At 45.1% G+C, this 72,089-nt stretch overlaps 2 protein-coding genes across 2 annotated transcripts; both read right to left on the minus strand.

Moving 5' to 3' along the window:
- Nucleotides 1-11,014: 11,014 nt before the first annotated feature.
- Nucleotides 11,015-12,436, minus strand: LOC127295641 (outer envelope pore protein 16-2, chloroplastic). Its single transcript, XM_051325605.2, has 6 exons — nt 12,201-12,436; nt 12,011-12,062; nt 11,790-11,861; nt 11,635-11,669; nt 11,511-11,544; nt 11,015-11,423 (listed from the first exon to the last, which is right to left on the minus strand). Exons 1-6 carry the CDS (start codon nt 12,321-12,323, stop codon nt 11,212-11,214), a joined length of 528 nt encoding a protein of 175 aa, XP_051181565.1. The 5' UTR covers nt 12,324-12,436; the 3' UTR covers nt 11,015-11,211.
- A 734-nt stretch (nt 12,437-13,170) lies between these two features.
- LOC127295642 (argininosuccinate lyase, chloroplastic) lies at nt 13,171-17,864 on the minus strand. Its single transcript, XM_051325606.2, has 7 exons — nt 17,450-17,864; nt 16,772-17,035; nt 16,056-16,172; nt 15,072-15,220; nt 14,125-14,416; nt 13,831-13,995; nt 13,171-13,631 (listed from the first exon to the last, which is right to left on the minus strand). The coding sequence occupies exons 1-7, from the start codon at nt 17,759-17,761 to the stop codon at nt 13,380-13,382; spliced, it is 1,551 nt and encodes a 516-aa protein (XP_051181566.1). The 5' UTR covers nt 17,762-17,864; the 3' UTR covers nt 13,171-13,379.
- Between the last annotated feature and the right edge of the window lie 54,225 nt (nt 17,865-72,089).

Below are 72,089 nucleotides of genomic sequence, written 5' to 3' on the forward strand. Positions count from 1 at the left end.
CCGTCTGAAGACCACCTACTCGATGGTTGGCCTCAACGGCCGCGCGCTGCCTCCAGCACCACCGCAGCCGCAGCCGCAGGCCGACGACGAGCACAGCTCCGACGAGGACGAGGGCCACGGTTCGAGGCGTGGCATGATGTCTACGTAGCAGAAGCGGAAGCAGAGGTGGCGGAGGAGGCAGCGCAGTCGGGCGAGCCGCCGCAGGCCCCTGCCGACCCGGAGCAGGCGGCGATCCTCGCGTCGTTGAACGCACAACGATACCAGCGGTTGAGGGAGGAGGAGCGCGAGTTCATCAACGACGCGAACCTCGAGCACGTCCTCGAGATATCACGCCAGCGAGCGGCCACGGAGGAGGCGGGACGCCGCCTCATGGAGGCGGAGCGACAGAAGCTCGTAGAGCTCAACGCTCATCGCCACTACAACGCGTTCGCTCGCCAGCAGGCGAGGCGCGCAGAGATCGAAGCTTCTCGGGTAGGCTGGAAGCGCGGGGACAGCGCTGCCGGCAAGCCCCTGCGACCCCGGCTGCCATGCTCCACCGCCAGATGCGCGAAGCAACGGAGGAGAGGCGGGCACGGAAGCAGGCGGCAATGGCGAAGAACAACGACGAGGCAGGGCCGTCGAGCACCCCTACCGACGGCCAGTAGACCAGGATTAAGTTTATGTTTAGTTATGTTTAAATTCGAGCAACTTTGGTATAAATTTCGTATGAATTTGGGTTTTTAGATGTCAATTTAAATTTTAAAATCTATCGGGGCTGCCGTTTTGGGGCCGCCGGTGTGGGAGCAGCGTCCCCAAATAGAGGATCTTTGTCTAGGTGGAGATGCTCTTATAGATAGATAATGATCATGGTAACAGAAAAAATCGTCAACGTGATGATGATTTGATGTTGCACTCGACCTTGAACATAAGTACTAGTACGGTCTCACAATTTTTTTAATCATTATACTTTGCAACATTTAGCAGATGCGCCAAATTCAGACATAGATCATGATCATGGTAACAAATTTTCAACATGATGATGATTTGATGTTGCACTCGGGCTTGAACAGAAGTACTAGTACGGTCACTCAAAATTTTAGCATTATACTTTGCAACGGATGCACCAATTTCAGAGATAGATCATGATCATGGTAACAAATTTTCAACGTGATGATGTTTTGATGTTGCACTCGGCCTTGAACTGAAATACAAGTACGGTCTCACAATTTTTTATCATTATAATTTGCAAGATCTAGCGGATGAGCCAATTTCGGCCTTGAACAGAGGTACTAGTACGGTCTCACATTTTTTGATGATCATGGTAGTAACCGGTATTTAATGTGATGATGATTTGATTTTGCACTCGGCCTTGAACAGAGGTACTAGTACGGTCTCACATTTTTTTATCATTATAGTTGGACCTTAGCCAAATTCAAAATCTCATAGCAGCAAAACTTCCCGCCCACAAAATACAAAAATTTCACACGCTTCCAAATTCCCATTCTACCCCTGTGGAGATGACAGCAAGGTCGGTTGGTGGGGGGTATGCACGTCATTTTTTGGATCACCACCTCCCTAGCATGGAAACCCTCCCAGAAAAAATTCATTTCCCTCAGACCACCCACCGGAACTTCCCAAGTCCCTCTCTCCCACCTCCACGACCACCGCACCGGAACATCCCCGCCGAACTTCCCTGGCCTACCCGAGCCCTCGCGATCCTCGTCATCCGGCTGCCTGCCGGAGCCGCTTCATCGACGCCGTCATCAACCGGACCGGATCATCCCCGCCGTACCTCGAAACCATATGCTCATCCAGCAGTCTACCGATCGCTTGGTGAGCCGCTTCGTCGGATCCGTCTTCCACCGCATCGGATCTTGCTCACCGACACCGCTGTGCATGAACCGGATCTGCTTCACCGACGCCTTGCATGATCTAAACTCTTCTACTGTCGCTTTTCTATTGCTTGCCTGCAAGTTCTTGTTTAATCTTGGGGGAACCTGTTTGTGCTAACGACGCGCCGTTACGTTTTTGCAGATGAGATGAGTAACCATGAAGTGTAATGGCCGTCTCTCCAACCCCAAGTAGCACATGTAGCGTACTTCATCGCCGGATCTATCAACCCCAGGAAGATCTGTTGTGACTCCCACAGAGTGCTTCTCCTAATGTAAGTCCCTTGTTTTAGCGCCATGTTCTGGGTTCAGATGCTTGTTTGTCTGAAGCTCTTTTAGTTCATTCCTAGCTATGACCGTAACACCTTGCTATTTTCTAGTTCATTGCTAACTTTAAGCGATTGAACATTTTGGTTTGCATTCCCTGCTCTGTAGATGTAGCCATCATAACTTCTATCTTGCTCAGTCGTTGTTACAAAAATTATAGGTATTATAGTAACATCCTGCTATTATTTAGTTCATGGCCAATTTTAAGTAATTGCACATGTTGGTTCGCATTCCTGCTCTATAGCTTTTGGCATCGTAACTTCTATATTTGGTTTACATTCCTGCTCTCGTAGATCTAGCCATCATAACTTTATCTTGCTCAGTCGTTGTTACAAAAATTATGGCCTGCTACTATGTTGTTTGTGCCAATTTTTTACTCCATGAACATGTTGGCTTGCATTCCCTGTACTACAGGTGATGCCATGGTTTTGTATCTAGTTCATTGTAAGCTAACAAAGTAAGGACTTACTTTGGCATGCTATCACTCTGCTATCTAGCCTGTAGTACAAATAAACTTGTCATACTACTAGATAATAATTTTGCGTGCCATCTTGCTCTTCAAAAGCTGCATTATTGACTTGTTTCTCTGACTTGGCATGACGCTCACATATGGAAAGCTGAACATATTGGTTTGCATTCCCTCTTAAACAAGTTCACAGGTGATTCCACTATATTCTGTATCTGGTCCATCCTAAGCTCCATCATTAACTGTCCTCTATGTGTTGCTCATTACAAGTTTATATCCCGAAACATCTTGATTTGCATCCCCTTCACTATAAGTTCAGGAGTATTATTTAGTTCACGGCCAATTTGAAGTAATTGCACTTGGCACATGTTGGTTCACATTCCCTCCTCTTTAGCTTTTGCCATCGTAACTTCTATTTTTGGTTTACATTCCATGCTCTGTAGATGTAGCCATCATAACTTCATCTTGCTCAGTCGTTGTTACAAAATTTATAGCCTGCTACTATGTTGTTCAAGCCAATTTTGTACTCCCTGAACATGTTGGTTTGCATGGGACTCGACAGTAGTAAGTCTGCTGTTTCATTCTAACATGCTCTGTTATATTGGTTGTTGGTATGCGGCATGCACTCTTTGTTTGCTTATTGTGTGCATTACAATGATCTTCTTATAACGACGAAATGATGAGTTCCAAATTCTTTGGCAAACAATATTGTAGTGTCTGTGCCTTTCCATTGTTGCTGTCTTAACTTGTAATGTCTTTGTTTCAGATATAGGTGCTGCATGGACAACTTAAAAGATTGCCGGATCGCTTCATTGTATTGCTAGGTTTAATTACCATTTAATTTCTCTGGGTTCTGTAATATTTTTTCAAAGCCTTGCAGCTGATGTAATATTTAGTTAGTTTTTATAGTTCTTTCGCGCATTTTTTCTTTGGTGCTTGTGGTAAGTGAGGCTATCCCATTTAAATCAATCTGCGTAAATATTCTCGTATCTAAATCACGAATTCCCATCCCTTAAACGGCCCAATTAAGCGAAATCACATATGTGCGCCCGCAAAATCCTAAAGCGCCTATTATGCCGGCATATAAACAAGAACTAAACGGGCTGGCCCACTTACTTATTGGACCACCCACTTGATTTACCGTGGACCCCACACTCTAATTGGGCCGGCCCATTTGCTTTAAGGTGGACCCCACCTCTTCGGGCCGGCCCACTAACTAGCTGGGCCAGCCCAATTGCTTTTGTGGTGGACCCCACATACTAAATGGGCCGGCCTTTTAAGTGGAAAGTGGGACCCACCTGTGTTTTTGGCCCGGCCCACTTGCTATATGGTGGACCCCACATACTAAATGGGCCGGACCTTTAAGAGGAAAGTGGGACCCACCTGTGCTTTTGGCCCGGCCCACTAACTTGTTGGGCCGGCCCTTTAAGAGGAAAGTGGGACCCACCTGTGCTTTTGGCCCGGCCCACTATCTTGTTGGGCCGGCCCACTTGCTACATGGTGGACCCCACATGCTAAATGGGCCGGCCCTTTAACAGGAAAGTGGGACCCACCTATGCTTTTGGCCCAGCCCACTATCTTGCTGGGCCAGCCCACTTGCTATATGGTGGACCCCACGTACTAAATGGGCCGGCCCTTTAGCAGGAAAGTGGGACCCACCTGTGTTTTTGGCCCGGCCCACTTTCTTGTTGGGCCAGCCCATTTGATCTAATGTGGATCCCACGTACTAAATGGGCCGGCCCGATAGCAGGAAAGTGGGACCCACATGCTAATTGGGCCGGCCCAATAACTTCTTGGGCCGGCCCAGTTGTTTTAAGGTGGACCCCACTAGGTAAATGGGCCGGCCCGATAACAGGAAAGTGGGTCCCACATGTTTTGTGGGCCGGCCCTTTTGCCTGTTGACCGGTCAAACGAGTGCATTCGGCCCGGCCCGCATGCTTAGTGGGCCAGCCCATTAAAGTTTTGACCAGTCAACCTTAGAGGTTAGGCCCGGCCCACGAAACTAATGGACCAGCCCAGCTATATAGTTGACCGGTCAAACTAAGTCAGCTGGCCCGGCCCGCAAACTTAATAGGCCGGCCCGCTTAAGACGTGGCAGGCCTCGTGTGGGCCTACCATCTACCACGGGGTTTCAGCGGTTGACGCCGTTAACTGCCAGTTAACAGCGTCTGCCACGTGTCAGTTTGCATGACGTCACCAGTCAACGAGCTCCCGGAAACACTTCTGCAACGGTCCGATTTTCCGTGGCGGAAGGGCGCCCAAGCGCGACGGACCGAAAAAAACGTGGTAGGACTTTGCCTGACGCAGTTTCGACAACAGAACCCATATCGTCGGGTTAGGCCCATAGGCGACGAAAAATACCCCTTAGCGGACGATTTTGAGACGTTGCCTATCAGAACTTTTCTTGTAGTGAAGGGTTTTATTCGGCATACGAGGATGCAAGGTGGTGCGAGACCCCCCCCCCACCCAATTGATGTTCTTAAGAAGTGACGGTCTTTTGAATCTTTTCTCTATTGGTTATATTTGATTCTATAGGAATCACCGCTCTACTGAGAGGGCGGTCTCGATGAGCTTAAAGGGGATGTTGCCAAAGCCACATATACACATCCTACCACATAATCTTCACACCAAAAATGCTGAGAGGTATAATTGTTCCGAGAAGGGAGGAAGAACTGCAGTTCCAGGCAACTCGGCACACAGCCCGGCATGCCGAGTGCTACTGCCGGGTAACTCTGCACACAGCCCGGCATACTAGGTGTTGCTGCCGGGTAGCCCGTTATGTGGACCAGCCTGCCGGGTGGTATACCGAAATTTTCGGTACTGCCGGGTCCTATACCGGTGTCTCGACTCTGACTTCTCAAACGGCTCTTTTCTCTTGAGGACTATATAAGCCCCTTCTTCTTCCTTGAAGGGGTAAGGTGACCAATGCAAAAGCTCAAGATATTTCTCTCTCTCTCTCATACTCCATTATTGAGCTCCAAAACCTTCAGATCTTTATCCTCCTCCAACCAAACTCAAATCCCTTTGGCCTTGTTTGGCAGGCTGGTTTCTAAGTGGATACAGGTGTATTTTACCAGCCCAATCCATTACCCAAAAATACACTCTTTAGCCCGTTTGGTAGTCTGGTTTTTGTTCGTGTAAGGCTGAGTAAAACTACAGAAACTCGTCGGGTTGACCAGATTTTCAGACGCGAGGCACATGGCGTGTTTCTTACACTCGCTTTCTGGGGTTAGAGAAGGGGATCGGGTGATGAAAGGGTATTCACCCAAAACACGTTGGATTATACACTCTGAAACACAAAAAATCACTGTTTCCAAATGAGGCATTTGGGGAAAAGCTTGAGGAGGCCTTGATCTACGATTCTACCAAGCCAAATCTCATTCTCCCTTGAGTTCCTCATGCTAGTTGGGTGCTCTTGGGTTTTGGGAAAACCCTAGGTGGCTAGAGTCACTTGGAAGCATCCGGATTGTGGATTTGCTCCAATAAGAATTTTGTGAGGGTTTGGAGGCTACCTTTAAAGTCTACCACAAGTGAGTGAGCTATTCCTTCGTGGGATAGGCTCCGGAGAAGAAGGTGATCCTTCGTGGCGTTTGGAAATCCTTCGTGGGATCCACACCACTCCAAACGTGACGTACCTTCTTGCAAAGGAAGGGAACACATGAATACATCTTCGTCTCCGCGTGCCTTGGTTATTTCTAACCGATCTCTTTACTTGTGTTATTTACTTACGTGATAGCCTTCGTGCTTGAGTATCTTGTTTCATCGTATAGGTTGCCTCACCTAGTTTGCATTAGGCTCACTTTACATTCTGCAAAGCCTAAACTTGCAAGAAACAAAGAAAAATTGTAGAAACCTATTCACCCCCCTCTAGGTTTACCATCTCTGAACTTTCAAAATGTTTCTCCTGCCTTATTTTTTGAGTAAGTCTCTTGCTAGCAGCACAAGATGCCATCGTATATATTTCTTTAATCATATTTAAGTTGAGGATATAATGATCTGTTTGAATTGTGTTGCACAAAGTCCAATATTGCACCCTCATTGTTTTGTGGATCCAACACTCGCACGCCGTGTATTTTGACTCGGGGAATGCGAAACCGAAAAACTACACCAACATCAAAAACATTCTAGATGATGCTCTCAACTGCTACACCTTGAAGGGTACATAACAGCTTGAAAAGACAAGTAGTCATTAGAGGCAGGCGTGTATTCGACCACAAAACAAAGTTCCCTGCGTGAAGCAACCAAAAGATAGCACGATGGAGGCATTCTACGCAATCCATCACATGCATGAGTTTGTACGAGATTATCGACTACTTGTGGAGCCATCTAGTCTTACAACATGGATCAGGGACTTTGCGAACTGTAGCAAGGAATATTTCAAATTTGAGTTGCATCGCATTCAGCATGAGCTTGGACAACTCATTTGGAAGGATGTCTGCGGTTCTGAGGGGTTGTTCTACTTTGGCACTGTAAAACCAAGTCAGTGGCAGATAGAAGAGCTCTGTCATCTTCAGGATGACCACCGGGACTTCATGACGTTTGATGGCCTCCGCCCGTTCCCTCGTGCTTTTAAATTTGTATGATTAATCTTCTTATGTTTAGTTTTAAATGTTCTATAAGTCGTGTGTTGTACACTGATCTACACATTGTTTACACATTTGACTTGATCTTGCTGGTTCTGTTACCGTCTAATGAAAGAGGGAGCCAACAGTGCTTGCGCATTTGATTTGGTCTTATTGGTTTACCTATTTTATCATGTGTTTTTTTACGAGGCTCATCTCTTGGTACTTGACTTTTTTAAATGTCCTGGCACTACGTCGTATATTATGTATGAATTTACTTTACTAACGTATATTATTTATCTTATGCATAAAGATGCCGTCGTATGTCATTTATAATGGTAGGGTTTTCAAAGTCTATATCAATTAGGAAGACTGTTGGAGGCAGGTACACCATTTTCGCAGCTGCATCTACACATGGTACAACACTATGCAACACATGGTACAACAATATGGAGGAAGCGGAAGTTAGATACGCGCACTATCTAGCTGAAAAGATAGAGAGGTGAGGAGAAATTGGATGAAGACCGCCTTCGTTCTAGCTGAAAAGATAGAGAGGTGAGGAGAAATTGGATGAAGACCGCCTTCGTTCGCGCACTATTTAGCTGAAGAATCGGATGAAGACCGCCTTCGTTCTGATTATGCTTAGAGTGACTGCATTTCTGAATATGGAGTATGTCGACCGTAGTACTCCCCTCCACGATCAGACCTGACTATCTTTATTCTTTTATCATGCTGATTTTCAACTTCAGGTTTGAATATTTTGAATTTATCCAACGCTTCTGTTCTTTCTTTTATTGGATAAATATAACCATATCGGGAGTAATCATCCGTGAATGTTATGAACGAATCATAGCCATTCACACTTTTCACAGGAAATAGTCCACATATATCGGTGTGAATTATTTCTAGTGTTGATGTGCTTTGATTTGCACCCTTTTTAATTTGCTTTACAAATTTTCCTTTAATGCAATCGATGCACTGTTCTATGTCTAAGAATTCAAATGGAGGAAGAATATCATTTTTAACAAGTCTTTCTATTCTCCCCCTCGAAATATGGCATAAGCGACAGTACCATAATTTCGATGATTCATCAGTTCTTTTTCTTTTCTTTTGTTCTTTGTCCGACGCGGACAACATTCTTTCACTCACATTACACACAAACAACACCCACATAAGCATTATTACAACATATGGCACACTTGCCATGTCCTTCCTGTCCATGTGTTCTTTTAAATCCGGTTGCTTGACGGTGGGTCGCACATATATTTGAACAACCAGTGAACTGGCTCTTTATTCTTTCAAGATACTCCCGTACGGAAGCACACTCTGCAATTGAGCTCACAATAGCGTTCTCGATTGTATTCTTTATAAATGGCACTTAGCCACCTTTTATACTGCCATGCAGCATCATCATCCTTGTCATTTCTGACTGGATCTTTTGGTTTGACCGGCTGTGGGAACCCAGTCCACCTCAGCACAAATCGACCTTCTTTTCTCCATTCAGTGTAGTTGTCACCTTTGAGGGTTGGAACATCCTTGATGCAGCTCATCAAGTAGTACCCTCCTTTAAACCACAATGAAATGAGATCATAACAACAATTGCATGCAATAATCCAACGTTGGTCAAAATTAGAACATACAACTGTTTGTGCAATTATATCTATATCACCGTTGGGCAAAAATAGAGATAGATGCACCTCTTATTGCAAAAAATCACGATCATGTCATTAATAACATTGGTCAAAAAATAACACAACCATAATTGTCACAATAATCACTTTAATCATTTCTTTAAAATTTTGATTATCACTTTTGCATTAAAATGCATCTTTAACTATTTGCAGCGGAAACTTTGAAGTCAAACTTTAAACTTTTAACTTTTAACTTTAAACTTTTCAGAAGCATCTCTGTTACTTTTTAATTTCCTAAAACAAATATCTCGTTGGTTCAATTTGCTCAGGAAAAAAAAACTTGACAAGAATGCTTCTTTCACTATTTGCAGCGGAAACTTTGACTTTAAACTATTAACTTTTTGAACTTTTCAGAGGCATAAACTTTCACTCTTTAATTTCTGGACAAATATTTCGTTGTTCATATTTATTCAGAAAAAAACTAGACAAAAATTGGCCATAAAACAGCCCAAAAATTGCCTAAAAAACCTCTGGAAAATCAAAAAACAGAAAAAACTGTAAACTGTGCAGGGCCCGAACTTGCTCCCGCGGCCCACAGTCCACTGGAGCAGTATCCTTTGCGCGCCGCATAGCGCGTCAGCTGGCAGCCTACCACGCTCACGGCTCACGGCCCAAAAAGCAGCCTGCGGCCTGTCCACGGCGCCCACGCGGCCTGTCCACGGCGCCCACGCGGCCTGCAGACGGCGCCCACACGGCCCGCACACGGAGCCCACGCGGAGAGCCTGCCCGCACGCTCCTGGCCGTCGGATTGAATCCGACGGTCGGGCGCGACTTCCGGCCGGTATAAAAGAGGGCCCGAACGGCCACCCCCAAAACCCTAGCCCCATTTTTCCCCCCGACCTTCCTCTCTGTGACGGCGCGGAGAGGACCAGCGCACGCCCCTGGCAGCTCACCGGCGGCTGCGACGGCGCCGCCCGGCGGCTCCTCTCGCTCGCTCGGCAGCCCCACCGCCCCTTTCTGTCTCTCCCGCTCGCCCTCTGGCGGCGGATGGAGGAGCCCGTGGCCGGCACCACGCCGGCGACGGCGAACTCACGGCGAGCTCTCCTCGGCGCGGCTACGCCCTCCTCCCTTTCTTTCTTTTCCTCTCCATTCTTTGTCCTCCCAATCCGAGATCCTTTACTGTCACAATACATGGAGGGCCGACGGCGAGCCGCGCCCCCAGCACTCGGCCGGGACGAGCTCCTCCCCCCCTTTTTATCTCTTTTTGCTTTGCCTCTTCCACCACCAGTAACACGACGGCCACGGTGCAGAGAAGATGCGGCGGCGCCCCCCTGGCCCTTTTGCCGTCGCGTGCACCCGGTGGGCGCACCGGCGTCAAACGGCTCAGCGGCGGCGCCCTTTGCTGGCGACGCGAGCAGCAGCAGCTCCCGCAACCGGTGACTATCTTTTCCCTTCGGAAAAAGGGTTAGGGTTTCGGATCCGGTTGGGATGAACTAGGGTTTGCATGTTCTTTCTTTTCTACCCGAAAAAAGCACAAGATCTAAACACTAGCGGCTCTGATACCAATGATAGATTCACTAGATCGTCTAGAGTAGATCTTAGCCGGGTAGGATTGGAATACTGCGGGTGCTGTGAGTTTACCTTGTCACCTGGAGGAGGAACTCGCCGATCTGGACATGGCGAGTACGGCGGTGCGTGGGCGAGGTGGTGGTGGTGCTTCCCGTCGGCACTGCACTACCCTGATCGGTGGATTGTCTGGTGGGGCGAGTGGCATCTCAGGGCAACCTCGTACCGAGTGTCACTGGCCCCCACCACTCTATATAGTGCAGGCGATAGGGGCCCACCAACCAGCGAACGGTTGGGCGCCCGGCGCCCCCGATCAGGACGCGGACGAGGTCAAGGGGTCGTGCCAGGGAACCAACGGCTACAATTTTAGTTTATATTTTTTAGAAAATTAAAAGTGTCCAGCACCTGCAACTAGCTGCGGATTGGAGTTTTCCAAGTTCACAACATATATAGGATAACCAACGTCTACAATTTTAGTTCACATTTTTTAGAAAATTAAAAGTGTCAAAAAAAAAAACACCTGCAACTAGTTGCGGATTGAAGTTCCTCAGGACAATATGTTTTTCAACTTTGTGACAAACAGCGGTACCAACAGTAACAAAGTAGTCCTAAAGTTTCATAAATAAATTTGGTCGAAAATAGTGCAGCATGAAAGGGGAACTACTAGTCTCTAGAGTCCAGAGGCAAAGCGTACACCATTTACAGCCGGAATATTATTGGAGCTGGCTACACCGAACATGGTCAGTGCAGCATCCTCGCTCAAATGCAGCGCCATCGGACGAGCGCGCGCCTCAGAGCACGTCCGACAGCACGTTGGCGGCGGCGGACAGCGCGGCGCCGGTGATGGCGCACTGCACGACCTGCTCGTGCGACGCGTTGTCCGAGGTCAGCGCCAGCGCCGCGCCGGTGACGGCTCCCGCCACCGCGCTGTTCTTCCAGTCGTGGGTCCCGCGCACCTCTGTGAGGCCGTAGGTGAGGCCGGAGTGCATCCCCGCCGCGAGCCCTGCACCGAAATAATCTCCAACATTAACAACGCTGGAAAGATTCAGGAACCGGCAGTGACAGAGTAGAGGAACCACTGTTTCCTTACCCCACTGGAAGGACTCTTTGCTCACGCCTTTCACCTGAAGAAATTAGGAACAGATAATATCATAAGGAACAAGTAATGACAGAGGTTGCAATTTCGTAGCAAGAAGTGGGATCTGCTGGCTTACCATGGCCTCGGCTGACTTGCTGTTGTTCGAACCTCCTTTTGCCAGTCACAAGAATGAAAAAGTTAGAAACAGACTGTGAATCAACTGAACTCGGTATATATAGATCAAACGATAGATTAATTTCCATGGTAATACAAGCTGGCTGGTGGTGTTACCCTTGAGGTCCGGGAAGGTCCGTTTCCTGGTTCCGGTTGCGTCCGACACCGATCCGGTGACCCCAGACTCACCTGCAGAAGCACAGACAGGGGACCAACAACAGAGTGAGCTAGCCTAATCCAGTAATCCTCTACTAGCAGATAGACTGACCAGCAGCTCTATCTTGAGTAAATCAAAGAGCTAGCTCTATCGGCGTTAGCATGAATAATTTGTCCGTTACCTTCGATGGCCATGAAGTAGGAGTCCCGTGTGACGGCCTGTATCGCGCCGATCTGTCATTGCAGGAGAAAGTGTCACACGCTTCGAATCTTCAGTTCTTCACAAAGTAACCCATCACAGGATACAGATTACAGAATACTGTGCAACGTAGCAGAATGGAGAGCGAGAAAGGCGAGGCGAGGGGTTCATACCCCGGCGGCCTTGACGAAGCTGTCGGCGACGCGGTTGAGGAGGGGGTGGCCGAGGTCGAGCATCCAGTTCTTCTTCAGGCCGCGCACCTCGTCCACGAACTTGCGTGTTTCGCTGGTGTTCATCTTGCTCTTGTTTCCTCTGCTCTCTGCTGTTAAGCTAGGCTATGGACGAGAGAATTTCACGACCTGCGCGGGGAGAATGATAAGTACGGCAAGGGGCCAAACAAGCGAGTGAACTTTGAAGCACGGGGCAGCAGCGCTCGCCAGGTAACAGATGGACAAGGAAACAACAACCGGGCATGACACGTACGCCAGCGACCTGGACGCGTGCCGGCTCCAGGTTACTCGTGGCACTCTTCTGGAACATGCTCTAGTGCGCTCGTGATTTACGAGACCTGCCAAATCCAAGGTCTGACCTGTTTTCCACCACTCCGATAGCATCTTACGATGGTATATTTTCTCTCTTTCAGTATTCCGATAGCATCTTTTGATGGTATATTTTCTCTCATTCAGTATCCATGACTAGGGAGGGAAAGAGGATGCATGGAGCACTAAAATTAGGCCATTTGCCAGCTTGAGTGATGAAATATACTCTCTCCGTTTGCAAATTTGGTCAAATTTACTCTTGATATGGATGTATCCAAAAAAATATTTTAGTGTATATGTTCACACATTTTAGAATAAAAACTGTGTTCCAAGTGTCATAAATCTTGTACTCCCGATCTAGATTAATTGAATCCATTTTATCTAGATACGGATGTATCTAATCAACAAACGCATCTATATCTAGACAAAATTTTATCCAATTATGGGCACATCTAGACATAGTACTGTCAGTTCGCGTATTTTCAAAGAAAGAAAACTGCGACACTTAATTTGGAATCGGAACCAGACAAAATTGCACGTCAGTTTACATGCTGTGCACCGAAACACCTCTGGGTTGGGGTTGTCAGCAAAGAGCCACCGAAAATCAGCCACAGCCTTTTCAATTCGATTGCATCTGCCTTACGAAAGAAATACGGAGTAGTTACATGGATCACTCTAATTCTCAAATGAAGCAACAGCTGACCGTCGTCCAGCAAACAAGTTCATAACATATATGGTTCACCTCCCAAAACTAAAAGACATGCAAGATTTCTGGAGTTTATTCCTCTGTTGATGCTAGATGCTGCGCCTTAATTATGGGTTGATCCCAAGCTGAACGCGCCAATCTTCAAGCTGTCTTTTTACTTGTTCTGAGCCTGTAGAACCGTAAGATATGAACTTGTTGACGGCATTTTCGACACCCAAGTAGGCATAGACATCCCTCTCAAAGACAGGGTGAACTGCTTTCAAGTCGTTCATTTCAAGTTCTGTCAGCTGACAGTTCTTCGACACACATAGAGCTACACACCTCCCGACTATCTCGTGGGAAGTTCTGAATGGGACGCCCTGCCATTGAGAAATACAGAAAAACTCAACCAGAGAAGTAAAACAGCAGAGCAGGAATAATTGGAGCTGCACATAGCAGCGATAAAAAACTAAAAGAACGAGTTAATTTGTAATACTCTTGGCAAAATAAAATTGCATGACTGATGTTCATATGTAAATCTACGGCTAATTTGTACTGATGAAAGGAAAGAGGGTTTACCTTCTTCACAAGATAATCTGCTAGTGTTGTTGCATCCAGATAACCAGCAGGCAGTGAACTTTGTATTCTTTTTGAGTTAAAAGAGATATTCTGAGCAAACTCACTACATACTTCAAGCATTCCTAATATGGCCTTCACACTGTCAAACAAGGGTTCTTTGTCTTCCTGCTCAGAAAAGAAAATTTCAGACTTAACACACGAAAACAAACCTGGGTCAACATGCTTCTAACTATTTTGAGCAAACTCACTACATACTTCAAGCATTTCTAACTATTTTATAAACAAGAGACACACCTGTAGATCACGGTTGTAGGCCTGAGGAAGACCTTTGCAGAGGACTAGGACAGTCATGAGATCACCAATAACCCTGGCAGATTTCCCACGAACAAGCTCCATCGGATCTGGATTTTTCTTCTGTGGCATAATGCTGCTTCCAGTTGAAACCGAGTCACTTGGTGTCAAGAACCCAAACTCCTCTGATGCCCACAAGACCCACTCTTCTCCAATGCGTGAAAGATGAACTGCGGCAATTGAATTGGCAGCAAGAAACTCCAATACAAAGTCACGGTCTGATACTGCATCAATACTGTAGAAAAGATTAATCAAATGCTGAAACAAAAAAAGTGGGATTAACCCAAAAGGAGGAAATCAAAGAAAAAACATAGTTGGTTCAAATTTTTTTTTGCTTCCTCTAAGAGTTGAGCATTGAATTTCAATTGAACAGTGATATTCCAGCACTAAAGCTGGGAATGGGAGCAGAGGCCAGATAACTGAGCATGTCAATCAAGTATAATACTACCTCAGTCCGGAAAAGGATGTCTCAACTCTGTCTAGATACGCATGTATGTATCTAGACATGTTTTGGTGTGTAATACATGTGAATTTAGACAAAGTTGAGACATCCTTTTCCGGACAGAGGGAGTATAAACAAGCAAATTAACAAGAACTGGGTATTTGTACTTCTGCATAGTATCTCATCTCTTTACTATATAACCACAAAATGATAATGTAGTCAGGCCCAAATTTTTTACTTAGCTTACTTCGGTAAGATCAAAGTGCTCATGTGCGCTTGCATATAAAGATAGACTCATTTTAGAAGATACACAATATCTAAGGGTGTTAGGTATGCAACTCACTAAACTAACTCTACCTTCGCAACAATTCAAGCAAGATATAGCACAGACAGCATGATATCTACTTTACATGTTCGCACTACTAAAGAAAGCAAGGATGTAAGTTACCTGTTCTTCATTGGAGCAGTAAAGTTCAAATCTTTAGCAGTTTTGAACCTATCAATGGGAAGTCCAGTTCCAGCCAAAGCACAAGCACCAAGAGGGCAGAAATTCACTCTTTCCCTGCAGTCGATAAGCCGTCCTGCATCACGCTCCAACTGCACAAAGTACAAGTAAAAAAGAACATCAGATTCATTTCCAGTCCTGGGACCACTTAGTTCAGTCCAACGTGGGCCATGATCCCACCTAAATTAAAATTTCACCACAAAATATATGACTTATTCTGCTTATACACTAATCACTCAAAGACTAAGTTGGCGAATGCTAATTAGCACAGTTGGCAGGATTAGAGTCCTCTGTGTTTTGGTTCAAAGCTTTAAACTGTGTTACAGCTTCATGCTAAAAGGAATGAGGTAGTAATATTATCTGGCAATTAGTAAACGTATCTGAAACATTGTTACACCCTTTGCACAAGAAACATAGCAAGAGGTTGGCCATAAGATGCAAGATTGTAAGCTTAATTTTTCGTTGCGTGTCAAGCTGATCTGACCTGGCAGATAGTGGTGAACAATTCAAAGACAGCGTAGACTATGGAAAAGTACGAACCAATGCATATGGTGCTCTTCCTTCACGTTTCAGATTACATAACAATTTGTACAAAGAAAAAAAAAAGGATGTTTCCTTTGATACTGTATTGGGATATGGCTAAGTTACAGCCAGATGGGCTAAACTGAATGTTCACTATAACAAGGAAAAACTTATGTTTTGCACACCAGATCCTCATATAATCATTTTCAATAGTAAAAAAACAGACCTAATGTAGCAAACAGTACTATAACTCCTGAACAATTCTCACATTAACTATGATGAGTTAGAGTGGATCAATTCAATTACTAAAGTGTAAAGGGGGCATTCAGAGATTTGTTTACATTGTAGTTACAGAAATTAGCCATGAATAAGACAGAAGTCTGTGAAATAAGAGAATGTGGGTACCTGTTCGACATAGGATAAGAGAAGATGTGGCAGCAAAACAGGCTGTGCCCTTTGAAGATGAGTATAACCAGGGACAATTAAGTCAACATATTTTGAAGCTAACAAAACCAGAGAGACCTGAAAAAAAAAGAATTATGTTGATGGTATCAATAAAAAGTGTCTTATAGAGAGACGCCATGGAAGAGTTGCCAGAAAAAGGAAGAAATCAAGTGTTCCTATCTACAAAGCGGGGTAGCTTACAATATTATCAATTATCAGAATAAGTGAACATATGATAAATTAGATCCAAAACAAGAATAAATATTTGAGTTCTACCTAGCAGAGGAGCCGTTTATGCACAATGAAGAACAGCCTAAGAAAAATGTCCACTTATCACAAAGCTCAAGAAGGTGTATTCTACCTTACTCTCTCTTGAGAGTGGAGAAGAAATCTTCGGAGGTTATTGCCCACAGAGGAGCATTACTCAAAAAAGTCGATAGAAATAATTTAACAGTTCAATTAGCTTTCGTACAATCCAAGGTGGTGTACCAAACCCGAATAATAAAAATGGCAATGGATCTAACACAGATCATAACACAAAGTAAAGAATCCATAATGCTTAATGACGTCTTCAAGAGCACAAAGCCAATGAATGCAACACCAGAAAACAAGATGTATATTCAGACATGTTATAAGCAGAACACCATGAACATCACAAAGTGAAGTCAAGGGCAAACCTGAAACTGTTTGATGCGAATCAAAATCTTGTCAATAGCATCACGGCACCACAGCCTAAGATCCGTCACGATTTGGTCGTTGCGGCTCCTAGCAGTATGTAGCTTCTTAGCCGGCTCACCAACCCTCTCAATCAGAGCCGCCTCAATGTTCATGTGCACGTCCTCCCTGTCCTTTCGCCACTCAAACTTGCCGTCTTGAATCTGCTTCTCAATTTGATCAAGGCCCTCCAAGATGATATCCCTATCACCAGTCGTTATCAAACCCTGCATTGCAAATGATTCAGAACTTTCACTCAAATATGATGAGCACTGGTTCAATCAACATCTACCAAAAACCTAGAGGAAGGTGCACTAATTAAATATTTGGCAAAAATAGTGTTGAGCAAACCTAAACCCCCAATTGCCAAAATATTAATAAACCGTTAATCCTTCAACGTGATTCTTGAAATCAAGTTAGACCATTCTCTAGCAGATCCGGAGCACACCAAAGGCAGTGCCGTCAAGCTAGTTATTTCGTCGAACGCATTGCGAGCATAACATCATCAGCAGGTTAAGCTCAGATTGACAGAAGAAAACCAGAAGCTGCTTCGCTGCGGACTCGTCCAAGCAGAGAACTAACTGGTCGAAAATCTAGGCGGTCCCAATACCGCCGAGGTGGAGCGCACATAAGGTACCTACCTGGGCGGCGAGCATGGAAGCGTGGGCCTTGCTGCCCATGATGTCGTACTTGTAGAGCTGCCAGTCGTAGGAGATGGACTCGGTGAATCGCTCGACGGCGTCGGTGACGCCCTCCTCAAAGCGCCCGCCCCACAGCTTGGACTCCTTCTTCTCGTCGCTCTCCGACGACGCCATCGAGGTAGAGGCGGCCGCGACGGCCGGGAAAGCGGGGCGGCGGCGGAGGGCGACGGCGCGGTGGGCGGATAAGGCGAGGCGGGCGCGGGGCAGGGAGGGAGGCGCCGGGGAGAGGAGGGACTGGGAGGTGGCGGCCATAACAGTGACGCCGACGTTCGCGGCGGCGCGGCGGCGCGGTCGGGTGTAGGTGGGTTCAGGCAATTGGGAATGGACAGTAGATTGGGGTTCAGGCAATTAGGGGTTAGCCTGGACCCTATTTTATTCTTCAGCTTGAGTGTTAATTTTAGCTTTTCTATGCTGGAGTCTTGATTTTTTATTTTTCAGTCGACAGAAGACTTGATAGAATTTGACAGTAGTTAAAACTCAAATTAAAAAATCTGATGTGAAACTAATATACTCCCTCCGTTTCGTGAAATATATCGAAGATTTCGTGAAATATATGATGTGAAACTAATAGATACATCTAAATTTTAACAAAACTTCCAAACTAAGAAAGTACTATCTCTGTTTATGTATACTCCTAAAAAAAGACGTTTCTCCCTGAAAAAAAAGACGTTTCAAAGCGAAAACTGCGAACGGAGGCCGAACTACATGTAGCCCTTTATTTTAAAAAAACGAAAATCATAGTTTTAATTTTCAAAAAAATCTGAAAAAATATCCTAGATGTAGATAATGATGAAATCTACAAACGTGTAAATCTCAATGTGAAATTCTTTGTATTGTAGACTACGCAAAAATAAAAAAATCTGGCAGGTTTCATAGTTTTGAAATGTGCACTACACACATTTATCATTTTTGTGTAGCATAAACTACTAAGAACTAGTTGAATACCCGTGCTCCGCCACGGCTCTGAATATTTATCGAATTGATCGGAAAAAAACCATATGTATGAAACTAAAAGAGTCAATTGTAACAAGCAAAATTAATGCAATATCAGAAATTCCATAATTATTAGTTAAGCATTAAATATATGAAATTAAAGTTGTAAAATCTAGAGGGAATGAAATTTGGATTTGTGATCGGTAATGCCTACTTTTTTGTGATTTCTACTGTTGCCATGGTCTTCATAATTTGACTTATTTTCTTTGGATTTAATTGTGATAGTGCAAGCAGACCAATTTTTCTGGATTTCCGATAGTGTAAGCCGAGCAAGCATATAGTGTAAGCCGAGCAAGCATATAGTATTTTGTTTTGCCTCCTCATTTATCTTTCATCACTCTTTGTAACGATAACAAGTCAGTAGAGAATAACCCGAAAATAAAAACAAAACCTTGTCTAGCTATACATAACATGCATATACATAATAGTAGACTTCCTATGCATAACCCTGTATAATATAATGAAATCTCGTTGCAGCTACGAACTGATTTTCTCAGATTGGTAATTTCCAAACCAATTATTCTTGAATCTAATCTTCGCAAGAATAAAACTAATGTCACCTACTACTTTTTCCAATTGCAGCCAGTTCCATGATCCCTATTCAATCATGCGAACAACTATATATATCAAGCAAATGCGAGAGTTTACAGGGAGCTTTACCCAAATACTTGAATTCCTCATCCAGCTTTTGTAGCTTAGGGAAGGGACGGGGAGGAAGTAGCGGGAAGAAGGTGTTCATGCCGCAACGGCCCAACAGTCGGCACTTTGTGCTTTAAGAAATGCGCTAGAACCTCCATAATTGCACCATGGCGAGCAGAGCAAGCTGATACATCCAATTTCATTCCACAGAAACTAACATCACATTAGAGCCCGAGGGGAGAGGGGGATGGGCACCTCACTTGGGAAGCGGTGGATGACGCGGCGGTGAAGACCCTTATGCTGCTGCTCCTAGGGCGTTGTGAGGCAGAGCATCGTCTTGAAGGCCATCATTGTGAGGGGCGGAGGGACTGGGATGTGGAGGTGGCTAGCAAGATAGATTGAGGTGCGGGTGGTGGTGAAGAGGGGAGAGATGGGGGTGGCCGCGGTCTCCCTGCCCAAGTCCAATCGCCGTGAAACGAGCCCCCATGCTTGCATCGACGAGGAATCCTTCCGCTAGATTGAACGAGCCGCCTCGCCTCGCCTCCCTCCCCCCTCCCCGGCCCCCAAACCACTCCATCCCAAAAATATGGTATGAACCAACGCATCTTCCCCTTTACCCACCGACATCTGGTCTCGCTTCTCCACTTCCTCGCCGAGCATGTATCTCGTCCTCGGGAGAAAACCCTCCTTAGAGCCTCGCTATCTACTTCCTCTGTCGTGACTCCTGCTACCGTAGCATCGGGCACCACCGCCAAACCGTCATGGCTACCACGTAGCCACAGGTTCAACTCAACGCGATGATTGTCTTCACCGGCAGAACCACACGTGGTTAGATGATGACGTTGTAAGATATTATAGATTTCATTCGGCTTGGCACCCAAAAATCAACCGCACAACCTACCATCTAATGCCCCTTTCCCGATTTTCACACCTAGCCGTTTAATAGGAATCTTAAAGCTTTCTTGTTAATCTACTTTTCCATACCATTTACACGGAAATAAGGCATTAGTACACGTACAAATGTACCAGGTGAATGTACAAACTGTAAGGTCGTAAATTTTGCATCTATGGCGCCAATGCAGCCGTCGGGAAGGAGATGATCTGCAACATTCAAACGTCATTTGTACACCAGCGGCAACCTCCTCTGTTCAGCACATCCGTGTACGCCGCTCGATGTTGTGATGGTGCTCGGCCTCAGCGGGAACATGGTCGGCACCAAGCTGGCGCTCCTAAAGAAGGCCATGGTGTTCATCGCGACAAGGTGGGACCTGATGACAACCGCCTCACACTCTCGTGTCATTCTCCTCCATCGCGTGTCGGCTCACCCGGCTCGCTCGTGGCTATCCACGCGTTGTCAGAGTGCACCCTGGCCTGGACGCCCTAATCCCTCTTCTCTGGCGGTGGGACCAAGGACAAGAACACTATAACCACCGACATCCTCATCTTCAATGGCAGGATATCTACACGTTGTGCAGCCACCGACTACAACGTGCTTGTGCCATCTTCCTCAGTTAGCGCCAGCCACACGTTCAGTTTCGCCGTTGACCATAACCCGGCGTCGGCGATGCACAGGTGCACACCATCGCGGAGGGCACCGTCGTCACATTCTCCTTCATCGCGAGCAAGATCATCATGCATGACTCATTGGCGTAGTGCAGGGCTCCTCTTAGTCACCGCATAGGAGGCATGCATCTCCGTCGATTGTGTCTGTCGTGGCGACCGCGTCCAGTCCGTAAACTCAAGACGCTACATACAAGGACTGGGTCGACCCCAACGGCCATACAACTACGGTGGACGAGATGAGTTGTACGGCAACAAGGACAATTGCCTTTTGTTGCATCCATGTCCGGTCAAATCAAGACGCTACATACAAGAGCCAAGTCGACGCAAATGAGCATGCAACTATGGTGGACGTCGGCGAGCTATACGCCCACAAGAAGAGTTGCCTTTGGTTGCTCGTGCTCATGCCGACAGTGGCCAGCGCCGGGGAAGACGTTGGTGTCACAACACTGTTAAAGGTGAGCCGCGGGGACGCGTGTGAGGAGCATGTCGTGGCGCAAGGATACTCCGCCGACAGGGCACACCGTTGGGCATGAGCGACGACGCCAGTCCATGGAGCTCGGCAAGGAGGTGGGCGAGCGCGTGGTACCGGATATAATATGATCGTGTGTTTTTTTCACAAACAGTACGGATCCTGAACTTATACTGATACAACATATGAAGGATTCGGTGGCAGTACGGATCAGCTTACGAGAGTTCTTTTTTTCTTTAGAGATGCGAATGGAAACAAATTCTTTCAGGGAGATGTACAAATCGTTCACTTCTACACCGGCGATCACGGAGATGCACAACCATCCTCTCATATACCAGCAACGCATAGGCCTTCACCGCCCTTTCAAATTCGAGTAAGTTGTGTTGGGATTAGGATAAACTTTTGGATGTAAAACGTCGGCACAGCCAAATTCTACCCTGAAATCGATCAATCCGGGTAAATCTGGACACATCAAAAAATATGACACAACTATCCTAACGAACGTAATAATAATTTAGCACTTAAAAAGTACACAAATAAAATCGATCATGGTTGGTGACGTAGCCTGGATTCGTCCGGATAAAGACCCCCCCTGCTAAGTAGGCAGAATCCATGCGTTAGTAAATCTGTATCTGCTTGTTTCGTGAATTATAGCCGCCCCAGCTATGACATGATCAAATGTAATGTTTCTCATGGCAAGATCCATGTGTTGTAGAGACGCATGGCATTTGCAATGTGCCCAATCAGATTGTCTCCCAAGCAGTAAACAATGTCATTAAATCCCAGCTAAATTAGCTATGGAAGATTGGTTTTGTTTGATGTGTTGAAATCTCATAAGGCATCTACAATGGTAGACGCTAATCTAGACGCTTAAGTGCACAGAAATTAATCACAGAAAATCGAATTATCACTAAGCGCTTTAGTTTCCAACGCTGGTCGCTTATCTGGGTCGCTAGCGAAATAAAGCAAGCTACGTTACCAATCTTTCTCTCCACCGCGTAAAATCAAGCGCCCCTATCAGATACGCTTTCAGTTGGTTGAGGAAAGTCAGTTCAGCTCCATTTTTAGCGCCCTAGATAAGCGCCGGCCTCCAGTCAAGTTCGTTCGGCAGGAAAAAGTCTGGCGAAGCGTTCGGCTCCTGCTTTTGCGTCGACGCAACCAATATTCCTGCCGTCGGATGGGATTTGGCCATAACGGCCAGGAAATCTAGCCTAGCGCTCTTTGATAGCGCCCCCATTGTACATGCCCTAAGGGACCCCGTGCAGCCCAGCCCCAGGGAATTATTTCCCAATCAAGTGGCTAAGCGTGGATGAGTGTGTAACGTGACACGTGATGGAGTTGTTTTGTTAGTTGCGTTTTTTTTTTTGTTCCGCGCGCAGTTTTTTTTTTCAAGATTGCATTGAGATAAATCATCTTGGTAGGATAAAGATGTGGGGGGTATTATTGTCCATCCTGAAAATGTGACACCAGGCATTCACCAGTTTGCTCTTAATAGTAGAGATTTCATATTGAGATTTTACATGTTTGTAGATACCATCATTGGGTACATCTATACATGGCCATGAGCAGCCCGGCCTGTCCGAAATTCCCGGGCCAAGCCCGACCCGACCATGCTTGTGGGCCGGGCCTGGGCTAGATTTTTTGGCCCGATGGTCAGCATGGGCCGGGCATGGGCCATCATTTTGCGCGATTTAAGGAAGCGGCCCGGCCCGAGGCCCGACGGGCTTTCCTTATGATGGACCGGGCTTGGGCCAAGATTTCTAGCCCAACGGTCGGGTTGGGCCGGTCCTGGGCCGAGATTTTCCGGGGCCTTGGTCGGCCCGGCCCGAGAAATGCTCAGGTATAGGTACATCTAAGATTTTTTTTCAGTTTTTTTAAAACTTAGAACTATGATTTTCGAAATTTTCAAAATAAAGGGCTAACGGCCTCCATTTATCCACTCATGTTTCGAAGTTCAAACAAAAGAGGTCTTCAAACGATCGACAAGCCAGAGAACTTACCGTGTCGGCGAGCATGTCAGCGTGCGCGCGGCTGCAGGCGATGTCGTGAGCCCACAGCTCATTGGCCTCCGCCATCACAAGAGGCTCGGAGAACCGAGCTCCGGCCCCGGCCTTCTCGGCATTGCCGTTAAGCCAGAGCCGCGGTGCCTCCCTGGCCGTGGCCTTCACCGCCACCGCCACCTCCCTGGCCGCCACCATCCGAGGTTTCCCCGGTCTCTGAGGCGACGGCTCGTTGATGAACTCCAGCGACGACTTCATGGACGACTCCGCGGAGTCGTCGATCGAGCTCTCCACCATCTCGATGAGCGCGGCGTCGTGCGCGGACAGCCGGTCGCCCATCGCCACCTCCACGATCTGCAGCCCCTCGACCTGGTGCTGCCTCTGCGGCGTGAACGGTGGCCACGCCGAGTCCGTCGACGGCTGCTTGCCCGGCGGGCCCGTCGGCGCAGGTCTCCGGTCGGGCGTCGCCGGCGAATTGACGTTGCCGGTCTCGGCAAACGCAGGGGAAGGTGGCTGCGTCTGCGTCACCGTCACGGCGGGCGTGCTCTCCTGCGGCGCCGGCGGGGAGCGGGGCGGATGCGTCACCATCGACGGCGCCGGCGTGAGCGGCTGGCGGCGCGCGTTGGCCTTGCGCTCCTTCTTCTTGCTGCGGAAACACGAGCGGATGGACGGGAGGCGCGCCTTCCTGTGCTTCTTCTTCTTGCTGTTCTCCGGGGCATTGCCCATGGAGTAGACGAAGAAGGACGGCTCCTGGCCTTGCTGCTCCGTGCCGACGTCAGACGAGACCCTGGATGGCGCCGCCCGGTTCCGGCTTTTGCTGCGGCTGCGGCTGCGTCCGCGGCCCCGGCCGGGGCACCGGAACAGGGACCTCAGCGGGTTGAAGCAGCATGGCGTGGAGGGCTTGCCCCCGCTGCCGCCGCCGCCAAGGCACTTGCACCGGGTGCGGCGGCGGGACGATGACCGACCGCGAGGCGTCGACGACATTTCTGCCGGTAGATGTCTTGGAGCCGGCAGCCGGAGATCGCGCCTCCCTTGGAAGTTTGTGTTTGTTCGTGGCCGTGCACACATAGGTTGGAGCAGGATTTTGTTACGCGCGCGCGCCCGTGTGTCCGTGGCTTACGTGCAATGCACTACCTGCATACCTCTGCAGCCATGATCGTGTGGGTTGCATCTTGCATGATGCGTGGTGAGCTCGTTTGAAGTAGTGCCGGTTAATCGGCGGCACGATTAGAAGTCAAATTAATTGGGACAATTATACGGAGTACTAGAGAAATCATGCTGCTTTATAGTTCTCCCTCCTCCTAGGAAAAAACAAAAATATCACATCTCTTTCTAGATATGAATGTACGTATCTGCGACGTGCTTTTTTTTCTGAAATGGATGGAGTGGTAAGCTAGCTGCTGAAGTGATTCGTAGTTGATCAAATGAGGGGCATTTTGGCAATGCAAAACGAAAAAAGAATCCCTGAAAGGGCATCTTCCTCTTCCGAGTGAATTTTGGGTGACTGATGACTTCGAGTGTACATTTATATATCGTAGCTAGTTTTAAAAGTAAGAGTATTGAATTATGGGGGGAAATTTTGGGTGGAAGAATCGCTCGCTCTGATACCACTTTGTCAGGATCCCGGCGGATCCTTGACGAACTGGATCACGAAAAGAAAGAATTTGGGGGAAGATCGGTAGAAAAAAGGGTAAATTGCAAGAACTAAATAAATGGTAAATTGCAAAAAAGTAAGATAAATTTAGAGTTCATATTTCTTGATTGGTTGCAAGGGGATACAAAGATAAGCTTATATAGACCTAACCAACTGCAGCATGACAACATAGGTGGAATACCGATACTACCCTTATTTGTTTAAGATCTTTATGCCCCTCGTTCCTATATATCAAAGGATACTTATAAGTTCATTGAATCCAAGCAAGAGTGTTTTAAAGAGAATTGTTGTGTGTAGAGTAATGACTGAAAAGACAATCACCATGTAAATAGTACTGAAACTTAAATAAGGCGAAATGTTCTCGGAGAATGTAGGTTCCACCTCTATCATTAGTATTACTCATGATTAGGATAAATCTATTTTTTCTTCATAACATGTGTGGGGAGAGTTCCATAAAAAGATGATCACAGAAAGTAATATGTTATTTCATTTTGAATAACCAGTATGATAAACGTAAGCAAGCCACTCCGATCTCTCATAATTAAGGGTTTATCCATGGATATTGACGTGAGCTTTGTGAATCTCCCCTTAGCCCCTTTGACCACATGAATAGCATGCTAATACGTTATGTTATGTCACGTAGCACTACCACATGTTCAAAGGTAATTCCCTATCTAGTCTCAAAGTCAAATATTACATGATTGATTTCACATAATATCTGGAGAGAAATCTTACACACAGTCATGAATTAAAGGTATAAATCATCTCTATTTAATATCATAGTATTGCTAGGGTTTCTCCAGCTCCACGAAGGTCCCACATGGACCAAGTGGTGGTGCCCATGCCTACATGGGTCTAGGGCACCTGCCCCACAAGGCCCATGCGTCCAGCCCTAGGAGAAACCCTAAAGGGGGTGTACGAGAGGAAACTGTCAACACCCGGATTTTTAGGTCCAGATGCCTGTTATGCCATACATCGCAATCCCAGGAATATTGTTGTTGCGAGACATAACAGTTGAATATCATAAGTCATCATTCATTACATGCCATAGTCGTCTTACAAATAGATCACCTGATCCAATATTACAATAATAGTTGAACTATTGTTTCAACACACATCACAAATACATAGCGGAAGCGTAGATAGAAGTGGACTCTATAGTCCACAGGCCAACGCTTGACGTCAGGAGTAGTCCTAGTTGTCGTAGACGTCCTGCTGTCCATCCTCTTCATCCTGCTGCTCCTCTTCATAGTCTGGCCATTTGAATAGCCAGGGACACAGCCGTGAGTACTTTAAAAGTACTCGCAAACTAATACTAATGTAAGTACTAACATTTCTGGTAAGGGGGTGCTAAGCTCTAGTTTCTTTTGCATAAAGCCAATTTTAGTTCACAAGTATTTGAAATAAATACCTTTCCTGTGCTAATTAAATCAAGTGGGAACATTAGTGTCATTCCCACAACATTTGTTGTAATTCCAGTCAAATTCACCATTCATCTTTCAAGTTCAAGTCACAAATCATATGTCACATTTTTGAAAATGGTCTGATGACGGAACAGTATGGCCTTTCCAACCGTCCATAACCGTGGACGCGGCTATTCGAATAGTTCTACACTCTGCAGAGGTTGCACACTTGTTCCACAACATTTGATTACATCCGTCAGGAATAACCCTGAATAATCGTAACTCAGTATGCGGATCATCAACCATAACCTTTCACTTACATATCCTAGTATAGGCACCTCTCCCCATGAGCTTGGCCTCCCAGTGAAGACCAACTGTCAACCTGGGAACTGCACAGGGCTTGGGCCGGACATTCACCTCGTTTTACGTCATTTCTCATCATTTCTTTTGTTGTAGAGGCAGCTTTCGGCATAACCCCGATGACGCTTGTTTAGAGGGAACCCATACTAAGATACATAAACTTCTAGTTAAGCCCTACCCATAATCAGGTATTGTGGGGGTACTTGTAAATTGGAATGGTATCGCATCCGAATCCAACCATCAGTTTTTGTAAAGTTCACCATGTCATTCACCGGTCATATTCACCTTCAAAATCTTTCAATAGAATGAATCATCATTCCAAGGTTTTCAAAGTCATTTTATTTCACCTGTTCCCATCTAGAGTAGTCAATTTTAATTTAGCACTAGCATCTAAGTATGAGAGGTGCTAAGTAATTTGCTTTGCTTCTAGGCTAACATTGATACTCTTGTACTAATCCAATACTAACCAAGTGAATCATGAATCAAAAAGTATTGTGATAAAACAAAAGTAAGTAAAGCTGGTAAAGTAAAACTGGGCAGTAGGATCATGAACATAGAGTAAATGGGTAATGCCTTGCTCATGGTGAGCTTTGCACTTTGCAAGAGTATTATCTTGCCTTGGTTGGTGTATGGATCAAAATGTTCCTCCTTCTTCTCCGTAGATGTTCTCGTCGTCTCCTTCGGTACTAGCGTCTATAAACGAATACGAGGATACAATCACCACACAAAACTTGCATGCTAGACTAAACACACCAAAGATTCACACAAGCCTATGCTAGCATCACATCTCATTAGCATGGTGATTTACTTTGGTTTATTTTAAAGAAAAATAATTTCCTCTCATTATAATTTGTAAATGATAGTTTCCATTTAGTTTTTGAGGAATAATTTCCTCTCATTGAATCTTCTTAAGATTTAACTTCCTCAAACAATCATACATGAAATCATGTTGACCTAAGTCAACCATTCATCATCATCATTTGAGAAAATAATTTAAATGAGATATAATACCTCATACAATTTAATAATGCCTATAATGATTTAAAATCTCCAAGTATTTCATGTGAGAGTTTTTGACCAGGGGTCCAAACTTCATATGAAGGTACTTGGGACAAGATTTAAATGAAGTGAAACACTTCATACAATTTACACAACTTAAACTAGCATCACACATTACTATGGAGTGGGTAGATGTGTTTTTCTTATTTAAGGAAAATAAGTTCCTCTCCTGCTAGTTAAGGTGTTACTTTTAATTACTTAGAGAAATAATTTCCTTTCATTATCTTATTAAGATTTAGTTTCTCTCATGAATAATATATGACCTAGATTGACTAAGTCAACCTCTTCATACTCATCATTTAAGAGAATGATTTAAATGAGGTGAAGCACCTCATACAATTTAATCCTAATATGATAAAGATTTAATATCATCAAACAATTCATATGAGACCTGCATGACCAGAGTCTCTACCTCATTTTTAATTGTTCATGACAAGATTTAAATGAGAGAAAAACTCCCATGTGATTTATTAATAGTTTTGGACAATATCTTTGACTAGAAATAGCCATATAGTCCTTTAATTAAGCTAGGCCATGATCATTCAAAGTAACCATACCATATTTTTACATAAACAATTAGTGCAAGTGAAGTGTGAATTATAGCAATTGGATTTACTTCAAAATTCAAATTGGTTGATTTTTAAGATTTATTTGAAGTTGTAAAAGTTTCTGACTTGTTATTTTTGTCACATTTATTCTACCCAAAAATTTCAAGGTGGGACCAGTGGGGTTGGATAGATCTTTTTACAAGCTTTCCAGCAATATAAATTTCATCAAATTTGGTTGGGTAGATTTGAAACTATTCAATTTGTACCACAGGACCAGTTTGTATTTTACAGATTTGAAAATAAATCAAATTCAAATGGTTGGGCTCGCGCGGGAAAGGAAATGGGCCAAAACGAGGGAAACTAACTGGGCTGGCCCAGGTAACGTTTCAACGCGCCACGGGCCAACTGACAAAGGGGTCCACCTGTCAGCGACTGTTGCTTACCGAAACGGTACTGGAGGCTGAGAGGCGTTAGATCAGAGGGAGATCGAACGGCGGAGGATCTTCGTCGTCGTTGGCGAGAGAGTGATACGTCTCCGACGTATCGATAATTTCTTATGTTCCATGCCATATTATTGATGATATCTACATGTTTTATGCATACTTTATGTCATATTTATGCATTTTCCGGCACTAACCTATTAACAAGATGCCGAAGAGCCACTTGCTGTTTTCTGCTGTTTTTGGTTTCAGAAATCCTAGTAAAGAAATATTCTCGGAATTGAACGAAATCAATGCCCAGGGGCCTATTTTTGCACGAAGCTTCCAGAAGACCGAGGGGGAAAGGAAGTGGGGCCATGAGGCGACGACACAACAAGGCGGCGCGGCCTGGGCTTGGGCCGCGCCGGCCTATTGTGTGGCCACCTCGTGTGGCCCCCCGCGTTGCCCTTCCGCCTACTTAAAGCCTTCGTCGCGAAACCCCCAGTACCGAGAGCCACGATACGGAAAACCTTACTGAGACGCCGCCGCCACCAATCCCATCTCGGGGGATTCTGGAGATCGCCTCCGGCATCCTGCCGGAGAGGGGAATCATCTCCCGGAGGACTCTTCACCGCCATGGTCGCCTCCGGAGTGATGAGTGAGTAGTTCACCCCTGGACTATGGGTCCATAGCAGTAGCTAGATGGTCGTCTTCTCCTTATGTGCTTCATTGTTGGATCTTGTGAGCTGCCTAACATGATCAAGATCATCTATCTGTAATTCTATATGTTGTGTTTGTCGAGATCCGATGGATAGAGAATACTATGTTATGTTGATTATCAATCTATTACCTATGTGTTGTTTATGATCTTTCATGCTCTCCGTTATTAGTAGAGGCTCTGGCCAAGTTTTTGCTCTTAACTCCAAGAGGGAGTATTTATACTCGATAGTGGGTTCATGCCTCCATTAAATCTGGGACAGTGACAGAAAGTTCTAAGGTTGTGGATGTATTGTTGCCACTAGGGATAAAACATTGATGCTATGTCCGAGGATGTAGTTATTGATTACATTACGCACCATACTTAATGCAATTGTCTGTTGTTTGCAACTTAATACTGGAAGGGGTTCGGATGATAACCTGAAGGTGGACTTTTTAGGCATAGATGCATGCTGGATAGCGGTCTATGTACTTTGTCGTAATGCCCAATTAAATCTCACAATACTTATCATATCATGTATGTGCATTGTCATGCCCTCTCTATTTGTCAATTGCCCGACTGTAATTTGTTCACCCAACATGCTATTTATCTTATGGGAGAGACACCTCTAGTGAACTGTGGACCCCGGTCCTATCCTTTTACATTGAATACAATCTACTGCAATACTTGTTCTACTGTTTTCTGCAAACAATCATCATCCACACAATACGGTTAATCCTTTGTTACAGCAAGCCGGTGAGATTGACAACCTCACTGTTTCGTTGGGGCAAAGTACTTTGGTTGTGTTGTGCAGGTTCCACGTTGGCGCCGGAATCCCTGGTGTTGCGCCGCACTACATCCCGCCACCAACAACCTTCAACGTGCTTCTTGGCTCCTCCTGGTTCGATAAACCTTGGTTTCTTTCTGAGGGAAAACTTGCTACTGTCTGCATCACACCTTCCTCTTGGGGTTCCCAACGGACGTGTGCTGTACACGCCATCAAGTATTTTTTCTGGCGCCGTTGCCGGGGAGATCAAGACACGCTGCAAGGGGAGTCTCCACAATCCAATCTCTTTACTTTGTTTTTGTCTTGCTTTATTTTATTTACTACTTTGTTTGGTGCATTATATCAAAACACAAAAAAATTAGTTGCTAGCTTTACTTTATTTACTGTCTTGTTCTCTATATCAAAAACACAAAAAAAAATTTAAGTTACTTGCATTTACTTTATCTAGTTTGCGTTATTTACTATTGCTAAAATGAGTAATCCTGAAGTTGAAGTTCGTTCGTTTAAACAACAAGGTGGAGAAAGTTTTAAAGTTGCTTGGTACAGAATTAGTGATGCTCATCATAGGTGCACTAAGAAATACTCCACTATTATCCTACTTAGGAACTTTTATGTTGGTATATCTAGTTGGAATAGGTATGTTCTTGATACTCTTTCGGGGGGTAATTTCCTAGGTACTCCTGCTTTAGAAGCTAGTTGTATCATTGAGAGTCTAGTTGGAATACCACCTGTTAATGAAACTAAAATTGAAATCTCTCTTGAGGACGTCATGAAAAAGTTGGAAGCCATAGAGAAAAAATTTCCAAGTGTTGAAACTAAATTGGAAATGTTACTTGATAAAACTGATGAACTTGATAAATCCTTAGAAGGAATTGATGAAAGAATTAGTGTCCTAGGAACTTGTGTTGACCATGATAATCAAATCAATAGGATTGGCGAACTTGAAAAAGCTATGGGAACCTTGGGTTCAACTTTTTCTTCTCTTAAATACAAGGAGAAAGCTGTTATCGCCAGAATTTGACCGCATTGGAGTTGGGCCGAGATTAAGATGGGTTTGAAGAATATACTTGGAAGAATTACATGAATCGGCCTTGTATACAAAGTTTGGGCTAGTTTGCCTGTGTATCTGTAGATGTAGTAGGATACGTGTTGGTTAGATAGAATTTGGCTCGTGCACGGTTGGGATTACTCCCACGTTAGAAAGTCTATGGACTATAAATGTGTATCTAGGGTTATTGAGAAAGGAGGACAATCATGTTCACAACAAACACAAATCAGGCGCATCGCCACCCCTTATTTCGAGGGTTTCTTCCGGGTAAGCATCATGCTGCCTAGATCGCATCTTGCGATCTAGGCAGTATACGTTTATTCGTTACCTTGTGTTACTCGTGCTGAAGCGTTGTTGATGGCGAGTAGCACTATTTATCGTAGATGTTTTGGGGCTTGCATTGATGCTTTTCTTATGCATATTTGCTTAGCAATGCCGTCCCTCGATATCTAGCTGTCCTTACACCTATTCAGGTGTAAGGGCAGCACCTTGCTTGTTCGTTACTTAGTAGATCTGATCTGTTATAGTTGCTCCTTGTTCCAAGGATTAGTTTAATATCTGCATGATTAGGCCTTATGCTGGGGTTGGACGATCCGGTAGTGCGTGAGGTGTTGTTTCACCGTTCCTATAAGGGATGTTCCGGGAATTGACTTAACGTTGGTTTTTAGGCCTCTTTTAGGGATAGTTTCCATCATCTTTCGTATCTGCTAGGCCCAACTACGCGTAGGATGTTCCGATTATGCGGTGAAAACCCTAAACTGTCGTAGATTGGTTTAACTTTGTTTTGATCAAGCAGGATCCCCATGTCATCGTAAATCCAACGTGAACCATGGGGCGATCGGCTCTTTGAGCCGATCCACAGGGCAACCTGAGAGCCGATCGGGCTCGTATTTAATGTTTACGTGTCTACCATGCAGGAGACTAGTTGAAGCAATCCAACACCTTCCTGATCAGGTATAGGTCAGGTGGCACGCCCTTGCAACCGCCAGGACGTGTGCTGGGACTTTGCGGGACGACACGAGGCGCCAGGGCCCACTAAGCGGTCTTGGGAGTCTCCCGGCTCTTCGTGTTGCTTAACCACTGCTCGCCGGTGAGTTTTGGCAGGCAACACATTCTGGCACGCCCGGTGGGACACTTTCTACAACAACCACGTCAACATCGGCAGCCAAGATGTCGGACGAACTGATCAAGTACGAGGATCTACCTGCGGAGCATAAGAAGAAATACGATGAGCTCAAGGCCATCTTTGAAGCCGATCTCATCGGCTCTTTTGAGAAGACCCGTTCGCACAGCATCAGGTTCAAAGGATTCTCACCCGAAGGCGCGTTCGAGGGATTAGATCTGTCTCTCCCTTCGGAGGAACGTACCAGAGCCCTGCGCCAAGAAATTAACTATGCTGTGGCTCATTCTCTACATCGGCATTCTGAGAGCCTGGTGAATACGCTTGAGCGAGTTGCGCTTCGTGTGGTGCAAGAAATCATGAAACATCAGTATTCTCCGTCAGGACCTGCTTTAGGGACTCATCAGGGAGAGATACCATTCCACACCAGGCCACCACTGCCGTTCGCAATGGCAGCTCCACAGCAACAAGGTTCACCGGCATACGTTGTCTACAAGGTTGGGGGTGATCCTGGCGACTACCAATTCTTGTATGAGCCGCCCAAGGAGATCCCGCATGGATACGTGTGCACATACGTGCCGGACTGCAACAACTGGACGCACGCGATCCAACCTTCAGCAGGAGGATTTGCCGGAGCAGGAGCGATTGTTACGACAGGAGAGATTGCTGGAGCAGCGGGGAGTTCTGGAACAGATGCTGAGAAACAAGCATGGCTAACTAAATATGCCACTGCAACAAGTCATGAAAGCTCAACCCCTACAGCCCCTACTGTGGATCAGATCAGCGCAATCTTGAGAGATCAGTTCGACATCCTGCCGAAGAAGAGAACAATCGGCTATTCCAAGTCGTACCCCAATGAGTATGACCTAATCCCGCTGCCACCTAAGTATCGGCTCCCTGACTTCACATAATTCAGTGGATCAGAAGGGTCTAGCTCCATCGAGCACGTGAGCCGATACTTGGCACAGCTGGGCATGGTTTCAGCATCGGAACCCCTACGTGTGAGGTTCTTCGCCCAATCTCTCACAGGTCCAGCCTTTGGGTGGTACACCTCGCTACCCCCAAATTCAGTTCGGACATGGAAGCAGCTGGAAGAGCAGTTTCACATACAATATCATTCAGAAGCTACCGAAGCGGGCATTGCTGATCTGACGCAGGTTCGGCAAAGGCGAGGAGAGACGGTGTCTGAATACATTCAACGTTTCAGAACTGTCAAGAACCGATGTTATTCGGTTCATTTATCTGAGAAAGAAGCAGTCGAGCTGGCCGTGGTAGGCCTCGCAGCGCCACTCAAGGATCTGACGTTCCAAGTGGAGTACAACTCGTTGGCGCACATGGTCCAGAGACTAACTTCGTATGAACAGCGCCACCCAGAATTGTACCAAGACAAGTTCAAGCGCACGATAGGCCTGGTCGACGCTGAGGAGAATGAAGACCTTGCGGAAGATCAGGAAGTCGCCGTGGCTGAATGGACTCGGACGGCAGTTCCCGTGTCCTGCAAATGGGTGAAACAACCAGGGCCTCCAAAAGGGTTTGACTTTAATTTAAGCAAAACTGAGCAGATTTTTTATTTGCTGCTGAAGGAGAAACAGCTGAAGTTACCCGAAGGGCACAAAATTCCTACGTCACAAGAGATGAACGGTAGGCCATACTGCAAATGGCATCACACGTTCACCCACGCCACCAACGACTGCAAAGTGTTGCGCGCACAGATTCAAATGGTGATAGAGTCAGGCCGATTAATCTTCGGACAATTTGCCATGAAAGTAGACACACATCCGTTTCCTGGCGTCAACATGGTGGATCTCAGTCACTCCATAAGATGTGAGCCAGGTTTCTCTTTTGATGTCAACATGGCAGGGCTTGGTAACCGCCATGATAAGGATAAAGGTAGCGATCACTCCCGTGGCAAGGAGAAAGAGGAGGCCGATCCACGCGACCGGCCCCAACATGATAACAGACGGTACCTGACAGAAGAAGAAGTGAGAAGCGTGCGGTATCAACGACCACTCTCCGCGCACCTCCTTAACAAATATGAGCAGCAGTATGACCGACATCGGCGCTACGACGTGGATGACGAAAGATATCGTCGGTCTGATGCAGATGACAGGAGGTATCGTCGATATGATAGAGACGATGAAGGGTACGAGCGTCACGCTAGAGGGAAGTCAAGAGAGCAAGAAGACTTGGATAGGCATTGGAACTGTCCTTTCTTTAAACACTGCTGGGACTCAGGAATGAGCCGATTGCCTACAATCGAGAACTGCCCAGAATGTAGACCGCGGAGGAAGGGAACAAATGAAGTTTCGGTGTTCTGCGTCTCGGGCCTCTCTCACCTCGGGACAAACGAGCTGAGTCGTCTCAAGATGAAGACTCATGAGAGTCGATGAAGAAGAGGATAGGTACCACCGGCCAAGGTGGTGCCCCGATGGACTCGGCCATTCGCAGGCGTAGGTGCAGCGGCTACGAAACCTGGAGGAAGCCGAAGCACGCACATGTACACGTTGAGGAAGGCACGGCCCGATCTGGCCGTGAAAATTCAGCAAACGCTGGAGACAGAGATGCGCCCGCCAAAGAAGGTGTGGCGCCCTAAACAGACAAAAGCCGATGCAGAGGCATCGGCTGATACAAACATGGTGTTTATACTCCCGTCAGAGTTTTGTGCTCCAAAAGACGAGGAAGTATCGGTGGCTCAATTCGATCAGGTCCACGGCCAGTGATCTTTGAGAAGCCACGAGAGAGGAGCTACAGGCATTTGAAAGCTCTATACCTAAAAGGTTATATCGATGGGCAGCCTATCAGCAAGATGTTGGTTGACACGGGAGCGGCAGTCAACATAATGTTGTATTCCATGCTACGATGTTTGGGACACTCCAATGACGATCTGATCAAGACCAACGTCACGTTAAGCGATTTCAACGGCCAAGCATCAGAAGCAAAAGGTGTTCTGAATGTAGATCTGACCGTAGGCCGAAAAACCATACCTACCTCATTCTTCATCGTCGACAGCAAAAGCAATTACGCTGTCCTGCTTGGAAGGGATTGGATTCACGCTAACTGTTGCATCCCATCCACAATGCACCAATGCATCATACAGTGGGATGGAGATGAAGTGGAGGTTGTTCAGGCAGATGACTCAATCGAGATCTCACTAGCTGCCATGAACATTTGGGATGCAAACGACCAAGAGCCGCTCTCTGGAATCAGTTTGGACGGTTGAGAACGCATCGAAGCTTCAAAAAACGGGGTGAGGCTGGTCTTATCCACCGGCCTGACAGAGTAGCACGATCCAAATCAGTAGGTGTACGTGGCAAGGCCGATCCCTGCAATCGGCCCCAAAAAATAAAAAGCACGAATCTCATCTCGAGCATGTCACGTAGCCATAGTAGGAAACCAAGAAGTTGTAGACCCTCATTGAGCATTGCGATGAAAAAGGAGGCCGATTCTAGCCATAGGCCAAAATTATCCTCGACATGCATTTTGCCTGTGTTCAGCATTGATCTAAGAAAGGATGCCTGAAGAGCCGATATCTTCAATCCCTTTGAAAAATCGGCTCGGGGGGCACTTAAACGGATAAGATACGAGGTTACGAAGTATGAAATGGCCGTCAATGGCCAGCAGCTCAAGATATATTCCTCGAAGATGATGGACATTGGAATACCGGGGCCGATGCATAAGTAGCTCGGCCGGAAAAAATATAATTTTTTTAAGCGCAGCCGATGTACAGCCATCGACTCTAGAATAAAAAGCCGATGCACAGCCATCGACTCTAGAATTACAAGCACAAACTGCCACATGCGCAGGCCCTACTGAAGGAAAGTTTCTAAGGCGCGGAGTGCACCAGCACGGACGTGATCCACCTCTGCGATCTCGGCCTTGTCGTCATCATCCTTGCCTGTCACCAGTTGCTTGTTCAAGGCACGTATCTCTGCCAAGTCAGTTTTCAGTTCAGCCTTGAGGTCTTCTGCTTCCCGTTGGGAGCGAGCAATGGAAGCTTCCTTGTCACAGATGAGCTCTTTGGTGACCCGCACCTTTTCTTCGAGATCCTTCAGCTCCTTTCGCAAGATCTCAAGCTCGACAGTGTTGACAGAGGTGCCAGTCTTGGCATCCAAAGCTGCCTTTTTCTCGTTAAGCCGTTGGCATTTGTCTGCAATATCGGCTTTCAGCGGGAGTTGGGTGTGGCGTAAGTCGATTCTCTGACGAGCCAACTGCACCCTTGACCTGAAGGCAGACAACGTCACGACTGGCCAGAGCTTCAACTGCAGCGTCACTGGGACGTGAGGCTGGATTTCTTCAAGAATGTTCTTCACCTCCTCAGAGTTTTCGACTAATGTCTCAATGGGTGAGGAAAGCAGAGCTTTGAGGCGTTGGAGTTGGTCAGCGATGACGCTGGGGCTCGGTTCATCACGTGCTGTGGAGTGGGCCGGCTCGATAGATTCAGGGTCGAACGACAGCAAGCCTGAGAGATCACAGCCCTGACAAACAACAAAAAGCAGCATAAATCTGCAGATCAGGGTAAGGGCAAGCTCAACAAAGGGAGCATACCTCTCCTATGACCATGGGAACAACCGATGACGAAGCAATCGGCTGTGGCGTCTCTGCCTGGGGTTTGGCCAAAGTGGCAACTTGGTCGATGTCACCTTTAGAGGTTGTTACCTCCAGAGTTGTGGAGGGCATCAGAACTTCCTCGACATCCCCACTGGAAGTTTCTTCAGTCTGCAGAAAAGATGGTGAGCCGATCTGGGCAGCAAAGCACAAGAACTAAGCTAGGAGGAGTTGGAGAGCCGTTACATTTGAAGCTTCTTGGTTCGAGGAAGGGGTTTGCTGATCCTTCTGAGCCCTCTTGGTTCATTGACTCTTTGTGCGTAAGCTTCCTTGCCCTGTTTTGATGGGAGCTTGAAGGGCAGCAGGTTTGCGTGGTGGTGTCCTCAGAGGTGCCCGAGCTTGAGCCTCGTCGGCTGGACTGCGTCTCCTCGCTGGTATTGTCTTCAGTAGAGGTCTGCAAGAGCAGGATTAATGGACACTGACATGCTATAAAAGCCTAGGAGGATGAATGGAACAAGAGGGGGTATAGAACATCTTACATATAAGCTTTCTGGAGCTGGCGCAGGGTTTTTGCCCTTCAAAGTTTTCCTGGCAGCTACTTTCCTCAATGCTGTTCTCGCCCTGACTGAGGCTCGGGGGGCAGCTGGCCCTGAAGAGTCTTTACTCTTGGGAGCCGATTTTATTGGAATCGGCTGGCTCTGCATCACAACCTTTTTAAAAGGTGGTAAGTTCTTGCAGAAGAGGACCACTGGAGCTGGTGGGAGGAATTTGAAGGGGGATCCATCATCATTGACAGGCTTTGGGCCATCTTGTTGCTGCACAGAAACAGAGTAGGGTTATAGAGCATCACTGGAAACTATCACAAGGAAATTTGCGATAAAGTGGTACTTGTTCTGCAGAAGTATCAGCTTCAGTGTCAAGTTGTTTCAGCAACGGTCCTAGGGCTCTCCTGAAGGCATGGGTCTTCCACATTGTCCACCAGATCTCAAAGTCATCAGTCGAAGAGATGAAGGATAGATTGTGAGGGATTGGGATGACTAGAGCATCAAAAAAGGAGTAACATCTTTGACTGGTGATAACATCAGGCAAGTCAGGCCTGCTCTCAGTTAGATGGTGGAGAAAGAGGTGAGGAGACACCTGCCCAAGACCGAATTGCCGGCCTACTACGACCGGCTGGTAAGATTCATAACCAGGTTTTATGATCCTGTTTGAGGTGCTCATGCCAACTGGGAGGAAGCAGGGACGGATCATGATGGAATATAACTGCAGAGTGCTGTCGTCATCGGCAAAGCTGTCTAACCTGAAGGAGACTGGATTTTCAAAATTTTCAGACTCCTGATAAGGAAAGAAGAGAGGGTCATCCAGGCCCTGGTAAAAAGTTCTGAACCATCCTAATGCTTCCTTAGGGTTCAGTTCTTTGCCCGGAAGACTGTACAAGGCTTGGCCGTAATCGTACAAATGGATTGGCTTCCCGTTGGTGTTTGGAAAGGTGCAGGTAGCCAAAGGTGGAAAGTTAGGGATGTGGTTCTGGAAGTACAGTTGAGCCCATAACTGAATAAACCACCAGGGGCCTCCCGTTTTAACTGTCTTTTGGGAGAATAGTTTGACAGACATCAGTTGGAGGTATCGATAGACCTCTCGCAGAAACAGCTTGCCAATGCCAAGTTGGGTGCCTTTGGCAAGTTCATAGGCCAAATAGAGATAGTTCTTGGTGGGAGCGAGGGAAGGACCACAGAATATGAAATGCTCCAACCAGAAGTTCAAGAAGGCCGTGTGTTCTTTCTCGGTTCTGAGTGGCCCTTGGTTTTCATGTGGCGTCTAAGATAGGCACCCCAGCTTAGTGCACTCTTCCTTAGAGGAGAGTTTGAATGGCACCTTTGGCAGCATGAAAGCGAGAGGGGCTGGGGGATGAAATGTCTAGGCCGCTGATCATGGCCACGTCCGAAGGTTGGCGTCATGGGGCCATGGCCAAACATGAAGTAGTTTAGCGCGTCAGACCAAAAGTAGCCGATGGTTTTCAGGAGATTTTCATGTTTCTCAAGGGGAGACAATGACAAAGACAGAGCATCGGCTATTCCTGTGGTTTCCCATTTGGCTTGGTGAGTTTTAGCTACTCTATTGTACCAAGAAACCCAGTCCTCAGGAGGGTTAGGCCAGGCTCGTAAGCAGTCGGCCCAGGAGGTTAGATCCAGGTTTTGATTCACGAAGGGAATCCTATTGGCCTCGTGGGAAATCAAATTGGATGGATTTTTGGTGGAACGGGGACCAAGGCAAAGGGAATTTGGGAGAGAAGGATGCGGCAGAAGGATGTCTGAAACCTAAAATTAATGATGAGACCAGGCATTAATTCAGGAGTTTTGCCGTTAAATCTAACATTACGCTCAGGTGACTTGGGGCGGTTAAGGATTACCTTCAGGCCAGAGACCGTGGCGTTGGCGCTGGATGATTCCGCCATTGGGTTCGCTGCAGAGTTGGGATTTGCGTGTCCAAGATCTAGGGTTCGCGCGACTGCGGTCTGGACCTATTCGATTGGAAATTTGGGGATCTGGATTTGAGCAGGGTTTGCGGGTTACCGTTTGAGGGGGTGACTAAATTGACCTATCTCGTAATTTATCGTGAGGGACCGATGCGCTGCCATCGGCTCATTGAGCATTGACCAAGTTGACAATCGGCAAAGTCAGTATGAGGGGAAATCGGCTAAACTAGCATAAAGGAAATCGACAAAATCAGATTAAAGGAAATTCTTCATTGATAACGGGATTTCTTACATAAAGAGCTGATTGCTCTCAAAAGGAAGTACCAGGGGATACATTGCCCCATTTACTACTACTGATCCTATGCTAAGGATCCTATCTATGGGCCGTCGCTGCCCTCGTCGTCGCCGTCGTCACCGCTGTCGGCGCTACTCCCGGCTGGCTCGTCGTCGCTGCTGTCGTGGCCGCCGGCAGGGCCCTCGTTGTCCTCGTCCTCCTCGTCAGCGTCGTCGTCGCTGTCGAAGTCGCTGAGGTTCCCCGGCCAGGGGCAGAAGCGCTTGGCCGGCGGCTCGTCGGAGGAGGTGTCGTCGTCCTCCTCCTCCTCCTCCTCGAAGGAGGTGAAGTCGTCCCAGGAGAAGCGATCGTCATCGCTCTCCTCCTCCGTTTCCCCGTCGGCAAGGAAGCGGAGGTCACTCTCCCCGTCGGTCGAGGACTTGTCGTCCTCGCACTGCACGGAGAAGTCGTGGCTGGACTCGTCCCCGTCTTCTATGGCCCGGCGAATGTATGCCTCGTGGGCCTCCTCCGGGTCCCACTCCGGCGTCGGCTCGCGGGAGGGGGAGGACTGGGAGGAAAGACCCGACGAGGCAGAGGAGGAAGAAGACATGGTGGTAGAGGAGGGCTTTTGGAGTGCTAATGCGAAGGGGATGAAGAAGTGAACTGCAGGATGCGGTTAAAATAGAGGCGATATAGTGGAGATGATTCAATGCTGCAGCGGTTCCCGAGTATGTGGTGCCAAAACCGTCAAATCATGCAGAGAAGTTGAGAAGGCAAGGTATTATGATGAAGGGATACCGTGGCGGTTCTGTTCTGCCCCGATTTGACACGACGAAGAAAGGGAAAAACAGAGTGGTTTTGGAATTACTATTGCCAAAACCAGGGGGGCATGTGTTATCGCCAGAATTTGACCGCATTGGAGTTGGGCCGAGATTAAGATGGGTTTGAAGAATATACTTGGAAGAATTACATGAATCGGCCTTGTATACAAAGTTTGGGCTAGTTTGCCCGTGTATCTGTAGATGTAGTAGGATACGTGTTGGTTAGATAGAATTTGGCTCGTGCACGGTTGGGATTACTCCCACGTTAGAAAGTCTACGGACTATAAATATGTATCTAGGGTTATTGAGAAAGGAGGACAATCACGTTCACAACAAACACAAATCAGGCGCATCGCGTCGATTCTCTGACGAGCCAACTGCACCCTTGACCTGAAGGCAGACAACGTCACGACTGGCCAGAGCTTCAACTGCAGCGTCACTGGGACGTGAGGCTGGATTTCTTCAAGAATGTTTTTCACCTCCTCAGAGTTTTCGACTAATGTCTCAATGGGTGAGGAAAGCAGAGCTTTGAGGCGTTGGAGTTGGTCAGCGATGACGCTGGGGCTCGGTTCATCACGTGCTGTGGAGTGGGCCGGCTCGATAGATTCAGGGTCGAACGACAGCAAGCCTGAGAGATCACAGCCCTGACAAACAACAAAAAGCAGCATAAATCTGCAGATCAGGGTAAGGGCAAGCTCAACAAAGGGAGCATACCTCTCCTATGACCATGGGAACAACCGATGACGAAGCAATCGGCTGTGGCGTCTCTGCCTGGGGTTTGGCCAAAGTGGCAACTTGGTCGATGTCACCTTTAGAGGTTGTTACCTCCAGAGTTGTGGAGGGCATCAGAACTTCCTCGACATCCCCACTGGAAGTTTCTTCAGTCTGCAGAAAAGATGGTGAGCCGATCTGGGCAGCAAAGCACAAGAACTAAGCTAGGAGGAGTTGGAGAGCCGTTACATTTGAAGCTTCTTGGTTCGAGGAAGGGGTTTGCTGATCCTTCCGAGCCCTCTTGGTGCATTGACTCTTTGTGCGTAAGCTTCCTTGCCCTGTTTTGATGGGAGCTTGAAGGGCAGCAGGTTCAGGGGCTGACCTTTTCTTGGAAGCCGATGGTGGCACATCTGGCTGTTTTTGCGTGGTGGTGTCCTCAGAGGTGCCCGAGCTTGAGCCTCGTCGGCTGGACTGCGTCTCCTCGCTGGTATTGTCTTCAGTAGAGGTCTGCAAGAGCAGGATTAATGGACACTGACATGCTATAAAAGCCTAGGAGGATGAATGGAACAAGAGGGGGTATAGAACATCTTACATATAAGCTTTCTGGAGCTGGCGCAGGGTTTTTGCCCTTCAAAGTTTTCCTGGCAGCTACTTTCCTCACTGCTGTTCTCGCCCTGACTGAGGCTCGGGGGGCAGCTGGCCCTGAAGAGTCTTTACTCTTGGGAGCCGATTTTATTGGAATCGGCTGGCTCTGCATCACAACCTTTTTAAAAGGTGGTGAGTTCTTGCAGAAGAGGACCACTGGAGCTGGTGGGAGGAATTTGAAGGGAGATCCATCATCATTGACAGGCTTTGGGCCATCTTGTTGCTGCACAGAAACAGAGTAGGGTTATAGAGCATCACTGGAAACTATCACAAGGAAATTTGCGATAAAGTGGTACCTGTTCTGCAGAAGTATCAGCTTCAGTGTCAAGTTGTTTCAGCAACGGTCCTAGGGCTCTCCTGAAGGCATGGGTCTTCCACATTGTCCACCAGATCTCAAAGTCATCAGTCGAAGAGATGAAGGATAGATTGTGAGGGATTGGGATGACTAGAGCATCAAAAAAGGAGTAACATCTTTGACTGGTGATAACATCAGGCAAGTCAGGCCTGCTCTCAGTTAGATGGTGGAGAAAGAGGTGAGGAGACACCTGCCCAAGACCGAATTGCCGGCCTACTACGACCGGCTGGTAAGATTCATAACCAGGTTTTATGATCCTGTTTGAGGTGCTCATGCCAACTGGGAGGAAGCAGGGACGGATCATGATGGAATATAACTGCCGAGTGCTGTCGTCATCGGCAAAGCTGTCTAACCTGAAGGAGACTGGATTTTCAAAATTTTCAGACTCCTGATAAGGAAAGAAGAGAGGGTCATCCAGGCCCTGGTAAAAAGTTCTGAACCATCCTAATGCTTCCTTAGGGTTCAGTTTGCTGCCTGGAAGACTGTACAAGGCTTGGCCGTAACTGGTACAGCGGATTGGCTTCCCGTTGGTGTTTGGAAAGGTGCAGGTAGCCAAAGGTGGAAAGTTAGGGATGTGGTTCTGGAAGTACAGTTGAGCCCATAACTGAATAAACCACCAGGGGCCTCCCGTTTTAACTGTCTTTTGGGAGAATAGTTTGACAGACATCAGTTGGAGGTATCGATAGACCTCTCGCAGAAACAGCTTGCCAATGCCAAGTTGGGTGCCTTTGGCAAGTTCATAGGCCAAATAGAGATAGTTCTTGGTGGGAGCGAGGGAAGGACCACAGAATATGAAATGCTCCAACCAGAAGTTCAAGAAGGCCGTGTGTTCTTTCTCGATTCTGAGGGGCCCTTGGTTTTCATGTGGCGTCTAAGATAGGCACCCCAGTTAGTGCACTCTTCCTTAGAGGAGAGTTTGAATGGCACCTTTGGCAGCATGAAAGCAGAGGGGCTGGGGGATGAAATGTCTAGGCCAGTGATCATGGCCACGTCCAGCAAGGTTGGCGTCATGGGGCCATGGCCAAACATGAAGTAGTTTAGCGCGTCAGACCAAAAGTAGCCGATGGTTTTCAGGAGATTTTCATGTTTCTCAAGGGGAGACAATGACAAAGACAGAGCATCGGCTATTCCTGTGGTTTCCCATTTGGCTTGGTGAGTTTTAGCTACTCTATTGTACCAAGAAACCCAGTCCTCAGGAGGGTTAGGCCAGGCTCGTAAGCAGTCGGCCCAGGAGGTTAGATCCAGGTTTTGATTCACGAAGGGAATCCTATTGGCCTCGTGGGAAATCAAATTGGATGGATTTTTGGTGGAACGGGGACCAAGGCAAAGGGAATTTGGGAGAGAAGGATGCGGCAGAAGGATGTCTGAAACCTAAAATTAATGATGAGACCAGGCATTAATTCAGGAGTTTTGCCGTTAAATCTAACATTACGCTCAGGTGACTTGGGGCGGTTAAGGATTACCTTCAGGCCAGAGACCGTGGCGTTGGCGCTGGATGATTCCGCCATTGGGTTCGCTGCGGAGTTGGGATTTGCGTGTCCAAGATCTAGGGTTCGCGCGACTGCGGTCTGGACCTATTCGATTGGAAATTTGGGGATCTGGATTTGAGCAAGGTTTGCAGGTTACCGTTTGAGGGGGTGACTAAATTGACCTATCTCGTAATTTATCGTGAGGGACCGATGCGCTGCCATCGGCTCATTGAGCATTGACCAAGTTGACAATCGGCAAAGTCAGTATGAGGGGAAATCGGCTAAACTAGCATAAAGGAAATCGGCAAAATCAGATTAAAGGAAATTCTTCATTGATAACGGGATTTCTTACATAAAGAGCTGATTGCTCTCAAAAGGAAGTACCAGGGGATACATTGCCCCATTTACTACTACTGATCCTATGCTAAGGATCCTATCTATGGGCCGTCGCTGCCCTCGTCGTCGCCGTCGTCGCCGCTGTCGGCGCTACTCCCGGCTGGCTCGTCGTCGCTGCTGCCGCGGCCGCCGGCAGGGCCCTCGTTGTCCTCGTCCTCCTCGTCAGCGTCGTCGTCGCTGTCGAAGTCGCTGAGGTTCCCCGGCCAGGGGCAGAAGCGCTTGGCCGGCGGCTCGTCGGAGGAGGTGTCGTCGTCCTCCTCCTCCTCCTCCTCGAAGGAGGTGAAGTCGTCCCAGGAGAAGCGATCGTCATCGCTCTCCTCCTCCGTTTCCCCGTCGGCAAGGAAGCGGAGGTCACTCTCCCCGTCGGTCGAGGACTTGTCGTCCTCAGACCAGACGGAGAAGTCGTGGCTGGACTCGTCCCCGTCTTCTATGGCCCGGCGAATGTATGCCTCGTGGGCCTCCTCCGGGTCCCACTCCGGCGTCGGCTCGCGGGAGGGGGAGGACTGGGAGGAAAGACCCGACGAGGCAGAGGAGGAAGAAGACATGGTGGCAGAGGAGGGCTTTTGGAGTGCTAATGCGAAGGGGATGAAGAAGTGAACTGCAGGATGCGGTTAAAATAGAGGCTATATAGTGGAGATGATTCAATGCTGCAGCGGTTCCCGAGGATGTGGTGCCAAAACCGTCAAATCATGCAGAGAAGTTGAGAAGGCAAGGTATTATGATGAAGGGATACCGTGGCGGTTCTGTTCTGCCCCGATTTGACACGACGAAGAAAGGGAAAAACAGAGTGGTTTTGGAATTACTATTGCCAAAACCAGGGGGGCATGTGTTATCGCCAGAATTTGACCGCATTGGAGTTGGGCCGAGATTAAGATGGGTTTGAAGAATATACTTGGAAGAATTACATGAATCGGCCTTGTATACAAAGTTTGGGCTAGTTTGCCCGTGTATCTGTAGATGTAGTAGGATACGTGTTGGTTAGATAGAATTTGGCTCGTGCACGGTTGGGATTACTCCCACGTTAGAAAGTCTACGGACTATAAATATGTATCTAGGGTTATTGAGAAAGGAGGACAATCACGTTCACAACAAACACAAATCAGGCGCATCGCCACCCCTTATTTCGAGGGTTTCTTCCGGGTAAGCATCATGCTGCCTAGATCGCATCTTGCGATCTAGGCAGTATACGTTTATTCGTTACCTTGTGTTACTCGTGCTGAAGCGTTGTTGATGGCGAGTAGCACTATTTATCGTAGATGTTTTGGGGCTTGCATTGATGCTTTTCTTATGCATATTTGCTTAGCAATGCCGTCCCTCGATATCTAGCTGTCCTTACACCTATTCAGGTGTAAGGGCAGCACCTTGCTTGTTCGTTACTTAGTAGATCTGATCTGTTATAGTTGCTCCTTGTTCCAAGGATTAGTTTAATATCTGCATGATTAGGCCTTATGCTGGGGTTGGACGATCCGGTAGTGCGTGAGGTGTTGTTTCACCGTTCCTATAAGGGATGTTCCGGGAATTGACTTAACGTTGGTTTTTAGGCCTCTTTTAGGGATAGTTTCCATCATCTTTCGTATCTGCTAGGCCCAACTACGCGTAGGATGTTCCGATTATGCGGTGAAAACCCTAAACTGTCGTAGATTGGTTTAACTTCGTTTTGATCAAGCAGGATCCCCATGTCATCGTAAATCCAACGTGAACCATGGAGCGATCGGCTCTTTGAGCCGATCCACAGGGCAACCTGAGAGCCGATCGGGCTCGTATTTAATGTTTACGTGTCTACCATGCAGGAGACTAGTTGAAGCAATCCAACACCTTCCTGATCAGGTATAGGTCAGGTGGCACGCCCTTGCAACCGCCAGGACGTGTGCTGGGACTTTGCGGGACGACGCGAGGCGCCAGGGCCCACTAAGCGGTCTTGGGAGTCTCCCGGCTCTTCGTGTTGCTTAACCACTGCTCGCCGGTGAGTTTTGGCAGGCAACAAAAGCTTATGTGGGTAAAGGGCAAAAATTCATGTATGTCTCGAAGGTGCCTAAACCAAAGAATTATTATAGACCTAAAATTGATAAAACTACCAACACCCAAGGTAATGTCGATGCTTCCTATCTCGATAACACTTGATTCACACTTTCTGCGCCTAGCTGAAAGGCGTTAAAGAAAAGCGCTTATGGGAGACAACCCATGTTTTTACTACAGTACTTTATTTTATATTTGAGTCTTGGAAGTTGTTTACTACTGTAGCAACCTCTCCTTATCATGTTTTTGTGCCAAGTAAAGTCTCTATGGTAAAGTTGATGCTAGATTTGGATTGCTGCACAGAAACAGCATTGCAGTCTGTCACGAATTCACGCAGAAGTCTCTGTAAAAAAATCAAAAAAATCTGCAAATTTACGTGCGTGATCCTCAGATATGTACGCAACTTTCATTAGTTTTGAGTTTTTCCGTTTGAGCAAGTTAAGTGCCCCTTCCAGGTTCGTCTTTACGGACTGTTCTGTTTTTGACAGATTCTGCCTTTTATTTCGCATTGCCTCTTTTGCTATGTTGGATGAATATCTTTGTTCCATTAATGTCCAGTAGCTTTGTGCAATGTCCAGAAGTGTTAAGAATGATTGTATCACCTCTGAACATGTGAATTTTTGATTGTGCAGTAACCCTCTAATGAGTTTGCTTGAAGTTTGGTGTGAAGGAAGTTTTCAAGGGTCAAGAGAGGAGTATGATATATTATGATCAAGAGGAGTGAAAGCTCTAAGCTTGGGGATGCCCCGGTGGTTCACCCCTGCATATTTTAAGAAGACTCAAGCGTCTAAGCTTGGGGATGCCCAAGGCATCCCCTTCTTCATCGACAACATCATCAGGTTCCTCCCCTGAAACTATATTTTTATTCAGTCACATCTTATGTGCTTTGCTTGGAGCATCGGTTTGTTTTTATTTTTGTTTTTGTTTGAATAAAATGGATCCTAGCATTCATTGTGTGGGAGAGAGACACGCTCCGCTGTTGCATATGGACAAATATGTCCTTAGGTTTTACTCATAGTATTCATGGCGAAGGTTGAATCTTCTTCGTTAAATTGTTATATGGTTGGAATCGGGAAATGCTACATGTAGTAATTCTAAAATGTCTTGAATAATTTGATACTTGGCAATTGTTGTGCTCATGTTTAAGCTCTTGCATCATATACTTTGCACCTATTAATGAAGAAATACATAGAGCTTGCTAAAATTTGGTTTGCATATTTGGTCTCTCTAAAAGTCTAGATAATTTCTAGTATTGAGTTTTGAACAACAAGGAAGACGGTGTAGAGTCTTATAATGTTTACAATATGTCTTTTATGTGAGTTTTGCTGCACCGGTTCATCCTTGTGTTTGTTTCAAATAAACCTTGCTAGCCTAAACCTTGTATCGAGAGGGAATACTTCTCATGCATCCAAAACCCTTGAGCCAACCACAATGCCATTTGTGTCCACCATACCTACCTACTACATGGTATTTCTTCTCCATTCCAAAGTAAATTGCTTGAGTGTTACCTTTAAATTTCCATCATTCGCCTTTGCAATATATAGCTCATGGGACAAAATAGCCTTAAAAACTATTGTGGTATTGAATATGTACTTATGCACTTTATCTCTTATTAAGTTGCTTGTTGTGCGATAACCATGCTCCTGGGGACGCCATCAACTCTTTGTTGAATATCATGTGAGTTGCTATGCATGTTCGTCTTGTCTGAAGTAAGGGCGGTTTTCACAATCAAATGGTTTGAGTATGCATACTGTTAGAGAAGAACATTGGGCCGCTAGCTAAAGCCATGAATCATGGTGGAAGTTTCAGTTTGGACATAAAACCTCAATCTCTTATGAGAATATTAACTGTTGAATGCTTAAGCATTAAAAGAGGAGTCCATTATCTGTTGTCTATGTTGTCCCGGTATGGGTGTCTAAGTTGAAGAATGATCAAAAGCGAGAAATCCAATGCGAACTTTCTCCTTAGACCCTTGTACAGGCGGCATAGAGGTACCCCTTTGTGACACTTGGTTGAAACATATGTTATGCAATGATAATCAGTGTTAACCCAAGCTAATTAGGACAAGGTGCGGGCACTATTAGTACACTATGCGTGAGGCTTGCAACTTGTAAGATATAATTTACATGATACATATGCTTTATTACTACCGTTGACAAAATTGTTTCATGTTTTCAAAATAAAAGCTCTAGCACAAATATAGCAATCGATGCTTTCCTCTTTGAAGGACCTTTCTTTTACTTTTATGTTGAGTCAGTTCACCTATCTCTCTCCACCTCAAGAAGCAAACACTTGTGTGAACTGTGCATTGATTCCTACATACTTGCATATTGCACTTGTTATATTACTTTACATTGACAATATCCATGAGATATACATGTTATAAGTTGAAAGCAACCGCTGAAACTTAATCTTCCTTTGTGTTGCTTCAATACCTTTACTTTGATTTATTGCTTTATGAGTTAACTCTTATGCAAGACTTATTGATGCTTGTCTTGAAGTACTATTCATGAAAAGTCTTTGCTTTATGATTCAGTTGTTTACTCATGTCATTACCATTGTTTTGATCGCTGCATTCATTACATATGCTTACAATAGTATGATCAAGGTTATGATGGCATGTCACTCCAGAAATTATCTTTGTTATCGTTTACCTGCTAGGGACGAGCAGGAACTAAGCTTGGGGATGCTGATACGTCTCCGACGTATCGATAATTTCTTATGTTCCATGCCACATTATTGATGATATCTACATGTTTTATGCATACTTTATGTCATATTTATGCATTTTCCGGCACTAACCTATTAACAAGATGCCGAAGAGCCAGTTGCTGTTTTCTGCTGTTTTTGGTTTCAGAAATCCTAGTAAAGAAATATTCTCGGAATTGGACGAAATCAATGCCCAGGGGCCTATTTTTGCACGAAGCTTCCAGAAGACCGAGGGGGAAAGGAAGTGGGGCCACGAGGCGACGACACAACAAGGCGGCGCGGCCTGGGCTTGGGCCGCGCTGGCCTATTGTGTGGCCACCTTGTGTGGCCCCCCGCGTTGCCCTTCCGCCTACTTAAAGCCTTCGTCGCGAAACCCCCAGTACCGAGAGCCACGATACGGAAAACCTTACTGAGACGCCGCCGCCGCCAATCCCATCTCGGGGGATTCTGGAGATCGCCTCCGGCACCCTGCCGGAGAGGGGAATCATCTCCCGGAGGACTCTTCACCGCCATGGTCGCCTCCGGAGTGATGAGTGAGTAGTTCACCCCTGGACTATGGGTCCATAGCAGTAGCTAGATGGTCGTCTTCTCCTTATGTGCTTCATTGTTGGATCTTGTGAGCTGCCTAACATGATCAAGATCATCTATCTGTAATTCTATATGTTGTGTTTGTCGGGATCCGATGGATAGAGAATACTATGTTATGTTGATTATCAATCTATTACCTATGTGTTGTTTATGATCTTGCATCCTCTCCGTTATTAGTAGAGGCTCTGGCCAAGTTTTTGCTCTTAACTCCAAGAGGGAGTATTTATGCTCGATAGTGGGTTCATGCCTCCATTAAATCTGGGACGATGTGAGAAAGTTCTAAGGTTGTGGATGTGCTGTTGCCACTAGGGATAAAACATTGATGCTATGTCCGAGGATGTAGTTATTGATTACATTACACACCATACTTAATGCAATTGTCTGTTGTTTGCAACTTAATACTGGAAGGGGTTCGGATGATAACCTGAAGGTGGACTTTTTAGGCATAGATGCATGCTGGATAGCGGTCTATGTACTTTGTCGTAATGCCCAATTAAATCTCACAATACTTATCATATCATGTATGTGCATTGTCATGCCCTCTCTATTTGTCAATTGCCCGACTGTAATTTGTTCACCCAACATGCTATTTATCTTATGGGAGAGACACCTCTAGTGAACTGTGGACCCCGGTCCTATCCGTTTACATTGAATACAATCTACTGCAATACTTGTTCTACTGTTTTCTGTAAACAATCATCATCCACACAATACGGTTAATCCTTTGTTACAGCAAGCCGGTGAGATTGACAACCTCACTGTTTCGTTGGGGCAAAGTACTTTGGTTGTGTTGTGCAGGTTCCACGTTGGCGCCGGAATCCCTGGTGTTGCGCCGCACTACATCCCGCCACCAACAACCTTCAACGTGCTTCTTGGCTCCTCCTGGTTCGATAAACCTTGGTTTCTTTCTGAGGGAAAACTTGCTACTGTCTGCATCACACCTTCCTCTTGGTGTTCCCAACGGACGTGTGCTGTACACGCCATCAGAGAGGAGGCGCTGGCACGGCGGAGTAGGGGGTCGACGGCGAGCAGGGACTCCGGTGAGCGGTGGCGTTGATGCAGCTGGTCGTTGTCGACGACGGCGAGCTCGACGGTGGTCGCGGGAGCTCCGGGGAGGGACTAATTCATCGGCAATCTTGCAGGGTACTGGCGGGCTATTCCGGCGAAATTCCGGCAAAGGAGGGCTCGATCGAGGAGGGGAAGGGGTATTGGCGAGCTAGAAGGGAGTGGGGAGGCGGCTGGTGTGAGGATTGGAGGCGCGGGTGCTCTCTTTTATAGGTGCGCAAGATGGCCGTGGGGTGTGCGGCGAGGTCGACAGTGGAGCGGCGCTTCCGGCGAGGGGTAGGGGTAGGCGATGACAGGGCGAGGTAGGCGATGTCAGTGTGGTGCTAGGGCGCTAGCTAGCTAGGTGGGGGACGGTCTGGCGAGCGAGCGCGACGATGAGTCCTGGCGGCACGGGCGCGGGAAAACAGGGACCTGGTCCTCGGCGACGGCGCTCGCGCGAGCCACGGAGCGTGTCTGGCGGGATCGTGGTACGGTGGCGAAGCTCTAGGAGGAAGATGGGGTCCAGGGGAGGCGTAGCTTGTCGGGGCGGCAGGTGGCCAGTGAGTGTCCGCGGCGTGCACACGCGCGACACGAGCGGCATACTGGGAGTGTCTGGGCGCGCGTTTTCCGGCCAGGCTACGGCGTCTACGTCGACATGGCCGTTGCTAGGTGAGGTAGGGGAGTGCGGTGGCGAGTGATGCGCGTATAATTGACACGTTCGTTGGGAACCCCAAGAGGAAGGTGTGATGCCCTCAGTAAGAAACCAAGGTTTAATCGAACCAGTAGGAGTCAAGAAGCACGTTGAAGGTTGATGGTGGCGGAATGTAATGCGGCGCAACACCAGGGATTCCGGCGCCAACGTGGAACCTGCACAACACAACCAAAGTACTTTGCCCCAACGAAACAGTGAGGTTGTCAATCTCACCGGCTTGCTGTAACAAAGGATTAACCGTATTGTGTGGAAGATGATTGTTTGCAGGAAATAGTAAAGAACAAGTATTGCAGCAGATTTATATTTCAGTATAAAAGAATGGACCGGGGTCCACAGTTCACTAGAGGTGTCTCTCCCATAAGATAAAAGCATGTTGGGTGAACAAATTACAGTCGGGCAATTGACAAATAGAGAGGGCATGACAATGCACATACATGACATGATAAATATAGTGAGATTTAATTGGGCATTACGACAAAGTACATAGACCGCTATCCAGCATGCATCTATGCCTAAAAAGTCCACCTTCAGGTTATCATCCGAACCCCTTCCAGTATTAAGTTGCAAAACAACAGACAATTGCATTAAGTATGGTGCGTAATGTAATCAATAACTACATCCTTAGACATAGCATCAATGTTTTATCCCTAGTGGCAACAAAGACATCCACAACCTTAGAACTTTTCACACTGTCCCAGATTTAATGGAGGCATGAACCCACTATCGAGCATAAATACTCCCTCTTGGAGTTAAGAGCAAAAACTTGGCCAGAGCCTCTACTAATAACGGAGAGCATGCAAGATCATAAACAACACATAGGTAATAACTTGATAATTAACATAACATAGTATTCTCTATCCATCGGATCCCGACAAACACAACATATAGTATTACAGATAGATGATCTTGATCATGTTAGGCAGCTCACAAGATCCCACAATGAAGCACAATGAGGAGAAGACAACCATCTAGCTACTGCTATGGACCCATAGTCCAGGGGTGAACTACTCACTCATCACTCCGGAGGCGACCATGGCGGTGAAGAGTCCTCCGGGAGATGAATCCCCTCTCCGGCAGGGTGCCGGAGGAGATCTCCGAGAATCCCCCGAGATGGGATTGGCGGCGGCGGCGTCTCGCAAGGTTTTCCGTATCGTGGCTCTCGACCGGGGGTTTCGCGACGAAGGCTATTTGTAGGCGGAAGGGCAGGTAAAGAGGCGGCACGAGGGCCCCCGGACGACGGCGGCGCGGCCAGGGCCCTGGCCGCGCCGCTCGGTGTCTGGCCACCTCGTGGCCCCACTTCGACTCTCCTTCCGTCTTCTGGAAGCTTCGTGGCAAAATAGGACCCTGGGCGTTGATTTCGTCCAATTCAGAGAAGATTTCTTTTCTAGGATATCTGAAACCAAAAACAGCAGAAAAACAAAGAATGGCTCTTCGGCATCTCGTTAATAGGTTAGTTCCAGAAAATGCACGAATATGACATAAAGTGTGCATAAAACATGTAGATATCATCAATAATGTGGCATGGAACATAAGAAATTATCGATACGTCGAAGACGTATCAGCATCCCCAAGCTTAGTTCTGCTCGTCCCGAGCAGGTAAACGATAACAAAGATAATTTCTGGAGTGACATGCCATCATAACCTTGATCATACTATTGTAAACATATGTAATGAATGCAGCGATCAAAACAATGGTAATGACATGAGTAAACAACTGAATCATAAAGCAAAAACTTTTCATGAATAGTACTTCAAGACAAGCATCAATAAGTCTTGCATAAGAGTTAACTCATAAAGCAATAAATCAAAGTAAAGGTATTGAAGCAACACAAAGGAAGATTAAGTTTCAGCGGTTGCTTTCAACTTATAACATGTATATCTCATGGATAATTGTCAACATAGAGTAATATAACAAGTGCAATATGCAAGTATGTAGGAATCAATGCACAGTTCACGCAAGTGTTTGCTTCTTGAGGTAGAGAGAAATAGGTGAACTGACTCAACATTAAAAGTAAAAGAAAGGTCCTTCAACGAGGAAAGCATCGATTGCTATATTTGTGCTAGAGCTTTTATTTTGAAAACATGAAACAATTTTGTCAACGGTAGTAATAAAGCATATGAGTTATGTAAATTATATCTTACAAGTTGCAAGCCTCATGCATAGTATACTAATAGTGCCCGCACCTTGTCCTAATTAGCTTGGACTACCGGATCATCGCAATACACATGTTTTAACCAAGTGTCACAATGGGGTACCTCCATGCCGCCTGTACAAAGGTCTAAGGAGAAAGCTCGCATTTTGGATTTCTCGCTTTTGATTATTCTCAACTTAGACATCCATACCGGGACAACATGGACAACAGATAATGGACTCCTCTTTAATGCATAAGCATGTGGCAACAATTAGTGTTCTCATATGAGATTGAGGATATATGTCCAAAACTGGAACTTCCACCATGATTCATGGCTTTAGTTAGCGGCCCAATGTTCTTCTCTAACAATATGTATGCTCCAACCATTAAGGTGTGGTAGATCTCTCTTACTTCAGACAAGACGGACATGCATAGCAACTCACATGATATTCAACAAAGAGTAGTTGATGGCGTCCCCAGAAACATAGTTATCGCACAACAAGCAACTTAATAAGAGATAAAGTGCATAAGTACATATTCAATACCACAATAGTTTTTAAGCTATTTGTCCCATGAGCTATATATTGCAAAGGTGAATGATGGAAATTTTAAAGGTAGCACTCAAGCAATTTACTTTGGAATGGCGGAGAAATACCATGTAGTAGGTAGATATGGTGGACACAAATGGCATAGTGGTTGGCTCAAGGATTTTGGATGCATGAGAAGTATTCCCTCTCGATACATGGTTTAGGCTAGCAAGGTTATTTGAAACAAACACAAGGATGAACCGGTGCAGCAAAACTCACATAAAAGACATATTGTAAACATTATAAGACTCTACACCGTCTTCCTTGTTGTTCAAAACTCAATACTAGATATTATCTAGACTTTAGAGAGACCAAATATGCAAACCAAATTTAGCAAGCTCTAGGTGTTTCTTCATTAATGGGTGCAAAGTATATGATGCAAGAGCTTAAACATGAGCACAACAATTGCCAAGTATCAAATTATTCAAGACATTTTAGAATTACTACATGTAGCATTTCCCGATTCCAACCATATAACAATTTAACGAAGAAGATTCAACCTTCGCCATGAATACTATGAGTAAAGCCTAAGGACATATTTGTCCATATGCAACAGCGGAGCGTGTCTCTCTCCCACACAATGAATGCTAGGATCCATTTATTCAAACAAAAACAAAAACAAAAACAAACCGACGCTCCAAGCAAAGCACATAAGATGTGACGGAATAAAAATATAGTTTCAGGGGAGGAACCTGATAATGTTGTCGATGAAGAAGGGGATGCCTTGGGCATACCCAAGCTTAGACGCTTGAGTCTTCTTAGAATATGCAGGGGTGAACCACCGGGGCATCCCCAAGCTTAGAGCTTTCACTCTCCTTGATCATAATGCATCATACTCCTCTCTTGATCCTTGAAAACTTCCTCCACACCAAACTCGAAACAACTCATTAGAGGGTTAGTGGACAATAAAAATTAACATGTTCAGAGGTGACACAATCATTCTTAACACTTCTGGACATTGCATAAAGCTACTGGACATTAATGGATCAAAGAAATTCATCCAACATAGCAAAAGAGGCAATGCGAAATAAAAGGCAGAATCTGTCAAAACAGAACAGTCCGTAAAGATGGATTTTATTGAGGCACCAGACTTGCTCAAATGAAAATGCCCAAATTGAATGAAAGTTGCGTACATATCTGAGGATCACGCACGTAAATTGGCATATTTTTCTGAGCTACCTACAGAGAGGCAGGTCGAAATTCGTGACAGCAAAGAAATCTGAAACTGCGCAGTAATCCAAATCTAGTATGAACTTTACTATCAAAGACTTTACTTGGCCCAACAAAACACAAAACTAAGATAAGGAGAGGTTGCTACAGTAGTAAACAACTTCCAAGACTCAAATATAAAACAAAAATACTGTAGTAAAAACATGGGTTGTCTCCCATAAGCGCTTTTCTTTAACGCCTTTCAGCTAGGCGCAGAAAGTGTATATCAAGTAACATCAAGAGACGAAGCATCAACATCATAATTTGTTCTAATAATAGAATCAAAAGGTAACTTCATTCTTTTTCTAGGGAAGTGTTCCATACCTTTCTTGAGAGGAAATTGATATTTAATATTACATTCCTTCATATCAATAGTAGCACCAACGGTTCGAAGAAAAGGTCTTCCCAATATAATGGGGCAAGATGCATTGCATTCAATATCCAAGACAACAAAATCAACGGGGACAAGGTTATTGTTAACCATAATATGAACATTATCAACTCTCCCCAAAGGTTTCTTTTTAGCATTATCAGCGAGATTAACATCCAAATAACAATTTTTCAATGGTGGCAAGTCAAGCATATCATAGACTTTCTTAGGCATAACAGAAATACTTGCACCAAGATCACATAAAGCATTACAATCAAATTCATTGACCCTCATTTTAATGATGGGCTCCCAACCATCTTCTAGCTTTGTAGGAATAGAAGTTTCAAGTTTTAGTTTCTCTTCTCTAGCTTTTATGAGAGCATTTGTAATATGTTTTGTGAAAGCCAAGTTTACAGCGCTAGCATTGGGACTCTTAGCAAGTTTTTGTAAGAACTTTATAAATTCAGAGATGTGGCAATCATCAAAATCTAAATCATTATGAGCTACAGCAATGGGATCATCATCCCCAATGTTGGAAAAAATTTCAGCAGTTTTATCACAGGCAATTTCAGCAGTTTTAGCAATTTCAGGCAGTTTTGTACGCTTTGCACTAGGAGTAGAAACATTGCCAACACCAATTATTTTACCATTAATAGTAGGAGGTGCAGCAACATGTGAATCATTAGCATTGCTAGTGGTGGTAATAGTCCAAACTTTAGCTACATTTTTCTCTTTAGCTAGTTTTTCATTTTCTTCTCTATCCCACCTAGCACGCAATTCAGCCATTAATCTTATATTCTCATTAATTCTAACTTGAATGGCATTTGTTGTAGTAACAATTTTATTTTCAATATCCCTATTAGGTTTAGCAGCCATTTTATTAATTAAAGAAGATTGTGACGCAGACATGTATGAGATTCGGTTTTCAGCATTTGCAAGTTTAGTTTGCAACCCAGAAATCTCCATATTCAGATTTTCAAGTTGATTCCCTATATTATTCAACAAGGTAGATTGTTCATTCATAGTTTTAGTAAACAATTTATTTTGCTCATATTGTGATTGCATAAAGCTCTTGGTGGATCTTTCAATTTCTAACATCTTTTCCTCATTAGGTGAAACATATCTACCATAAGAGGTACCATTAGCAGGATATGGCCTAGAATCTTGAGCAACCAATGAAGCTAACAGAACATTATTAGGATTAACATTAGTCCTATCATTCACAAGCATAGACATAATAGCATCAATCTTATCACTCAAGGAGGAGGTTTCTTCAACAGAATTTACCTTCTTACCTTGTGGAGCTCTTTCTGTGTGCCATTCAGAGTAATTAATCATCATATTATCAAGGAGCTTTGTAGCCGCCCCCAAAGTGATGGACATAAAGGTACCTCCAGCAGCTGAATCCAATAAATTCCGCGAAGAAAAATTTAGTCCTGCATAAAAGGTTTGGATGATCATCCAAGTAGTCAGTCCATGGGTTGGGCAATTTTTAACCAAAGATTTCATTCTTTCCCAAGCTTGAGCAACATGTTCATTATCCAATTGTTTAAAATTCATTATGCTACTTCTCAAAGATATAATTTTAGCAGGGGGATAATATCTACCAATAAAAGCATCCTTGCATTTAGTCCAGGAATCAATACTATTCTTAGGCAGAGATAGCAACCAATCTTTAGCTCTTCCTCTTAATGAGAAAGGAAACAATTTTAATTTTATAATGTCACCATCTACATCCTTATACTTTTGCATTTCACACAATTCAACAAAGTTATTGAGATGGGCAGCAGCATCATCAGAACTAACACCAGAAAATTGCTCTCGCATAACAAGATTCAAGAAAGGTGTTTAATTTCAAAGAATTCTGCTGTAGTAGCAGGTGGAGCAATAGGTGTGCATAGGAAATCATTATTATTTGTGGTTGTGAAGTCACACAACTTAGTATTTTCAGGGGTGGCCATTTTAGCAGTAGTAAATAAACTAGATAAAATCAATGCAAGTAAACTAATTTTTTTGTGTTTTTGATATAGAGTGCAAGACAGTAAATAAAGTAAAGCTAGCAACTAATTTTTTTTTTGTGTTTTGATATAAGTGCAGCAAACAAGTAAGTAAATAAAATAAAGCAAGACAAAAACAAAGTAAAGAGATTGGATTGTGGAGACTCCCCTTGCAGCGTGTCTTGATCTCCCCGGCAACGGCGCCAGAAAACAGTTGCTGGCGTGTAGTTGACGTGGGAGTTAGAAATCTTTGTGGTGTAGCTTTTCTTCAGTTCCCCGGCAACGGCGCCAGAAAACAGTCTTGATGCGCGTATAATTGACACGTTCGTTGGGAACCCCAAGAGGAAGGTGTGATGCGCACAGCATTAAGTTTTTCCTCAGTAAGAAACCAAGGTTTAATCGAACCAGTAGGAGTCAAGAAGCACGTTGAAGGTTGATGGTGGCGGAATGTAATGCGGCGCAACACCAGGGATTCCGGCGCCAACGTGGAACCTGCACAACACAACCAAAGTACTTTGCCCCAACGAAACAGTGAGGTTGTCAATCTCACCGGCTTGCTGTAACAAAGGATTAACCGTATTGTGTGGAAGATGATTGTTTGCAGGAAACAGTAAAGAACAAGTATTGCAGCAGATTTGTATTTCAGTATAAAAGAATGGACCGTGGTCCACAGTTCACTAGAGGTGTCTCTCCCATAAGATAAAAGCATGTTGGGTGAACAAATTACAGTCGGGCAATTGACAAATAGAGAGGGCATAACAATGCACATACATGACATGATAAATATAGTGAGATTTAATTGGGCATTACGACAAAGTACATAGACCGCTATCCAGCATGCATCTATGCCTAAAAAGTCCACCTTCAGGTTATCATCCGAACCCCTTCCAGTATTAAGTTGCAAAACAACAGACAATTGCATTAAGTATGGTGCGTAATGTAATCAATAACTACATCCTTAGACATAGCATCAATGTTTTATCCCTAGTGGCAACAGCACATCCACAACCTTAGAACTTTCTGTCACTGTCCCAGATTTAATGGAGGCATGAACCCACTATCGAGCATAAATACTCCCTCTTGGAGTTAAGAGCAAAAACTTGGCCAGAGCCTCTACTAATAACGGAGAGCATGCAAGATCATAAACAACACATAGGTAATAACTTGATAATTAACATAACATAGTATTCTCTATCCATCGGATCCCGACAAACACAACATATAGTATTACAGATAGATGATCTTGATCATGTTAGGCAGCTCACAAGATCCCACAATGAAGCACAATGAGGAGAAGACAACCATCTAGCTACTGCTATGGACCCATAGTCCAGGGGTGAACTACTCACTCATCACTCCGGAGGCGACCATGGCGGTGAAGAGTCCTCCGGGAGATGAATCCCCTCTCCGGCAGGGTGCCGGAGGAGATCTCCAGAATCCCCCGAGATGGGATTGGCGGCGGCGGCGTCTCAGTAAGGTTTTCCGTATCGTGGCTCTCGGTACTGGGGGTTTCGCGACGAAGGCTATTTGTAGGCGGAAGGGCAGGTAAAGAGGCGGCACGAGGGCCCCAGATGACAGGCTGGCGCGGCCAGGGCCTGGGCCGCGCCGCCCTGGTGTCTGGCCACCTCGTGGCCCCACTTCGACTCTCCTTCGGTCTTCTGGAAGCTTCGTGGCAAAATAGGACCCTGGGCGTTGATTTCGTCCAATTCCAAGAATATTTCTTTACTAGGATTTCTGAAACCAAAAACAGCAGAAACAAAGAATGGCTCTTCGGCATCTCGTTAATAGGTTAGTTCCAGAAAATGCACGAATATGACATAAAGTGTGCATAAAACATGTAGATATCATCAATAATGTGGCATGGAACATAAGAAATTATCGATACGTCGGAGACGTATCAGCGAGCTAGGGCACCAGGGCCAGTACTGGGGAGGAAAGAGAGAAGAGGGAGCACGACATGGCCGGCATGGTGAGTGGCATGGCCGGCATGGCCATGTCCTTGCTTGCTAGCTTGCCCTCCTAGGGTTCCTGTGCTGGTGTGAGGGTGAGAGGGGACAAGGGTACATGAAGTTAATTTGGGGCAGTAGGGTTGGGTGTAGGACACTATCTCAAATAGTGTTGTTTGTCCCCTTTTTGGATTTCATCAATTTTTGCCCAAATTTGATTGAGTTGGCTACCAATTTTGGAAATGGGGTGTTTAGTTGAGTTGCAAGTGATCAGAGAGAATGAGAGGTGGTGGTGGAATTTTCAAATTCAAAGATTGGTAAAAATGCTAAGTGTGAGATTGTTCCAAATATTAAAAAGTCCTAACTTTGCATGAGCATAGATTTTTATCCAAAGTGAATTTGGCATGGTTGTCTTTACAAAAGTTGTTCATCTTGATGTCCTCTTGGATGACATGCAAAGAGTTGAGAAAGTTTGGTTTGAAAATATTGAATTGCAGGGGCTCAAAGTAGTGACCAGAATATAAATGACAGATTTGACCATTATTGTATGTGAGCCAATTTTGAGTTTGAATTTGATTTGATTTGTGTTTATTTGATTCCAAAAGTTGTAATAAGTGTTTAGTAACATAATACAACTAATGGTGCAAGCCAAAAGGGTCTAGGTTAAAGATTTCGAAAATTGGACATAGCCACATATGTGTATTGGAAAAATCCTTTTATTTTCAATTTGATTTGGTTTTTCTTGACCCAATTTATGTGGTTGAGGTTTAAAAGGATATAAGAAAGTAATCTAAGCAATGGAAACAAGTTTGGTGGCTTTTTTCTCAAATTTGTATTTTTGACCATTTCTCCTCATATGCCTCTATGGACATTTTGAAATTTTCTTTACTTTGTTTTGTTTCAACTTGGATTGGCTTGGTTGAGTACTAGGTAAGATTTCTTAATATTTTCAAACCATCTAGCAAAGGTAGATCATGCCTTAGACCTATTTTTCAAATATAGTCTTAGGCTCATATGTGTATCTCTATTTTTATTTCCTTTTCTTTTTATTTGATCAAAGGGCATGGTGTAGGGTTCATTTAGGGTTAGATGAGGTTTAGTGTTGGTTTCAAACCATTTGGGCAAGGTAGAGGTGCTTAGGTCAAGTTTTGGTAATAGGGCTATGTGCCACATATGCCTCTATGCATATGTTTAATTTTATTTTTGTTTTCCACTTGATTTGGTTGGTAAGTACTAGGTTAGGTTTGTTGACGTTTTCAAAACATCTAAACAAGGTAGAAAAGTCTAGGTAGAAGTTTTACCAAAAATATCCATAGGCACATAGGCCCCTTTCTTATTTAATTTCATTTCTTTTTATTTTATTTATAATGGATGGTGAGAAGAGGGGTGAGGTTTAGGGTTTAGTGGGATCTAATAATAGTTCACCACTATTTAGAAAAGTAAGAAGGGTATTAGTCAAGATTTGCATACTAGGGCTATATGCCCACATATGTCTTTTTATTTTATTTTAGTTCCTTCTTATTTGATCCTATTTAGTTTTGGAGAAGGTTAGGGTTTAGGGTTTTGGAATTATGTTCCATGTAATAAACAAACAATCATGGCAATACCACAAGTATTGGGTGTGAGCACTATGCATAGCATCATATTCAGAAAAGTTTTTGTTGGTTCACATTTTTGGAAAAAGGAAATTCATTTTCTTCTTTGTTTTAAAAATTTGGGATGTTACAAACCCTTCCCCCTTAAACAAATCTCGTCCCGAGATTTTAAGAAAAGTTAGGTTCCTAAGAGAGATTGGGCAATTGGATTAACAGGAAAACATACTTGGCATGGCCTGAGGTGCTTCTTGTGCTTCAGTGGCCTTCATGCGGTAGTAACGACCATTGCGGTTGTTCGGGTAGTTTGGAGCAAACTTTCTTCTAGTTGCGACACGGCGCTGCTGCTGTGCAGGTGCAGCGGTGTTGGCGGCAATCTTGGCAAGCTTCTTGGGGCATTCATTGGAGTAATGACCCATAGTTCCACATTCATAGCAGGTTACCGTTGACTTGTCCTTTTGGGCAATGGGTACAACATTGCTTCCAGTCCTCGGGGCGTTGTTGGCGGCTTTCATCGGGCACTTATTAGAGTAATGACCAGTAACACCACATTCATAGCAAGTCACAGTGGACTTGTCTCTGGGGGCATGGTTGGGTATTGGGATGAGCTGCTCCAGGGTTGCTATCCTCACGCGGAGACGAGCAATGAGGTAGTCCTTCTTGGCGTGCTGATGGCGAAGTGCCTTGCGCTCCATTGCAAGAATGTTGATGGTGTCAGTCATCTTGGCGTGCTCAATGTGCAGCTGGTTGGTCTGGGCACGGGAGTTGTTGCGGGTAGGAGGGGCCATCTGAACAATGAGGTAGATCATAAGATAAGAGGGAAATTTCTATGGTTTGTTTGGGTTAAGTTTAAAAAGTTCAAAACTTGAAAACTTGAGCAGTGTTGAGGGGGTAAAACCAACAACACTTTTTTATTCATACCAAACATCACACATTACAAAGCTAACACACCGTTGGTTTTAAGAACCATTCATCGCTCTACGATACAAGGGGATCCTGATACAAACTCATACCTACATATGTGCTCAAGTGAAACTACTACTCACTATCCACATCTATCGGGGTGTGGTTATCTTCTCCGGCTTCCAGAAACTCGTAGTCTTCCAGATCAGTGTTCTCATCTTCCTCAAAGTCCTCGCCATCACTCAGGAAGGCTTCTCCTCTCTGAAGGTCTTCATCTTCCTCTTCCATCTCATTCAGCTGGTCCTCTTGGGCCTTGACAGTGGCCTCCAAGGAGACTATCTTTGCGCGGAGGTGCGCAATGGTAGTATCCTTCTTGACACGCTGCTTGCGAAGTATCTTGCGCTCATAGGCAAGGATCCTGACGGTATCAGTCTTCCGTGCTAGGTGGGCGCGAATCTGGTTGGCGTAGACGCGATAGTTGTCCAGCTCCTTCTGGGTGTCGTGCAGCATAGTATCCAGGTGCTCCACGTGATATTTCAGCTCCGGGTGGGGTGACAGTGCCCTGTGTCCTCCAATGGAGTCATGCCTTGCAAAGTGAGCAAAGCGAGTCCCATAAAGCGCAGTCACATGCTGCCCACACAGACGGGCAAGTGCTTCCTGCATGGCTCTAGCTAGTCCATCTAGCCAGTTGCTTTCCATGACAGAGAAATGGATCCTCATAGAAATAGGAGACTCCTTCTTGCCTCTGAGATCCGCAGTGATAACCCACTGCAGTTCCCTTCCGGGATGGTGGTCCATTTGAGTTCCAAGGAACTCCGGGTGCGGGCGTCCGAGATACTCAGACAAAGCGTCTAAGTCCTGCTCGAAGCGCATGTTGCCACCATTCCCCAACCGGTAAAACTTGGTGTTGTGGGGCAACGCCATCTGAAAGAGAATTGGATGAGTAAGTTAGAGATGTGAACAAGTGTGACAAAATTTTATGTAGATTCATAAGGAAGAGCATGGCTTCTTATTTCAAAAAGATCTCAAAGCTAAGAGTGAGAATAAGTTTTCATAAATATTCCCTTCATTTGTTTTGGAAACTAAGTTTTTTTGTTGACGTCCATTCTAACTAGGGTCTCCTAAGGTCAAACAATGGCTCTGATACCAACTTGTCAACACCCGGATTTTTAAGTCCAGATGCTTGTTATGCCATACATCGCAATCCCAGGAATATTGTTGTTGCGAGACATAACAGTTGAATATCATAAGTCATCATTCATTACATGCCATAGTCGTCTTACAAATAGATCACCTGATCCAATATTACAATAATAGTTGAACTATTGTTTCAACACACATCACAAATACATAGCGGAAGCGTAGATAGAAGTGGACTCTATAGTCCACAGGCCAACGCTTGACGTCAGGAGTAGTCCTAGTTGTCGTAGATGTCCTGCTGTCCATCCTCTTCATACTGCTGCTCCTCTTTATAGTCTGGCCATTTGAATAGCCAGGGACACAGCCGTGAGTACTTTAAAGTACTCGCAAACTAATACTAATGTAAGTACTAACATTTCTGGTAAGGGGATGCTAAGCTCTAGTTTCTTTTGCATAAAGCCAATTTTAGTTCACAAGTATTTGAAATAAATACCTTTCCTGTGCTAATTAAATCAAGTGGTAACATTAGTGTCATTCCCACAACATTTGTTGTAATTCCAGTCAAATTCACCATTCACCTTTCAAGTTCAAGTCACAAATCATATGTCACATTTTTGAAAATGGTCTGATGACGGAACAGTATGGCCTTTCCAACCGTCCATAACCGTGGACGCGGCTATTCGAATAGTTCTACACTCTGCAGAGGTTGCACACTTGTGCCATGATACGCGTTCAACAAGAGTCCGTTGGGAACCCCAAGAGGAAGGTGTGATGCGTACAGCGGCAAGTTTCCCTCAGTATGAAACCAAGGTTATCGAACCAGTAGGAGCCAAGAAGCACGTTGAAGGTTGATGGCGGCGGGATGTAGTGCGGCGCAACACCAGGGATTCCGGCGCCAACGTGGAACCTGCACAACACAACCAAAGTACTTTGCCCCAACGAAACAGTGAGGTTGTCAATCTCACCGGCTTGCTGTAACAAAGGATTAACCGTATTGTGTGGAAGATGATTGTTTGCAGAAAACAGTAGAACAAGTATTGCAGTAGATTGTATTTCAGTAAAGAGAATTGGACCGGGGTCCACAGTTCACTAGAGGTGTCTCTCCCATAAGATAAACAGCATGTTGGGTGAACAAATTACAGTTGGTCAATTGACAAATAAAGAGGGCATGACCATGCACATACATATCATGATGAGTATAGTGAGATTTAATTGGGCATTACGACAAAGTACATAGACCGCCATCCAACTGCATCTATGCCTAAAAAGTCCACCTTCAGGTTATCATCCGAACCCCCTCCAGTATTAAGTTGCAAAGCAACAGACAATTGCATTAAGTATGGTGCGTAATGTAATCAACAACTACATCCTTAGACATAGCATCAATGTTTTATCCCTAGTGGCAACAGCACAACACAACCTTAGAACTTTCTCACATCCTTGTCCCGGTGTCAATGCGAGGCATGAACCCACTATCGAGCATAAATACTCCCTCTTGGAGTTACAAGCATCTACTTGGCCAGAGCATCTACTAGTAACGGAGAGCATGCAAGATCATAAACAACACATAGATATAACTTTGATAATCAACATAACAAGTATTCTCTATTCATCGGATCCCAACAAACGCAACATATAGAATTACAGATAGATGATCTTGATCATGTTAGGCAGCTCACAAGATCCGACAATGATAGCACAATGGGGAGAAGACAACCATCTAGCTACTGCTATGGACCCATAGTCCAGGGGTAGACTACTCACACATCACTCCGGAGGCGACCATGGCGGCGTAGAGTCCTCCGGGAGATGAATCCCCTCTCCGGCAGGGTGCCGGAGGCGATCTCTGGATCCCCCGAGATGGGATCGGCGGCGGCGGCGGATCTGGATGTTTTTCCGTATCGTGGCTCTCGGTACTGGGGGTTTCGCGACGGAGGCTATTTGTAGGCGGAAGGGCAGGTCAAGAGGCGGCACGGGGGCCCCGCACCACAGGGCCGCGCGGCCAAGGGGGGGGGCCGCGCCGCCCTATGGTTTGGGCGCCTCGTGGCCCAACTTCGTCTCCTCTTCGGACTTCTGGAAGCTTCGTGGCAAAATAGGCCCCTGGGCGTTGATTTCGTCCAATTCCGAGAATATTTCGTTACTAGGATTTCTGAAACCAAAAACAGCAAAAACAAGAATCGGCACTTCGGCATCTTGTTAATAGGTTAGTTCCGTAAAATGCACGAATATGACATAAAGTGTGCATAAAACATGTAGATAACATCAATAATGTGGCATGGAACATAAGAAATTATCGATACGTCGGAGACGTATCAGCATCCCCAAGCTTAGTTCTGCTCGTCCCGAGCAGGTAAAACGATAACACAGATAATTTCTGGAGTGACATGCCATCATAATCTTGATCATACTATTTGTAAAGCATATGTAGTGAATGCAGCGATCAAAACAATGTATATGACATGAGTAAACAAGTGAATCATAAAGCAAAGACTTTTCATGAATAGCACTTCAAGACAAGCATCAATAAGTCTTGCATAAGAGTTAACTCATAAAGCAATAATTCAAAGTAAAGGCATTGAAGCAACACAAAAGAAGATTAAGTTTCAGCGGTTGCTTTCAACTCATAACATGTATATCTCATGGATATTGTCAACATAGAGTAATATAATAAGTGCAATAAGCAAGTATGTAGGAATCAATGCACAGTTCACACAAGTGTTTGCTTCTTGAGATGGAGAGAAATAGGTGAACTGACTCAACATTGAAAGTAAAAGAATGGTCCTCCATAGAGGAAAAGCATCGATTGCTATATTTGTGCTAGAGCTTTGATTTTGAAAACATGAAACAATTTTGTCAACGGTAGTAATAAAGCATATGTATCATGTAAATTATATCTTATAAGTTGCAAGCCTCATGCATAGTGTACTAATAGTGCCCGCACCTTGTCCTAATTAGCTTGGACTACCGGATCATCACAATGCACATGTTTTAACCAAGTGTCACAAAGGGGTACCGCTATGCCGCCTGTACAAAGGTCTAAGGAGAAAGCTCGCATTGGATTTCTCGCTATTGATTATTCTCAACTTAGACATCCATACCGGGACAACATAGACAACAGATAATGGACTCCTCTTTTATGCATAAGCATGTAACAACAATTAATAATTTTCTCATTTGAGATTGAGGATATTTGTCCAAAACTGAAATTTCCACCATGGATCATGGCTTTAGTTAGCGGCCCAATGTTCTTCTCTAACAATATGCATGCTTAACCATAAGGTGGTAGATCTCTCTTACTTCAGACAAGACGGACATGCATAGCAACTCACATGAAATTCAACAAAGAGTAGTTGATGGCGTCCCCAGTGAACATGGTTATCGCACAACAAGCAACTTAATAAGAGATAAAGTGCATAATTACATATTCAATACCACAATAGTTTTTAAGCTATTTGTCCCATGAGCTATATATTGCAAAGGTGAATGATGGAATTTTAAAGGTAGCACTCAAGCAATTTACTTTGGAATGGCGGAAAATACCATGTAGTAGGTAGGTATGGTGGACACAAATGGCATAGTGGTTGGCTCAAGTATTTTGGATGCATGAGAAGTATTCCCTCTCGATACAAGGTTTAGGCTAGCAAGGTTTATTTGAAACAAACACAAGGATGAACCGGTGCAGCAAAACTCACATAAAAGACATATTGTAAACATTATAAGACTCTACACCGTCTTCCTTGTTGTTCAAACTCAATACTAGAAATTATCAAGACCTTAGAGAAACCAAATATGCAAACCAAATTTTAGCATGCTCTATGTATTTCTTCATTAATGGGTGCAAAGCATATGATGCAAGAGCTTAAACATGAGCACAACAATTGCCAAGTATCACATTACCCAAGACATTAATAGCAATTACTACATGTATCATTTTCCAATTCCAACCATATAACAATTTAACGAAGGAGAAACTTCACCATGAATACTATGAGTAGAAACCAAGGACATACTTGTCCATATGCTACAGCGGAGCGTGTCTCTCTCCCATAAAGTGAATGCTAGGATCCATTTTATTCAAACAAAACAAAAACAAAAACAAACAGACGCTCCAAGCAAAGCACATAAGATGTGATGGAATAAAAATATAGTTTCAGGGGAGGAACCTGATAATGTTGTCGATGAAGAAGGGGATGCCTTGGGCATCCCCAAGCTTAGACGCTTGAGTCTTCTTAGAATATGCAGGGGTGAACCACCGGGGCATCCCCAAGCTTAGAGCTTTCACTCTCCTTGATCATGTTGCATCATACTCCTCTCTTGATCCTTGAAAACTTCCTCCACACCAAACTCGAAACAACTCATTAGAGGGTTAGTGCACAATAAAAATTAACATATTCAGAGGTGACACAATCATTCTTAACACTTCTGGACATTGCATAAAGCTACTGGACATTAATGGATCAAAGAAATTCATCCAACATAGTAAAAGAGGCAATGCGAAATAAAAGGCAGAATCTGTCAAAACAGAACAGTTCGTATTGACGAATTTTAAAATGGCACCAGACTTGCTCAAATGAAAATGCCCAAATTGAATGAAAGTTGCGTACATATCTGAGGATCACTCACGTAAATTGGCATAATTTTCTGAGTTACCTACAGGGAGGTAGACCCAGATTCGTGACAGCAAAGAAATCTGGAACTGCGCAGTAATCCAAATCTAGTATGAACTTTTCTATCAACGGCTTAACTTGGCACAATAAAACACAAAACTAAGATAAGGAGAGGTTGCTACAGTAGTAAACAACTTCCAAGACACAAAATAAAAACAAAGTACTGTAGGTAAAAACATGGGTTGTCTCCCATAAGCGCTTTTCTTTAACGCCTTTCAGCTAGGCGCAGAAAGTGTGTATCAAGTATTATCAAGAGACGAAGTGTCAACATCATAATTTGTTCTCATAATAGAATCAAAAGGTAACTTCATTCTCTTTCTAGGGAAGTGTTCCATACCTTTCTTGAGAGGAAATTGATATTTTATATTACCTTCCTTCATATCAATGATAGCACCAACAGTTCGAAGAAAAGGTCTTCCCAATATAATGGGACAAGATGCATTGCATTCAATATCCAAGACAACAAAATCAACGGGGACAAGGTTATTGTTAACGGTAATGCGAACATTATCAACTTTCCCCAAAGGTTTCTTTGTAGAATGATCAGCAAGATTAACATCCAAATAACAATTTTTCAGCGGTGGCAAGTCAAGCATATTATAAATTTTCTTAGGCATAACAGAAATACTTGCACCAAGATCACATAAAGCATTACAATCAAAATCTTTAACCTTCATCTTAATGATGGGCTCCCAACCATCCTCTAGCTTTTTAGGAATAGAGGCTTCGCGCTCTAGTTTCTCTTCTCTAGCTTTTATGAGAGCATTTGTAATATGTTGCGTGAAAGCCAAATTTATAGCACTAGCATTAGGACTTTTAGCAAGTTTTTGCAAGAACTTTATAACTTCAGAGATGTGGCAATCATCAAAATTCAAACCATTATAATCTAAAGCAATGGGATCATCATCCCCAATGTTGGAAAAAATTTCAGCAAACTTTATCATGACAGTTTAATGATTTAGCGATTTAGTGCAGTTTCTCGCGCTTTGCATTAGAAGTGGAAACATTGCTAACACCAATTCTTTTATTATTAATAGTAGGAGGTGCAGCAACATGTGTAGCATTAGCATTACTAGTGGTGGTAATGGTCCAAACTTTAGCTACATTCTTCTCTTTAGCTAGTTTTTCATTTTCTTCTCTATCCCACCTAGCACGCAGTTCAGCCATTAATCTTATATTCTCATTAATTCTAACTTGGATGGCATTTGCTGTAGTAACGATTTTGTTATGATGATTTTCATTAGGCAAAAGTTTCGATTTCAAAAGATCAACATCAGCAGCAAGACTATCGACTTTAGAAGCAAGTATATCAATTTTCCCAAGCTTTTCTTCAACAGATTTGTTAAAAGCAGTTTGTGTACTAATAAATTCTTTAAGCATGGCTTCAAGTCCAGGGGGTGAATTCCTATTATTGTTGTAAGAATTCCCATAATAATTACCATAGCCGTTGCCATTATTATAAGGATATAGCCTATAGTTGTTACTAGAATTGTTCCGGTAAGCATTGTTGTTGAAATTATTATTTTTAATGAAGTTCACATCAACATGTTCTTCTTGTGCAACCAATGAAGCTAATGGAACATTATTAGGATCAATATTAGTCCTATCATTCACAAGCATAGACATAATAGCATCAATCTTATCACTCAAGGAAGAGGTTTCTTCGACATAATTTACCTTCTTACCTTGTGGAGCTCTTTCCGTGTGCCATTCAGAGTAGTTGATCATCATATTATCAAGAAGCTTTGTTGCTTCACCAAGAGTGATGGACATAAAGGTACCTCCAGCAGCTGAATCCAATAATTTCCGTGAAGAAAAATTTAGTCCTGCATAGAAGGTTTGGATGATCATCCAAGTAGTCAGTCCATGGGTTGGGCAATTTTTAACCAAAGATTTCATTCTTTCCCAAGCTTGAGCAACATGTTCAGTATCTAATTGTTTAAAATTCATTATGCTACTCCTCAAAGATATAATTTTAGCAGGGGGATAATATCTACCAATAAAAGCATCCTTGCATTTAGTCCATGAATCAATACTATTCTTAGGCAGAGATAGCAACCAATCTTTAGCTCTTCCTCTTAATGAGAAAGGGAACAATTTTAATTTTATAATGTCACCATCTACATCCTTATACTTTTGCATTTCACATAATTCAACAAAATTATTGAGATGGGCAGCAGCATCATCAGAACTAACACCAGAAAATTGCTCTCGCATAACAAGATTGATAAAGCGAGGTTTAATTTCAAAGAATTCTGCTGTAGTAGCAGGTGGAGCAATAGGTGTGCATAAGAAATCATTATTATTTGTGGTTGTGAAATCACACAACTTAGTATTTTCAGGGTTGGCCATTTTAGCAACAGTAAATAAAGCAAACTAGATAAAGTAAATGCAAGTAACTAATTTTTTTGTGTTTTTGATATAGCGAACAAGATAGCAAATAAAGTAAAACTAGCAACTAATTTTTTTGTATTTTGATTTAGTGCAGCAAACAAAGTAGTAAATAAAACTAAGCAAGACAAAAACAAAGTAAAGAGATTGAGAAGTGGAGACTCCCCTTGCAGCGTGTCTTGATCTCCCCGGCAACGGCGCCAGAAAAAGCTGCTTGATACGCGTTCAACACGCGTCCGTTGGGAACCCCAAGAGGAAGGTGTGATGCGTACAGCGGCAAGTTTCCCTCAGTATGAAACCAAGGTTATCGAACCAGTAGGAGCCAAGAAGCACGTTGAAGGTTGATGGCGGCGGGATGTAGTGCGGCGCAACACCAGGGATTCCGGCGCCAACGTGGAACCTGCACAACACAACCAAAGTACTTTGCCCCAACGAAACAAAGGAGGTTGTCAATCTCACCGGCTTGCTGTAACAAAGGATTAACCGTATTGTGTGGAAGATGATTGTTTGCAGAAAACAGTAGAACAGTATTGCAGTAGATTGTATTTTAGTAAGAGAATTGGACCGGGGTCCACAGTTCACTAGAGGTGTCTCTCCCATAAGATAAACAGCATGTTGGGTGAACAAATTACAGTTGGGCAATTGACAAATAAAGAGGGCATGACCATGCACATACATATCATGATGAGTATAGTGAGATTTAATTGGGCATTACAACAAAGTACATAGACCGCCATCCAACTGCATCTATATCTAAAAAGTCCACCTTCAGGTTATCATCCGAACCCCCTCCAGTATTAAGTTGCAAAGCAACAGACAATTGCATTAAGTATGGTGCGTAATGTAATCAACAACTACATCCTTAGACATAGCATCAATGTTTTATCCCTAGTGGCAACAGCACAACACAACCTTAGAACTTTCTGTCACTGTCCCAGGTGTCAATGCAGGCATGAACCCACTATCGAGCATAAATACTCCCTCTTGGAGTTACAAGCATCTACTTGGCCAGAGCATCTACTAGTAACGGAGAGCATGCAAGATCATAAACAACACATAGATATAACTTTGATAATCAACATAACAAGTATTCTCTATTCATCGGATCCCAACAAACGCAACATATAGAATTACAGATAGATGATCTTGATCATGTTAGGCAGCTCACAAGATCCGACAATGATAGCACAATGGGGAGAAGACAACCATCTAGCTACTGCTATGGACCAATAGTCCAGGGGTAGACTACTCACACATCACTCCGGAGGCGACCATGGCGGCGTAGAGTCCTCCGGGAGATGAATCCCCTCTCCGGCAGGGTGCCGGAGGCGATCTCCTGGATCCCCCGAGATGGGATCGGCGGCGGCGGCGTCTCTGGAAGGTTTTCCGTATCGTGGCTCTCGGTACTGGGGGTTTCGCGACGGAGGCTATTTGTAGGCGGAAGGGCAGGTCAAGAGGCGGCACGGGGGCCCCACACCACAGGGCCGCGCGGCCAAGGGGGGGCCGCGCCACCCTATGGTTTGGGCGCCTCGTGGCCCAACTTCGTCTCCTCTTCGGACTTCTGGAAGCTTCGTGATAAAATAGGCCCCTGGGCGTTGATTTCATCCAATTCTGAGAATATTTCGTTACTAGGATTTCTGAAACCAAAAACAGCAGAAAACAGCAACTGGCACTTCGGCATCTTGTTAATAGGTTAGTTCCAGAAAATGCATGAATATGACATAAAGTGTGCATAAAACATGTAGATAACATCAATAATGTGGCATGGAACATAAGAAATTATCGATACGTCGGAGACGTATCATGCCACAACATTTGATTACATCCGTCAGGAATAACCCTGAATAATCGTAACTCAGTACGCAGATCATCAACCATAACCTTTCACTTACATATCCTAGTATAGGCACCTCTCCCCATGAGCTTGGCCTCCCAGTGAAGACCAACTGTCAACCTGAGAACTGCACAGGGCTTGGGCCGGACATTCACCTCGTTTTACGTTATTTCTCATCATTTCTTTTGTTGTAGAGGCAGCTTTCGGCATAACCCCGATGACGCTTGTTTAGAGGGAACCCATACTAAGATACATAAACTTCTAGTTAAGCCCTACCCATAATCAGGTATTGTGG

Source organism: Lolium perenne, chromosome 4 (assembly GCF_019359855.2).
Source record: "Lolium perenne isolate Kyuss_39 chromosome 4, Kyuss_2.0, whole genome shotgun sequence".
Lineage (NCBI taxonomy): Eukaryota > Viridiplantae > Streptophyta > Magnoliopsida > Poales > Poaceae > Lolium > Lolium perenne.

Coding starts and splice junctions, on each gene's coding strand:
- LOC127295641 (XM_051325605.2), bottom strand. CDS start 12,323: ATGAACACCAGCGAAACACGCAAGTTCGTGGACGAGGTGCGCGGCCTG. Junction 12,063..12,200: donor GCTTCGTCAAGGCCGCCGGG/GTATGAACCCCT, acceptor CTGCAATGACAG/ATCGGCGCGATACAGGCCGT. Junction 11,862..12,010: donor CTACTTCATGGCCATCGAAG/GTAACGGACAAA, acceptor GTGCTTCTGCAG/GTGAGTCTGGGGTCACCGGA.
- LOC127295642 (XM_051325606.2), bottom strand. CDS start 17,761: ATGGCCGCCACCTCCCAGTCCCTCCTCTCCCCGGCGCCTCCCTCCCTG. Junction 15,221..16,055: donor TCTTATCCTATGTCGAACAG/GTACCCACATTC, acceptor TACTTTGTGCAG/TTGGAGCGTGATGCAGGACG. Junction 13,632..13,830: donor CAGATTATCTTGTGAAGAAG/GTAAACCCTCTT, acceptor TCTCAATGGCAG/GGCGTCCCATTCAGAACTTC.